At 40.8% G+C, this 62,854-nt stretch overlaps 2 protein-coding genes across 8 annotated transcripts; one reads left to right on the forward strand and one right to left on the reverse strand.

The window, feature by feature from the left end:
- The first annotated feature begins 2,353 nt into the window (after window positions 1-2,353).
- NXT2 (nuclear transport factor 2 like export factor 2) lies at window positions 2,354-10,054 on the forward strand. 2 transcript variants are annotated; one of them, XM_030967840.1, is made up of 4 exons: window positions 2,354-2,428; window positions 4,445-4,531; window positions 5,636-5,780; window positions 6,668-10,054. In XM_030967840.1, exons 1-4 carry the CDS (start codon window positions 2,414-2,416, stop codon window positions 6,844-6,846), a joined length of 426 nt encoding a protein of 141 aa, XP_030823700.1. In that variant the 5' UTR covers window positions 2,354-2,413; the 3' UTR covers window positions 6,847-10,054. The 2 variants fall into 2 exon arrangements, with proteins under 2 accessions (XP_030823700.1, XP_030823699.1); XM_030967839.1 differs by lacking the exon at window positions 2,354-2,428 and having other exon boundaries at window positions 4,427-4,531.
- Window positions 10,055-14,183: 4,129 nt separating this feature from the next.
- On the reverse strand, window positions 14,184-52,415 carry ACSL4 (acyl-CoA synthetase long chain family member 4). Of its 6 annotated transcripts, none has more exons than XM_030967514.1 (17): window positions 52,333-52,415; window positions 41,942-42,002; window positions 33,011-33,055; window positions 30,218-30,454; window positions 29,735-29,912; window positions 27,941-28,050; window positions 27,718-27,856; window positions 26,180-26,330; window positions 24,928-25,051; window positions 24,113-24,184; window positions 22,393-22,532; window positions 21,776-21,948; window positions 21,494-21,568; window positions 21,075-21,266; window positions 20,446-20,560; window positions 19,589-19,746; window positions 14,184-17,952 (listed from the first exon to the last, which is right to left on the reverse strand). In XM_030967514.1, the coding sequence occupies exons 4-17, from the start codon at window positions 30,443-30,445 to the stop codon at window positions 17,795-17,797; spliced, it is 2,013 nt and encodes a 670-aa protein (XP_030823374.1). In that variant the 5' UTR covers window positions 30,446-30,454; window positions 33,011-33,055; window positions 41,942-42,002; window positions 52,333-52,415; the 3' UTR covers window positions 14,184-17,794. The 6 variants fall into 6 exon arrangements, with proteins under 6 accessions (XP_030823374.1, XP_030823373.1, XP_030823371.1 ...); XM_030967513.1 differs by having other exon boundaries at window positions 30,218-30,457; XM_030967511.1 differs by having other exon boundaries at window positions 30,218-30,734.
- Window positions 52,416-62,854: the final 10,439 nt, after the last annotated feature.

Raw genomic sequence — 62,854 nt, forward strand, 5'->3', positions numbered from 1 at the left:
ATTTCAGATGCAATCTCTGTCTAATATTTGCCTTCAAAGATGGAATTGTTTGACATTTGGCCAAGATATTTTCTAAAACTGGAGCTTGAGCACTGGGGCTGTGGAACTGATGCAGAGGCTAAAGGTACATTTTGAAGAAACTTTGTTTATTCCTTATTTAGCCAAAGTAAACAAACCAAAGGCCAGGTCTGGCTTCCACTAGAGTCAGTGGGATTTTGCCCTTTTTTTCACAGTTGGCTATTGGATTACTGATGTTTTAGGGAACATTGGGTAACACTGTAATAGCACAGAGAGCAGGGACAGTCCAAAAGAAAGGTGTGCTGCTTTTCCTGCTGCAGAGCTGCTGTGCCAGATCAGCTGAGCACAAAACCACAGGTCAGAGGCTCAGACAAGTTTGGTGTATTCAGGAACAGAAGTAAAACATCTGCAAGCATGTACTCAATAATCATACAGGATTCTCCCAACTCTCCCATTTGTAAAGAAAAGCAAATGACAAAACTCTTTACTTCCAGCTGGAAGTAAATTGTTCCTCACTGGAAAATGATTCCTTGAAAGGTCACGGGTACATTTGGCCTGGAGAAATATTACTTAGCATCTGATTGATGTTAAGAGCTCCCACAAACCAGTTTTAATTGTTGTGGGCTACCTGCCAGGGCCCAGCATTCAGGCCTGAGCTCAACCCAAACTGAGCTCAGAATATGCTTCAAGCTGAGCTGAGCTGACAATTTCAGAGAGCACAGAAACTCCAGTTCCAGCCCTGCAGGCTCTCTCATCTGAGTGAGCTCTGCACACAAGTTCTGTTAAATCTAGCATGTGCAGCAGTTAGTGCTCCATCTGTAGCTGATCCATAATTATTCATTAAAAAAAGAAAATTAGTGAAAATTTACTCTAAATTTGCCTAGTCTCAAAAGATGTCTCTTTTTTGAAATGAAGAAGATATTGGAGGGAAAAAAACCCATAAAATGTTTACCTGGCCTTATGTTTTACATACACATGGTCAGATTTTCTCAAGAGGTCAAATAATGCATCATTACCTAATGAAAAGGATTTTAACATTTCTTTAACAAGCAAATGTGGTGACACTTTGAACTGACCTGTTCTGAAAATTTAGCTCCACTTGGGACTGCTTTGAATGGAGTAAAATAGAACAGTTTATTTGTAGTTATCTCAGCATATCCCATTGGATACAATTCCCAGTACAATATATAGCAAGTCCTGTTTTTCTTTAAGAAACAAGGGAGGCATTTATCAGCACAAGAGTCATTGCATTCCTCCAGTTCTGGTATGGCAGAAATTTGAGGTGGAGTGGCCACAGTTGAGAGTCCCCATGGGACTGTAACAAGCACAGGTTCTGCCCAGGTCCTCCTTTTATGCTGGGAACTGGCCAAAGTAGGCTTTCTTAAGTCCACTGCAGTTTAGTAAATCCCAAATCCAGCTTTAGCATTATTTTTTTATCCATCCTGTAAGTCAAACATGAGACCTACTCCCAGTTCTCATTAAAATCAACAGATCAAATCCCTGAGCTTTCATTGAGCTCTTGCTGAGGCAAAACCCTCAAACACTGAGTCATGATCCAGTTTCACAAGAAGCCCATTAATCAAAGTCTCGAATTGGCCAGTGTCAGTTGCCTCCCTTGTTTTAGCAGACAGTTCATTACTGAGCTCATGCCCCAAATGTCAGAGTTTGCTGTGACACAGAGCAAGGTTCATTTGAAAAGGGGCCTCGCTGAGATGCAGCCTGTCTTCATTTCTGCATGGGTCTTAATGCAAAAGTGCATCATTGTCACATGAAGGTTCTGTGGGAAAACGTGAATCTTCACCTTACTGGAGACTGAATTCCATTTTCATTCAGTGGTCATTCCTTGTCCAGTATCAAATAACTGACAATAAAATCTATGCAGTTTGTCCGTGATTCTGAAATTATTCAGTGCTTTGTTATGAATGTTAATTTATTTTAATCAATGGCTGTAAACAGAAGAAAATATGGCCTAACCCAGATGGCTAAATGAATTTTTGAAATCTTGATACATCCTTTACTTCAGTAAGGATGTTAAGGTGAGGATGCTAAGGATATTAAGTTAAGAAGGACTTCAGTAAAGATATTTTTAGGTTTTTTGAGTAAATTTGACTGAAGTTCTAAGGCAGTAATTTCTAAAAATTACTCCACACAAATAGAGAAATACATAGCACTATTCGCTGTTGAATGGTGATTACAATTCCGATTCATTTCCCGGTTCCAGCTCTCCGGGCCATTTCCAGCGCTGCAGTGAAAGCTCGGGAATGTTCACGGTGGAGGGAATGCTCGCTCGGCGGAACGCTCGGCAGGGCTCCGCGGCGGAACGCTTTGGGCGAGGGACGCGCGGCCGGAAGCGGCGGAGCAGAGCACTTCCGCCGCCCTCCCGCCTCGCCGCCCCATGGCCGCGTCTGTGGTGAGTCCGGGCCGGGCCGGGAACCGGCGGGAACCGCGGCCCGGGGCCGGGGAGCGCGGGGTGTCCGCCTCGGGAGGGTGCTGCGGGCGACAGGGCGGGCGTGGGAGCGCGGGGAGGCCGCCGGGAGTGTCCCGGCTCCGTGAGACACGGAGCGGGCAGGGCAGGGCGGCAGCGCCTCAGCACGGGCTGCGGGCAGGGGCCGCTCCGGCCTCCCGAGGGTCCCGGGGCAGCGCGGGGCCCGTGTGGGGCGGCCTCAGCGTGTTCCTACAGGGGCCTCGGGGCAGAGAGGAGCTCGGGGAGGCCGTGGGCAGCGGCCGGCTGCGTTGGAAAACTGCTTGGAGTTGGCGCCAGAGGCTTGGAGAAGTTGATTTTGGGGCTGGCTGGTTGTTTTTTTCAATTATGGCTTTCCTGTTAAGAGCTTGGAAGGAGGGTTTCTGGGTGAGGTGGTTGGACGTTGGAACACGAAGGAAGTGTGACCGTCTCCATGCCCGGAGGTGTCCAAACGTGGGAGGGAGGACACAGGACAGAGGACTCGGCTGTCAGATGCAGCCTGGAAAGTGATCAACCTTTGGGGTCAGCTCTGCTTTGAAAAGGGACTAGAACCAGATGACCTCCAGAAGTTTATTCCAGCCTAAATTGTTCACAGAGTTTAAAACTTTGTTGCTTATGGCTGTAAAAACTTGCAAAGCCGACAGAGCTGATTTCCTGTTAGACTTCTCTTGCAGGTACCCCAAGAGCTGATTCCAGACTGGCACCCCTGCAGTGCCCTCTCCCAGCCACTGCGTGTGTGGGGAGCTGCAGGGGAGGGTTCGGGGCAGGGGGGGCTGCTGGGGGCTCCCGGGCCCTGCTGCCCCTGCCCAGCAGGCAGAGCTGCAGTCACTACTCACGGGGACAGCTCTGCTGCTCCCGGGGACAGCTCTGACACTCCAGAGGCTCTCTGGGCACTTGTGGGACTGGCAGTGGCCTGTGAGCTTGGGAGCTGCTGGGCAGGGCCGGGTAGGGAGGTGAAGAGCAGTTTGTGTCCATGCAGGGGGAGAGGAAAGAGTGCACAGAAACATGATTGGCTCTGTTGGATAAACAGGGATTATTTGATAGGCCTTGGCTTTTTTTGAGATTGGAGTTTTCTTGTGTTAATAGTGGAGGGATTCTTGGTGGTTCTGGAGAATATTCAGTAAAAGCAGCCAAGAAAATACAAGCAGTGAAATTGTTCAGCACTGATAGAGTTGCAGATACTGAGAGTATAATACTGAAATAGGACAGTGATAAATAATAGCATTTTAAACAATTGATAAGAGAACCAAATGCAGATTTATGGATGTATGGACAGGAAATTTAGAATCTGCTTTCCAGGATATCCCAGTTCAGGGTCTGTAAGCGATTGAGAGGCAAACAGGTGCACAAACTGAGCCAATAACCCAGTGAGATCACCCAGTGAGTGCAGTGGTGGGACCACAAAGGCTGTTACCTGGCTGAATGCAAGTAGAGAGGTGTGAGGAAAAATGATGAGGGATGAGGAGAAGTGTTTGGGTTTGACCTGTGGGTACAGCACTGATCCATACCAGAAGGAGTACAGCCAGATGTTGGTGTTCTCTCTTACTATACTTTATATTTCTATATATAAAGGTATGTTAAAAATGAGACTAGGATGGCAGTGTGATGGGGTTCTTGCTAATCCTCAGAAGCACCTGAATAAATCTTGTTCCTTAACTTTATTTCAGAGCAGCCATCAGAGCAACAACTGTTTTCCTTGAACAATTGTGCGGCCACACTACCTACAGCAGCCAGCTGTAACCCATTTCCCAATGTAAATATTTGCTATTTAAATACAATAACTATATCAGCATTCAAAACTAATGCTGAAACTGTCACCTGCCTAACAGCTGGTACTCCTGCAAGTAGAAAAGGAGCTTAGAATAAATTTCAACATTATTTGAAATCAGAGTGACTTGCAGGAGAAATTGAGTCAATGATTGGGTTGCATAACTAAAGAAATTTGATATGATTTCTTCCCTCCAGGATTTCAAAACCTATGTGGATCAAGCTTGTAGAGCTGCAGATGAGTTTGTCAATATTTACTATGAGACAATGGACAAGAGAAGAAGGGTATGTAGCTGTTTTGACAATAGTTAAAACTCTCCTGGCACTTTTTGTTTGCATTTCTGACTGTCATTACACAGAAAGCACCTGGGCATTGCTGACCATGGCAGAGCAGGGCAGCTGCTCCTCAGGCTCCCTGCAGAGGATTTTGTGCTCCTGTGCAGCCTTGCTGTAAAAGGGGCTGCTCAGCAGTGCCTTAGATTTCTCATGACCCTCGTTCAGTTGGTGTGCAGCTGTGTCCTGCAGGTGCAGGATTTGGTCAGTACAGGGCAGCAGAACTTGCTTTATTTTCCCATGAGGTCAGGATTTAGCTTTTTTTCCCCCCCAAACCTCTTTCATTAGCAGTTACCACTTTTGGTTCTGGGGTTTTTCTGAGTGCCTGAAGTTGAAGCAGTACAGCTGTGTTTGGCTCTGCAAGTCTTCCTGGAGCACACTGATGTGGTACCATGTGACAAATGTGCTCACCAAAAGAGCCTTGGAGACCAATCTTTGGAATTTTAAATGTACTGTAGTTGCAGTTCAATGTGTGAAAGTACCAGCAGTCCCATGTTACTGCACACACGAGTGGGTTGGACAGGGGTGTGTCAACACCTTGAAGGAGAGTTGGGCAGTTACTGAGCTCTGACAGCTTATGAAACATTTGGGAAGTTCTGGTATGCTGCTGTGCTTTTCAAGTTTCACCTCTTCCTGGTCTTGTTCACTTTTTTTTTTTAACCTGAAATTATAATTTCCTGACCTAAACTGTGTTGTGTGGACATTTTCCCTCTCAGAAATAAAAAAAAAAAAAAAAGAAAAAAGGAAAATCAGTGATAAACTTATTGTGGAAAGGTAGCACTGTCCTTTTGTTAGCAACCACTTCAGTTCTGTCATTACCTTTGTTAAAGGGATGTTATCAATATTTGAGATATGAGTCACTGTGCCACTCATAAAGGAAAAGGTGTTAGTTTTAATTCTTGGTCAGGAGCACTGGTTGTTAAAAGGAGCTACTGTTTCAGGAAGGCATTTTATCTGTCAAACAGAAGAAATCTGTAATTCACAGTGTAAGTTTTGTATGTTGTCCATTATATGTTTATATATTTTTCCTAAATGTGTATTTTCATAATCACTCAGGCTTTAACCAGACTGTATTTGGACAAAGCAACATTAGTTTGGAATGGAAATGCAGTGTCTGGGCAAGAAGAACTAAATAAGTTTTTTGAAATGTTGCCATCAAGTGAATTCCAGGTTAATGTGTTGGACTGCCAGCCTGTTCACGGTAAGGTTGTATTATAATTTATTTAGTTATTTTTCATTCTTTTTAATATTGAAAGTGAGCAGTTATTATACAGCTTAATAATTCCTTTGGAATAAGCTTAGAGAAAATACCAAGGGTTGAAATGCCAAGTTGTGCTTAAATAAAGCACAAATCAAGAGATGCAGCAATTATACACTTTTTTTCATGTCTGGGAAAATACTTTAAGGACTTCTTTTGTTTAGATCATATTCAGATGTGATCTATTTTCATGTATGGAAAAAGTCTGGCTTACCAGCTTGTGTTGTGCTTGGGAGACCCCTATGGTGGCCTCTTGTACTGACCTGCAGTATCATGTGGTTATTAACCTGTATGTACTTTGGTTTCTTTACATCTAGACTAGGTGTTAAGTTCTTTAGATTTCTGATTAACAACTCCTAAAGAAAGGCTTACATAATTGAGAAGTTAATAAATGGCTTCTAATGGACATTTTGGGAATATAAGTAAGGGAAAAGCCTGTGGTCAAACACACTTGCTTTGCTCTGCTGTGAAAAAGATATTATTTCTAATAACCGGGGGGGAAAAGTATATGCAAGTTGCTAAATATCTCTATGCGTGTATATCTCAAGTAATGAGAGCTCACTCTAAGCACAAATGGAGGTGTTTGTCAGTGCTCTAAAATGAAGAGCAGGAGATGAAAGTGGCAAAGCCATTGCCGAGCCGTGTTGGTGAACGCACCGCTGTCTGTGTAGAAACGCTGCACCAGAGCTGCACTTCCCTGCCTGTACCCAGCTGTTAGCCTGGCGCAGTGTAACCACATTGAACCAAGCTTCTGTGTGCATTTCCTGCCTCTTTACCTGCTAGTCTTTGTTTGAGTTGTTTTCTTCATCATTTCATACCTCCTTGTGAAGAGCAAGCTACTCAAGGCCAGACAACAGTCCTCGTGGTGACAAGTGGGACTGTCAAATTTGATGGGGATAAGCAGCGCTACTTCAATCAGAACTTCCTGCTGACAGCACAGGCCACCCCCACCAACACCGTGTGGAAGATCGCCGGGGACTGCTTCCGCTTCCAGGACTGGGCCAGTTAGCAGGGCTGGCATGGGCAGTGACCTCTCCCCTCTGGCACCACCACTCCACTGTGCAGGCAGCTGTTCCCACAGGGAATGCGCGCGCTCTTTGTGTTGCATCTGATGTTAAGGACGGGCTGCAGATGTTTCGGGGTTGATTCCAGTGACCACAGATGTAGTAATAAAATGTGAGAGGTTGCTCGTGTTAGTTGAATTTAGTCAAGTGCTGAAGGCAGTGAGCTGTATTCGAATCATTCCTAAAATGCCTTACATGCAGCTGTGCTGCCACTGCTGAGTGCTCAAACTGTTCTGTTTGAACACAGAATCCTATTCATATACAATTCTGACCAAACGTAATTTTTTTCAACTTAAAAAGATCTGTTTTTACAGTATCATCTTCTCTCTTTTGAAGAAGATGCTTGTGGCATGAAGATGTAATTTTGAAAGCTCCCTACTCCCAGTTGTGAGAGGCTGGGAAGGATTGCTATGGTTTCTACTGTTAGTGAAAGGAGCAAATACAGCTCCTAAGTTTGTAATCTCTCAATCCATTGGAAAGGTAACGTTTACCTTCTCTGATGCCAAAGGACCATATATCTTTGGATTTCCTTTCAGTCTGAGCTTCCCAGACTTTGGTTGTTAATTCCATGGATTCATATGTAGGGCATGCTGAATGATTCGGAGCTCCTGTGCCAATAACTCTTCACATGCATGTGAAGGACTTCAAACTGATTATTTTTCTTTTGAAGTCTTACCATGGCCTAGAAATAGTCACATGCCTGATTTCTGTTGGCTTTAGTTCTGCATTCTGTTGCTTTGAGGTTTGGATTATTTTTCTCATATTAAGTCTGCAAGTTTTGAATCCTTTCTGTCTTTTCAAGAAACATTGTAGTTGAAAAGTGGCACTGAAAGTGTGCATTACTGTGAAGCCTTCAATTTTTCTCATCAGTACTGTTACTCAGAACAGGTGCTTGCATTATTTTCAATTGAGAACAGCAGCTCTGCACCACTAACACCATCTTCCTCTCATGCAGATTTTTACTGTATTTTTTCATGTTCTTTTTTAAAATTGCCTTTAATTATTGATTCTCTGGGGGGTTTATGTGTTCTGCTTTAAATTTGTAGTTTAAAGCTTCCAGCTGCTTTGAAACACTTTTCAAGACTGTAAGTTAAGAGAGTCCACCTTTGGAACTTAAGAGCAAATCTGAGTATCAGCAGCTTTGTTTTAAACTGGTGTGTTTCTGTTTTAAGCTGAGTAAACAAAAAAACAAACCCAAAATGTAGCTGTATAGCTGTAGCTGTATCCCTGAGCATACCCTTGCTTGTAACTGAAAGTACAGGAGGCGAGCTTGTAACTCTCATCATTCATAACCTATGTTTCAATGACAGCAGCAGTCTGAAAGCAGTTACAACTGCAGCTCACTTGTTCAGTGACTTAAATGGAGAAAACTGTGAAAATGAGCAATATCTCACTTGGGTAAAACATAAAGCATCTGTAGTTTGCCATGTAGTCCCACAAACAATGGGATGTTTAGCTGAAATGAGTGGCTTTATTTCCTTTTCAGGCCCTTTAGTCTGTACACCAGTAAGTTAGAATTAATAACCTGTCTCTGTTCAGAGGCTGTTTATGATCAGAACTATTGTGTACCTATTTTTCAGGCTGAAGAATTTGAATTCCTGCAGAATAGTGCAAGAACAGAATTTTTGAAAACTGTAAATATTGTAAATACATTGTTATTTCTGTATGTAGTGAAGAAAGGATCATTCTATTTAATTACTGTTTGTTCTTAAGAGAATATGTGATGTTCATATATTTGTATTTCCTCTAGAAGATTGAAAAGAAAACATAACCTAAGCATGCCTGTAACTGGTACAGCATTGTTGAGCTGTGACACTGGCGTGGTGTATTCTACTGGCTGTTGAACTTGCTGTTGATTGTGTAAGTGGTGTTACAGATCTGCTTTGCATACACAAAACAGGTTTTGCCTTTTAAAATGCAGCAATGGGTGCAGCTGTGGCATTGGCTTGTTGGACTTTGAAGGCGGTCACCAGAACACACACTTATCAGTACCTGATAAGCTTGTGCTGTGAATAAATACTTATTGGATATTTTTATCCAAGTTTGAATTTGTATAATAATTTTTAAGCTTTTTCTAGGCAGACTGGGAGATTCAAAATATATGAGGCAACGTTTCAATCAATCAGAGGTTATTCTCAATTATTTTCATGCTATTTAAATGCAAGCTGCTTTTAAATCTGACTTTTGCAATTAATGTTGAAAAAAACTGACCAAACAAAAAAACCCACCACTACCTGGAACATGACTGAGAAAGATAACTAACTGGCCTAGCTGGACAAACCCAGTTAAAAGTCCTACTTAGTAAGATCTGTAGATGGAGTAGGAGAGTAGGACTTGGTATGCATACCCAGGAGTTTTGTAGGGAAATTCACTGGAACACAATTGCTTCAGGCCAGGGAGAGGTGCCAGTTACTCCTGCCTATTTCCATCATCTTCAGTGAGGGTCACTTGGGTGATTCAGTACTACTATAATTAGCTCTTGCTCTTTATGACTGAAAATGCTGGTTTGAAGAATATTTTTATTTATTACACCAAGTGAGGTTGTAGCTATTAGAGTCAAGTGGTGGTTTCACAATGGAGTAACTAATGGCACAAACAAAAAAATCTCTTTGTTGCTAGCTCTGTGCTGCTTGTTAATATTCTGTGTTGAAATTAGCAGAAAACACAAAAATGCTTTCATTTAATTCTGTACAAACCCATCCAGCTGGTTTAGTGTGACCATTGCTGACTCTACTGCAATACCCAAAATTTACAATGGGCATCTATAAAACGAATATGTTTGTGCTCCAAACACTGAACTGGAGTTAATGCTTCCATTTTTTTGTTCGAGACCAAATTACTCCTGTACAACCAGTCAGTGAAACAAAGCCAGCTGAAGAGCTAAGCACTTCCACTATGAAATTGTAGCAACTGAAGACTTGAGAGATCTTTTTGTATGTTCCCTGTATTGTCTATAGCAGTCACTGCTTTTCTGTTGTTTTGTTTGTTTGGCATACTACAGTTCAATTGATTTCAAATGCCTATGTTGGAGAAAAGGGATTTGTACTGATGGTATGAATGGTTTATTCTGATATGCCTGTGCTTCCTTAACCTGTCTGGAGAAAAGCACATTATAAAGAAATGCTGTTTTATCAGTAAAATAACTTTCCACACTTGAATATATTTTGTAAGTTTTTGAAATTGTTTGAGACCTCTTGTAAGATTAATTTTCAAAACTGAAAGAAACAACCAAACAAAAAACAAACAAGAAAAAAAAAGCACCAAAAACCCCCCAAACCTACCGGTTACTCTACCTTTTTTTTCTTTTATTATTATTATTACTAGAAATTTTCATAGCGTGTTCTTATGATATTAAAAGTACAAGAAATAATTTGTGGCTTCCTTATCTTTACTACTTGTGTTGTAGGTCTGAGTTCTGATTGTTGCTGAGTGGTGCTGGGACACTGCAGAACAGGCTGGCAGCTCTGCCAGGGTAGAACATGTCTGGAGTAAGCCTATGGCAAATGCCTGGCCAACAGCACTCTCAAGCAGTAAATATTGAGCTGCCCAGAGGAACTATGTCAAATTAACATATCCCTCTAAGATTTACTAAAGTTTAAACTGTTCTCCAACACATACCTGGATGAAGTCAAACAAAATTTGAGCCAGATCCTTGGGTTGTAAATATTTTTACTGAGAGCATGTTGTGCTTCTGTTAAGAAGAAATGAAACACTGAAAGGAGAAATGCTTTTTGTGATAATTCCAGTAATTTATTCACTGTTTTGCTGTTTAGAAATTAAATTACTGATACACACTTGCTCAGTGTAGACAGCAGCTTTTAGAGGCTGACACTGCAAAGATGAAGATGCTCATGCAAGGTCAACAGTTGCATGGAAACTGATGTTGTTCTAGAAATGTATTCTGGAAATTACCAAATATATTGGAAAGTCCTTGCTGTGTTTGAGGATATAGATTTCAGTGAGGCTTTGCAGGCAGTTGCTCTTGGTAATGATCCTGGGCAAGGCTCTGACAGCTGATGCAGTGTAAAGATTTATGAGTGCTGGGGAAAATAAATCAGCTCAGACCAGAAGATGTTTTTGCAGATATGTAGAAAGTGTATCCAGAAACTGCTTCTTCAAAATTGCCACTGAGCAGAAGAAAAGAATATTAAAGTCCTCCTAGAAAAGTGAGCTTTTCTTTTTTGTTCCTAACTGCAGAAAGGTAGGACATTGATAGCTGGGCTTACTCCTTCAGAAGACTGGGTTTAATAATATAAATAAATCTATCTTGCTACACTTTGTGGCTGAATGGACTACAGGCACTAAGTGACCATTTTGCCCTGCATCAGTAACACAAGTGCCTTAGAATATCCTGGTGATGACAAAATTGTGTTGGATTGCAGTGGCTGATTTTTGTCTTCTTGCAGCCTGTTTCAGGTCCCAAACCCCAGTAGGTTTGCATCTTTGTGGTTTTTCCAACCAAGGAAAATGCAGGTCTGCCAAAATAAAGGCAGGAAGGAGCTGGTTGTAGTCACAGAATCACAGAATGGTTTGGGTTGGAAGGGACCTTAAAGCTCATCTCCTTCCAACCCATTGCCATGAGCAGGGACATCTTCCACTAGACAAGATCGCTCCAAGCTCTATCCAACCTGAACCTTGAACACTTCAGGGATGGGGCATCCACAGCCTGTGCCAGGGCCTCACCACCCTCACAGTAATGAATTTCTTCCTAATACCTAATCCAAACCTCTCCTGCAGGAGAACATCATCCAGCACCCAGCTGCAAAACGAGAGCAGGTCAACAGCAAAGGCCCTGGGCAGGCTCCCAGAGCAGGTTTGCTGTTGAGGGTACACAGCAGAGAAAAGGGAAGAAGTTTGGAGGGAACAGTGCTGGGGAATTGGAGTTTGAGCAGCAACAGCTGTGCTGCTCTGATGCCCAGGGGCAGAATTAATTGGTGTCATTAAATTGGTAATGGCTACAGAGGCTTGTTTCCTTCATCAGAAAGGCCTGGGAAGAACTGAATGTTACCAGCTGAGTTCTGGGTGGTTCCCAGTCTGGCTGGGCTGGAGAGGGTTGTGAGGCAACAGGCAGGTGAGTTTTCTTCATACTTTTTCCCCCTTGCAAAGGTCTCTGTCCATAGTTAAGGGTTTTTTGAAATCCTTTGAATGCTCTGAGGGTCTTGAATTTTTCCCTGCTCCCAGGTTGTTTATCTGGTAGCTCTAACTTCAGTTGTCATTATTCATAGAGGTGAACGCGTGTGTTAGATTCACAATCTTGCCAGCATTTAGAGTAGTTTTTTCTTGTGCAGTTTCTTTGCTCCTTTTCAGGAGATGGCTGGGGCTGATTATTGTGATCATTCTATCTTCCTCTCATTGTTTTTGGAGGAAAATATGTATTTTAACAGCAGACCAGAATGAATACCCACCTGAAAAGGCAAAATGCCGTAGTATTAACTTGGGCTTTTCTATATAAACAGCATTTGGTAAGTGTGCAATACTGAGATAAGGATTGAAAGAATATTGGTTGATTTTCCATAATGCTTCTCTTTTAAAGTTGCTTCAGAAGAATGCTAGTAAATGGAATGTTTCTGTAGCAACACAGAAAAAGAAGTCTCAAGGTGAGAGCTGTCCCATTACATAAAAAGCAGGCAGGTTCTGGGATGAAGTAAAGGCTTTGGGAAGTAATTTCCATAAGCTGTGTAGGGGGGTGAGGCTGGTGTTTTGTTTTGAACGTGGGGGCAGAGGGGCCCTGGTTTAATGACCTTGATTAAATGCCACAGAAATGGGCTCACTGGGAGAGATAGTGTTTGCTGCAATTTAAAAGGCAGAAAGTAAAGTAGGGCAGGCACCTATAGAGAACAGTGATCCATTCTTCATGCTCACTCCCTGGGGAGCACAATAAGTAATAGGCTGATTTATATCTGGTAGGAAAAGTTGGAGTTCATTGTTTAAAACAATAAAAAACCCTAGAAAGAACTCCCAGGGCTGGAACAACATGGGGACTGAAGTAATTATTTCAATTCACCTGTCAGAAGTACTCCAGAACTGTTTCAAATGGAGGTGTCTTTTCTGTGTTTTAAAAAAGTAAAACCTAAATGACACCTTCTTTTTTAGCATTTAAATTGACAGGAGGTCATGTCTTGGAGAGATGGGCATTCCTGCTCAGGGTCTGGATGGTCAGAAGTAACAGGGATGACAGAGGTGATGGGCAAACTTCTGTACTTGGACATATGTGAGGGTGAATGCAGAAATAAGCAGGTGTGACAAACATGTTGTGACCTCTGGCATTTCTGGGAGTGTTCATCATTTACCAGCTTATTGGTGTTTCAAAATGGGAGAACAAGGGGAAACTCAACAGTTTGTGGCATATTTTTGGTTTCATTTTTTGTTTGTTTTGGAGCTTTAGTTATTTTTTGCTTTAAAAGTGCAGGTGAAGTCTGTGAGGATCAGACAGTGTGGCCCAGAGCTCTGTTTGTCCAAATTAATTAGCACTGGTCTAATGCCAAGGCTGCATACTTCTAACCAAAGACAAATTTGGATAAATTATCTGTGATAATCAGCTTCAATAGAACACTTTATCAATCTAAAATGATTTCGTTTTCTTCAAAATGTGTCTCTCCCCAATAAAAGTGCAGCAAGATTCAACCTATTACAGCACCCAGCAGCAAAGCAATAGTGCAAACATTACCCCATTTCTGTCAGAACTCATTCAAATTAAATTATGTGAAAATGACAGGCTAAGTACAAATGTATATTTAATACAGTCAGCCCTGGTCCTCCATGTCTGATGTACTCCTATCATAAAGCAATCACTAATCTACTTTGCAGCAGCACTGAGTTAACTGGAAATGTGTTTTATTAATCCAGGTAAGTTCACACAGTTTTAATCTGTGTAGTGTTTGCAATTCCATGTAGCCAGTGACTGCAAGTTTTGCTGATTGCATTTTGTAGGTTACCTTTGTACCATCTTATGCAAAAATACTCACCAGATTTATTATTTTTAATCTTTGAGTGTGTAAATTTCACCCTTCAAAAAGGAAATTGCTTTACTGTCATGTAAATAGAGCTTAGCCATGGGGTAGGCTCAGTATGACTGAAAAGAAACCCCATGACTGATTATCACAGACAAAAATAACCAAAACCAAACAAAGCCAAGGTACGAACAAACAAAAACCCCAACAAAACCAAAAACATAATGAGAATTTATTTCTTGTTTTGCATGTAATTGCAGAACAACACTAATTTATTGTTAGAATACAACAGATACTTGAAACTATTGTTCTGAGATGTGGTAAATATGGTCTTTTTTATTTTCTTTTTTTTTGCTAGTGAAAATGAGTGACCCACATTGTGAACTGTGTTCTGTTCCTTTTATAGCCTGCCAGTGCACTGTAATTGCGGTTTGTGCTGGGGGGGCTGGCAGGCAGTGCCCTGCAGGCTGTGCTCTGAGTGTTGGCAAGGGCACTGTGACTGCATGGGGTGGGGGGGTTAAACACCACCTCACCTGCTCCTGAGGGAGTAGCTCCTTCCTCTCCCTGTTTAGCCTTTCCCCCCCCTTTCAAGCCACTTAATGATATCTGCCTGTTACAGGACCCTGCCAGCCCCACCAGTGGGTCTGTGCAAAGGCTGTTCCTCAGAGGCTTTGCTGAACTGTCATTGTCTCTGAGGCTCTGAAGACTTTCAGTGGCAGAGGTCTTGGGCAACTAGTTCAGTATTTGGTAAGGAATTGGTTTAAAATCCCATGTTTCTTCTAAAATGCCAAATCATCTATTTCACAGTGCAAACTTAGACCTGTTCTTTCTCTTTCCCTGGGGCCAGCTCTTTGTGCCTTGTGCGTGGAGTTGCAGGTTAATCATCTGGTGGCACATGCCATTCCTCCTCAGGCCAGCTAAACAACTCTGATGTCCCTTCACAGCTGAAGCTTCCCAGTGCCCTGCTGTGGTAGTTACACTCTGGCTTTCTCTAGACAGAGCATGGCTTTGGAGGTAGAGAGCCTAAGTAAAATCTTACACCAGATATGCCCAAACTGCATTTTGTTTCTCTTTGAACTTGTTTCTTCAGTCTTAAAAGGATGATTTAAAATTCTTAACCTGCTTTCTGAAGAAGCTCCAGCATTCTGGAACCCTCAGCAGTACATGAACCTCTCCCACACATTTCAGTCCCATGGTGTGTCTCCGTTCAGCCCAGCACAAGATAAACAGCATCTGTAGCTATCTCTTCATCTGCATCCTAGTTCCTTCTTTTTAATGGCAAAAATTAAACATTCTTGCTCATTCTGTTTCTTCTCCACAAGCTCTGTCACAAAAAGGCTTTAGAACTCATTAAAATGAAGGACACAGTTCTTGCCCAACTGCAAGGTATTTGCAAACAATCCCCATATTTGAAGGCAACCTGATGTAATCCTTCCCCAAAGGTGCTTGTAAAGCTGATGAAGTAGCAAATTGTCTTTTGCAGCATATCCACCTCTAGTTCATTCCTTACAAGAAAAACCAGGCCTGCTGGAGGCTTGGATTTCATTAACTGAAGTATGGACTCATTACTGCTGCATTGTAAGGCAGACTCAGTTTTAGACAGAATGTGAGGCACAGAACATGAGCAATACAAAGATCTTCAAAAACACAAACTTGTTGAACCATTTAAGTTGTATTCCACTTTTGAAATGTTAACATTGTGTTATGTGTGTACATATATTTTGAAAATAGCAATCCTCAGTCAACCAAGACACAGAAGATAAAATACATTTCATATAAATACATTCATGGCTTTAAAAAAATAGTCTTAGAACCTGCTGACAGACTCAAGTGTAAGTATCTTTCTTACATGTATTTCACTTTTGTGATGCTAATAGGCTGACTAAAGGCTACTGAATAGAGACCAGTTTTAAAACATGGAAAAATTGGTACCATGGCTCCAGGACCAAGTAATTTTAAAAGTTGCTACTGCTATAGGATATATTCCCTGTTGTCAAAAAACAACTGTGTGTATCTTAAAAAAATTTTTTTAGAAAAGCTATTTCCTTGTTTCTTTTAGTGACTCTTGTAGTTCCATGCACAACTGGATACCATCACCTTTATATACCAGATTTTCTCTCTCTCTTTCCCCTTGGGGTTCTTGGAAGGTCAGCAGGCAGTGTTCTGCACTAGCCAGAGAAAATTATGCATGGTGAAGTTTGAAGTTGGTCCCCAGGAGAAGGGATGTACTTGAGGAGTGTAGAGGCATAGTTTATTTTTGACAAAGTCTATTTTAACTGGAAAATAAAAATACATATACATGCAGAAAAAGAAAAACTTGTCTTGAAATTGCAAGCTCATGTGTTCAAGAGAAGCAATGTACAAAATCTTTTACTTTCTGTACAGTGACAATACCAAATAGTTTTTTAAACCATCATATACACAACACAAATGTTATGATAGAAATCTATAAATACTTTCAAATGAATTTGCAATATAGAGTAGTTGAGGGCCACAGCTGTACAAAATGTTAGCAACATATATAAAACGCTTAAGAAAGTGCAAAGTAGAACAGTATCAAGAGCCTGCACTTTTTACAGCACTTATGGTTCAAGTGTGAAGAGCTGACAGGGATGCAGGAGCTCAGTTACAATTCAAAAAAGACACAGTACAGGATTCGGCACACAAAATGATGAACTATTATTAAATTACATCTTCCTCCTTCTTCACATTTGTGACTTCCAGTTAATAAGAGAACATTTTTATAATGAATTTCTGTAGAGTGATTTGTCCCTTTTTACAAGTTTCCAAGAAACAAAGATTCCCTGGCCAGAGACTACTTTTCTGTAAATAAAACAACTAGACAGGGAAAGCCCTGTTGGTTTCTGGTCTCCTTATCATGCTTACCACAGTTAAAAGGTGAACAGAAATACCTTCATAAAGGAACGCAGGCATTTAAAACCAGATCCTCTCAGTTACACCCAGGTAACCAGTACTCACATGTATGTGAAGGTCTAGAGAATCACTGCCTTAAAAACATCAACCACCTCTCAAAAAAACCCACCAAAACTCTTTAAAAAACTCTGAGTTTCAAGTCTGTTTAGAGACCACTGCCCATCAGTTTCACAGCTGTTTGCCAGTCCAGATGCAAGTTCTGCATTCAGGCACTGATTTCTCATCAGCACCCCCAGAGCTGTGCAAGTCTTTGTTTTCTTTTATACTCTGTGTCCAGTGGAAAGCTCTGCTTGAATTAAAATGCAGTGGTAATTAAAAACCTGTTTGGTGAGTTGGAAGTTGAAATAGTTAATTCAATGGTCTTGAGTGAAATTTCTTGTAACTTTTAGAAAGCTTTTCAGTTCACCTTTATTTCAGTAAGTGTACTGTCTATTCTTTTGTAGGCACTGTAAAATTCAAGATATTGATGTGCAGAAGAATCCATCCATTTTCAAGCAGTGCGTTATTAGTGATCTCTAGCAAGTTCTTGACTACTGCTGTTGTCTTGGATTTGTTTTTCAATGGAGAAGGGTAGACACTGGATACTCTCTTTCCCTCCTTGCTAGAGGGAAATATCTTATTACAAGTGTCTTATTATGACAGAAGAGTCATCACAATTACATTATTTCTTCCTCTTTGAAATACAGGCCAGACTTCAGCACGAGTTAAAGAGAAGTTGTAAGTAGTCTGAATATGCTAGAGAAACACTACAATTACCTGGTCATACTGCTTCACATAATGATGTCTGTCTCAAAACTGGAGATGATCACACAAAACTCTATGAAGACCATCAGTGTCTAATCTGCTAACAATTAACAATTTGGAGTCTAAGATATTCTGTTTCACTTGACAGTAGTTATAGTCCATTTAGTGTATTTTTTGAATGTGTGATATCTACAGTGCACACAGACATCCAAAACTGAGGCATGAGAAGGAGCCACCTGCACAGCTGCCAGGTCAGCTGAGCTGTTTATTTACCTCCATACATTCTTTCAATGTCATTGAGGTAATGGTTTTTCAGTTCTTTCCTTTTCAGTTTGAAAGCATCTGTCACCAGCCCAGTCTCGGGGGTCCACGGCTCAGGGCTCAGCCGGACCTTGATGGGTATTTCAAATCTTTCTAATTTCACTGAGGGGACAAGAACAAAGAAAAGCACAACTGTGATTACAAAGCCAAATGAAATACTAATTTATGTTCCCTAAAAATCCGGTCAGCACCCTGTAGCTTGTATAACATGCTGTCCTACTTAATGAAATAACCTTACAGAAGGGCCACAGGCAAATTTCATCCTGTCCCAACACTGAGTGCTGGTTAGTGTGCAAATACTCTTACACACTCTGTGTTTAGAACTTGTATTGGATATGACAATGCAAAATCTAAAGCTTGAAACAAATGACTGAGTAGCCTGAAGCTCTGAGACTACTGCCAGAAAAGCACACACTGAAATCTAGTTGTATCTTTGTTACAGGAATGGAATGAGCAGTTAACTCAGACCAGCTGGACATGCTTCGTATTTAAATTATAATGAAGTACTTGTACATTTTCCCTGGTTGAAGTTTCTTTCCTGTATTTTTCATTCCTAAAAGTCTGTTTAGAGTTCCAAACAAAGGGACTTCTTTGTATTTTTGTTACATTAGCCACTTACTTGCCCTTCAGCTGGAAGCAGTGTCTTGGCACATGCACAGCCTCACTGCAACCAAGGCTGCTTCTCTCTCTTGCACAGGTAATAGCCCAAGAGAGGGGAGCAAGGGAGGAGAAAGGGAAGGGGATGGACGGAAGGGCAGGAGCAGCAGGAACAGCACAGGGAGCTGCTGCATGTGCCCAGTACTACGTGGAGTTTGCTGCCAGCTCCTGCAGGCAGGCTGGGAATGGGATCCACAGCCATGGACTTGTAGCTGAATTCCAGCAGAGCCTCTGGGGGGCAGCAGCAGCGGCACCCAGCAGCTCCTCTGCCTTTCTAACTTCAGCTGCTATCAGCATGTGCTGCTGCACAACACTCAGATGTGCGCCTGCTCACGATGAAGGTGCATCATGCTCTGCTAAGAACGTAGAACTACCTCTTTAAAATACTTTTGAACAAAGTTTTACATAATTAAGTTGTATCTCAATAGTAGATTACTATCTAGAAGGCAGAAAGAATGCATAAGCAAAGGGTTTAAGTACACAAAGCTATGTGGATAGTAATTTGCCTAATTCATGATAAAAAAGCCAAGGATTAAAGTGTTTAAACCTAAGCCTTAAACATGTGGATTGATTTATTTTTTTCAAGGTAAGACTTAACAGTGCCTTTCCTTCTTGTTTTCCCATTTTCAGAAGGCAGACTCTCCTCTCTAAGAGACAGTGCTTAGCATGTGCTTAAGGCCAGCTTTTACTCCTTCCTTGAATGAGGTGCCAAGTGCTTTAGAGACTTTCTTCCCCACTGAGTTGGTTCATTTTTTTGTCATTTTGCAACTTTTCTTCCAATTAACGGCTCTTTTGGACCTTATTTTTAACCATATTAGACAAGAAACTTGTCTCCAGAATTTAGATGGAAAAAACCTTCAGATAATTTGTTAAAAGTACAAGTAATATAGTAATCAATACAACCAGTATTATGTAAATTCTTGGGATAATATGGAACAATTTTGTGTGGTCTTTGCCTCAATAAACCATTAAGTTTTGGCAGATACAGAGAGGCTGGAAGGAGGAGGAGCAGTTAGTGAGGATAATGACAGTTTTTGCTGGATAAGCCCCCATGGGCAGCAGGATGTGCTGTGGTACTCACTCTTGTTCGCCACTTCTTTAATCTCTTGCAGTATTTCTGCTTCCATTGTAGGATTGTTACAAATGTCCACCCAGCTTCCACTGATGCCCTTCTGCTCAGCCAATGCTGTCAGCTTCTTCTGGTTAGGGACCACAAAACTGATCACATAGGACTGGTCACTACACAGAGTGGCAAGAGAAGGAAGGAAAAAAGGTTCAGTCAAGACTTTCATTTCAGGGTGTAAATTACCTGCTGCTGGACCCACAAATGCCCAGGTTATTCCACCATACAGAACCCTTCTTGTGCATTAAGTCTTCACATCTGAAGGTTTATCAAGAAGATATTTTAAGCTGGTTTACAACATCAGGTTTGATCAGAATGAGGCTTTGCTGTCATTTCACTTATGTACATCTCAGTTTAGCTTCCCAGCTAGACCTGGGGTTTAACCACTTCTCTGCAGCTCCCCCTCACATAGGGAGAGAGGGGAATATATTGGCACTATTTTCAAAACTCACTGGAAAGCCTTGGATCAGGTGCAAAGTGTCCAGATGAACTTTTCACTGGCATTCTGACAGCCAGAACACATGCTAAATATAACTATATATAATGATATATACCTGCTTAAGGAAGGGATGGGATGGAACAGAGGCATGTCTGGATAGGAGAAATGCCAACAGAAAAACAGGTAATTTCTTCAGCTTTTAGGGAATCTGGAAAGCTGTGCTTCTTCAGACATGTTTGTAACTTGTAGTCTGATGGAGAGGGTTAGTAGAAGGAAACTATGGAGAACTACAGTTGGATTAGAGAAGTGAATCAGAGCCTCTACTTCATGTTTACTCTAAGCAGAGTTTCTAAATTAAAATTAATATGTCTCTTACCTTTTGGCATAAGCACAGATATTGTCAATCAATGGGCAGTTCTTCAGTGCTGCCTCTACTTTGCCCAGAGATACATATTCTCCTGCCTGGAGCTTTACCAAGTCCTTCTTACGATCTAGGAGGCAGGGGAAGGGGGAAAAAAGAAAACCTTGTTAGGAAACCTTGTTTCATTTAAACTTGAGCATTTCCATAGACTCGTTTCCATACATACCACCTATGTATTTTGTGCTATGCCAGATCTTAATGGACAAGTTTTAAAGCAGCTAATAGCTGCCAAATTTATAAAGATTTCTGTAAAAAGTGTTATAGCACTACACTTCTTGTCACACAGATTGTAGGAAAGGACTCTGATTTTAAAGCTTTGTAATGAATCCAAAAGTTAATCTTGTATTTATTCTTTAAAGTCCATGTGCTAAATTTAGATGATGATAATGTCACAAGAAATGGCATCATTTCCAAAATTTTACTCCAGCTATGAGGACTTCCAGAAATGTGTTTTACACTGATTCTGTAAATAGGTAACCTTAAGTAGATTAGCCCAGGCAAAGCCAGCAGTATTAATAACATGTTTATAATTATGGTTAGTCAATACTTTGTAATATATTAAGGTATCAAAAACTGAGACCCACCTATGATCTGCAGACACCCATCTGGATGAAATTCCCCAATATCTCCTGTACAGAACCATCTCTGGCCGTTCTCATCAACAGTGAACTCTTCTGTTGTCTTCTCTTCATTTTTAAAATATCCCATGGAGACGTTGGGTCCACCAATTATAATTTCTCCTCTAGGATTAGGCTTGTCTTTATTAGTATAGCCTCCTATAAACAACACAGTCCCAAGCAATTATTTATACCTCATATATCCTTCTGCCAAGAAAATACTTTGAAACTTCAGTTTGAAGTTAAAGCACACTAGCTGATGACTATTATCAAAGATAAAGAACAATTTCTTCATATGTTACACCTAGCTAAGCAGATAGGCAAAGATACCAGCTAGGCAGAGGCTGAATTAATTACTCTGAAATCAGAACAATTACTACTCTCACCTTCTTGCCAGTCTCTCAGTTTTATTTCACAACAAATAAGAGGAGCTCCAACTCTGCCAGTGCTGTAATCAGCAACTTAGGGAGAAAACAAGAAAGAAAAACAAGATTTTTTTGTTATTTGAAATATGAATAGGGTGTATCTTATCTCAAGTTACTTTACTGCAGAAATACAGCTGGAATACTGTAGCTGTATTTTGACTTGTTTTAAAAAAATTAAGAATCACCAAAAACCAATACATCTCTATTTCTGCACTTCTGTATTTCCACAGGTGTTTTAACTACCTTCTGTAATGGTTCCAGCTCCACACGTTTCTGTCAGTCCATAGCCTTGCCCAACAGGACAGCAGAAACAGATGTTCATGAATCTCTGTGTTTGAGGTGAGAGTGGTGCTCCTCCAGAAAGCATCATTCGGACATTCCCTCCCAGCAGGGCCTTTACTTTTTTAAACAACAGACTTGAAAGAAGGGAAAAAGCATTAAAAATTATTCACTTAGCCCACTCTTATAAGAGACAAACCTTCTTCCTTCCTTCCTATCTGGAACGCCTTAAAAATTAACTTTTCCCCAGATTTTAGTAGACAGCAGAGCTAATCAAACTCATTACCTCTTGTGTAACACTTGAGGAAGCAGAGTTCCCGTAGCTTAACAAACATTCCAGTTTTATCATTTGAAAAAAAAAGCAATGTAATGAAAATGAACCAGGCAGCTGCTTGGAAGATTAGTCATTACCATGAAATATCTCAGCTGTTTCCAGTAAGAACTGGGACTAGGTCAGTTACTCATTCGATGTTATTTGCATGGCAGATGAGAAGTGTCTGATAGCTCAGAGGATCATTCTTTTACACTATCCTAACAGATCCCAAGGGAAAAGGCACCCTTGGCCCAAGAATGCTACTTACATGTTACACAGAGGTGCATCATATCCTCTCTTGATCTGTTCCAATTTGTAGTCATAGCCTATCTTGAACAGAGTTCTCTGAATGTAGTTCATCTCTTGAACTTTACTCATGACATTTTTGTAAATTCTGTCCATTATTTCCTACAAAGTGTTAAAAAAAGAGGAAAATTACCACATGGGACAGACCAACATGTGTAAATTAAATACCAAGTAAACTCCCCCTCCCCTCCACCCCCCCCAATTATCCTTCCTTTAAAATGGATAACAAGAGTGAAATCTTTGCATCATGGGGTTAGGCAGTGTTTAAGTGCAATGCTTTTAACATGTAATCAATGAGCCAATTTATAGACCATGGCAGCCTGGAGCTATTTACACCTGAACCTGTAATTAAACCGTGACAAACTGATTTTGAAAATTTTAAATTCAAGTTTAACTCAATCTCTTTGCTAAAGGTTGGTATATATTCCCTTCATGGTGTGTCCTGCTTGGGAGTGCTGATGCTGTACTTTACCCAGAGCAATTGTCAAGTGCAAGGGAGTGAACTAAGATTCATTGCACCACTTCCTTTTCCAAGAGAGCTCTTCAACTTTCAGAGAATTATGGTTGCAGTAATTCTAATTATCTGACAAAAATTCACCATAATTCTGTCACAGACCAAAGATTAATTTCCATTAAAATACTAAACTTATGGTCACCCAAATACACAGAACCTAAAACATTGTTCAGGCTGGTGAAGTATTTAATAGAAATTTAAAGATTGGCTCCTTCAAGTTTGTTTTGAGGCACAATGTTTTGAAGTATTGATGTGCTTTTTCTCCATGTAATAAATTTAAATGTATATTTTCCAAAAGGTTGGAGTTTTCAGACATACTTATTGTCACTCGCTTAATTATTAAGATGACCAAGCCTCTTTATATGCTTATGATTTTATAAAACAAAATAATGCAAGTGACTTATTTTAAAACTCTTGGCTATTCTAAGTTATTGCAGAACAACCAGATCCAACCAAAACTCAGTATTCCTAAATTAGATTACATCCTCCTACTCACTCCCCACCACCATGTGGCACACCCAGTGCTACCAGTTTTATGAGCCACTGATGTGACAGGATCCTAAAAGCAGCACCTGTGATGGCAGAAGACACAAACATTTGTGGAGTTTCTGGATAGTACCAGAGCCTTGTGGAGTGCAGGAGCCTGGTCACTCCCAGAGCAGTGGAACCTGCAGAAGCAGGAGGAGTTCCAGCCTCCTGATCTTTCCTCTGAGAGAAGGCTCAGCCTGGCCTACCAGCCCTGAGAACAGCAGAGAGACTCAGCCTCGGTGTTACCTTGACTTGCTGAGTCTGTGACAGAGCCAAATATCCCTTACAGTGGATTCCCTCTTGGCCAGCACCACCCTGCTTGTCCCTCTGCAAAAAGGAGTTCCAGACACTGACTGTGACCTATTGTTGTGTCAGGAGCCCAGTAAAACACCACTTGTAACTACTGAAACATTGACAGGTTTGGATCAAAAAGGATTTGGGCTTTAGTATAGGCAGACTCTTGTGCCCAGCTGCAGCACCAGTACTCAGTTCAATCCACCAACAGCTGGAATGTCTGTGTTTGCTCTTTTCCTATTATGACAGTTACTTACATGTAAAGAGCAAAACATGTTAGTAAATACACTTTTCTAGCATAAAAAAGAACATTTTTTGCTGGACATATCTGCTTCTGCATACTTACAGGCACAGCTGCCATCAGTGTAGGCTTAAGTACAGTACAGTCTCCTTTGCTTCCCTTCTTAATTTTACTTGACTGTAAAAAGGAAAAAATGTAAATTTATGAAGCTGAAAAGGAAACAGTGCTTGAAAACTAAAGGACTAACAAAAGGAGGAGATATATTAGCATGTAATTTGTTCAAATATCTTCCCCTGTTCCTGTGTCATTTTGCCCCCCTTGTTAAGGAAAGGGTAATGATCAACATCTATTTCAACCAAAATACTCAATCTTTTAGAGGTTCACTTTGTTTATCTTTCTCTTACTTCCTCCCTCTAGTACTTGCTTTCTCCTCCATCTTCCTTTGGGAACTTGTTTTGCTTGATGCAAATCTCTCTACAAGCAAAACACAGAGGTATCTATTCTGGCTTAATTTACTCTTATTTATCTGAACTGCTAAAGGGAAAAAAGCAAAGGACTAAATAGAAGATCTGCAATAACTGGATAAAGAACTGATAAAGTGAGACCAAAACTTAAGATCACTTTAAATAGTTCAGTTGATCTATTAAGAACTGTTCTTACCCTGTTATCCAATGGATAATGCTATAGGCATTTATTAGGATTGCTTTTAGACTTCCTAAGTATCATAAAAGCAAAGGTTTTAATAAAATTTGTATGGTACAACCCACCACTGTTGATCACCAGGAACGTTAGTTTGCATCATTTTTGAAAAAAATCTACATTTCTGAAGTGTACCATATACTGAAGGAGGAAGCTGAGCAAGAAGAGAACAGGCTGCACAAGGTGAAGTTTGCTCCCCACGTTGCTCTGCTAGCCCTCACCTGATCTGAGAGAGTGAGAGGAGAGGAGTAACCAATCCTGCAGCCATAAGTGATGCAGGAAACTTCTGCTGTCAGTTCTAACACATGGGCCAGAGGCAAATAACCAATGTAAGTGTCCTTGGGTCTGGAAAAGAAAAAATAATTAACCATGAGTCACAAGTGGACTGAAAATGCCATTTAACCATTTTATTGTGTGCTTAGTTATTATTTATTGATTAACCTGGATCCCAGGTGAGCTTATTCCCCTGCACACAAGATGGGTGTGATTTCAGCCACAGTGTATAAACAAACTGGGGAAATCTGCCCTTTCTGAAATCACTACAAATTACAGGATTTGCCCTGTTTTCTAGGAAACTCTGATTCCTTAGTCCTTTACTGCTATTTCCTCTCCTTGTGGGAGGTTTCATTTCAGTTATGAAATTAAGGATGAAATAATTACACTTTACAATAATGACCAATGATTTACAAAGCCCTGTCTGTCACCTTCTTCTACGATACATTACTAGAAAGAGAGCTGATTACTGAAGTACTGAGGCAGTTTCAGAAAGTAACAGCTCAGAGATTTCTCAGCAAGAACCTCAGAGCAGCTTTCTGTCACTGAGCAGCAGCTTTCAGCATCCAGAACTGGGTTTATATCCTCTCCCAACAGCAGTCTGGCATCAGGGCTTGTTTCAGCTATTGACCCTTTTGTGAATGCAGAGACAAATACACACTCACTTCCATGAAAAACTTCACCGAAACATTAATGTGAAGGAATCTGCACTTGATTTTACTGCTGTCAGTGCATAATTCATTACTTTTCTGCTCCTTCACTGAACTGTACTTTAGCAGATTCTGCAGCATGTGCATCCAGAGTGGTGTCTCCAGGTCACTGAAGTGCTAGGCTGACATGCTTTCTAAACTGATTGTAGGTGCCTGAAAATGTCTAAAAATATTTCCCAAATTGCGCTAGCGGAGGAATCTCTCATCTAGTGGTATCCTCTGATACTCAAAAGTGCAAAAATCCATCACAGACTTACAGCTAAGGGTAATGAAAAAAGCAGCAGCATGGGAGAAAACAGCTACAAGGGCATATTTTTCAAACAAGGAAAGTTCACACACACAAGACATATTCCTTATAAATTAAAAAGTAGTGGCCTCACAATAACATGAAGAAACTTGATAACACAATGCCAGCAGCAGACTCTATAAATGTGACACTTCTGGAAGTTGTTTTAGCTCTCTGTGCACAAGACAATGAAGTGTTTCTTACCCCAGTCCAGGTATTCTCTCACACTGTCCTGTCATCCCAGCAATTAAGTTTTTATGCATCATCATCACTCCCTTGGGTCTCCCAGTAGAGCCACTGGTGTACATCACTAAAGCCAAGTCTGTAGGAACAGGTCTGCTTGGCAGAATGCTTGCTACAAAATTCAGGAAAAAAACTGTTATTTATTCTTTTCTTATCTACTTTCTAAATGATTTCTGTAATTAATCAGTGTGCAAATGTCTGTAATCAGTGTGAAACAGGTGCTTCATGGAAGGCCAGCACAGCAAGCTGTGGCACGGTCAGTGCTGGAGAGAGCAGTCATCTGGTGTTAAGAGGAAGAGAGGGAAGGCCAATTTTGAAAGCAATGATGAGTATTTGAGCATCTACACAATCTGGGTGACACTTCTGTCACTGTGGTTTATAGCTGGCTGAAAGTTTCATAGAAGGAGCCTTTTGAAGACCAAATAAAACTGTTAAAGGCAGCAAAGGGGAGAAATACAGTATGGATGATAAACAGCACGGTGAGTGAAAAACAAAACAAAAAACCAACACCCCAAAAAGCTGCAAGTCAGCTTTTCTGTCCATCAGTCTTTCAAAGCCAAGGTTGTAGAGGTAAGGTTCCTTTTAACTCCCCCTCCTGACAATTTTTTTAAATTTTAAATAAACCTTCCTCAGGTAAGCTGCAATTTTAGTAGAAAAGCAGTAAGCATAGAACACTTGGCTTCTGATTTTTGTTTTAGTTCTCTTTATTCTTAGGATGACAATCATCAGCCTTCATGGCTTTCAGTATCTGCAAGGAAGCAGGCTCTTCAGAGACTAAGCCCAAGAAAAAACACCCTTAGGGTCACTGCAGGTCTGTATCAGCACCTCAGGCTGATCAGAGATAAGCAGCTGGGATCAATGTGTGTTTCCCAAAGCTCCTTTGCCACTTTATCTCCTCCTTTATTCCAGAGAGAGCCATGGTTAATTACAGACTGCTGATGTAAGGGGAACAGATCATCAGGGTTGGGTTTTCCTTCCTTAAAGCAGATGTTTACAGTCACTCCTGGCTGCCCAATGGAGCAAGGAATGCAACTGTTATTCCTCTAGCCTTAAGTGCTTTTTAGCTACAGCTTGGTTAAGATAATGGACATTTTCAAACAAAAAAAAACCAAAAAAGCTTTAAGTGCTTTTTCCTCTTTTCTTAGAAAAAATAGTGACAGTAAGATAAATAAAAGGTAAGAGGAGCAGAAAATGAAACATTAAACCAGTTTCTATTTCATATCCTAAAACAAAGAAGAAGTATTAAATTATTCTGGTATGGTTTACAAGTTACAAACAAAGTTTTATCCTGACATACATGACACATGAACAAAAGATATAAAACAAGTTTTTTGTTTATTTAAGGAGAGCTGGAGGATGAACTGTCACCCTGCCACTGCCTTTGCTGGTGACAAAGGCCACCCTTTGCTGGGTAGGGGGGGTTTTCTGCTACACATCCCTCTTAACCCAGGTGCAAACACTGCTTGATTAGTCAGTCCTGTGTGAAGTGATTCACTTACAGTTTTCTGGTTTGGCTCCCAGCTCTTCTACTGTCTGCATACTATGAATCTCCACATTTTCAGGGTATTCTGATTTATTGACTGTTTTCTTGTCCACATAAATGATATGTTTCAGACAGGAGACTTGTGGCAGTGCAGTCTGCAGAAGAGAAATGAAATTTTTAGTAGTGTACTGACTGAACTGTAGGGTTGCTTTTAGCAGGTGAAGATGATACCAAATTACCTTAAGTTTGCTCTCAAGGAGTTCCAGACTGGTGACCAGATATGATGCTCCACACTCGTTGAGACCATAGGTCACTGCCTCTTCCCCCAGGGTGGCATAGAGAGTGACAACTGTCACAGGGATGGGAGAGGACAAAAAGAAGGGTAAAAGTAAAACTAAAAGCAAAAGCTCTTGCCTTAGCTTACTGGAAAGCACTCAGCTGGGAATTTTCTAATTTGGAAATGAAACTGCTTTTATTTTGGCACAAGAGACCTCTGGAACAAGGAGGACAGCTGGGCAAGAAGCAGGTCCTCACTAAGAGCATGATCAAATACTGGAACAGGGTTCCTGGACAGATGGTTGATACCCCAAGATTGTCACTGTTTAGGAGGCCTTTGAACAATGCTCTAGGTAACAGGCTGTAACTTTCAGTCAGCCCTGAAGTGGTCAGGCAGTTGGAAGGAACCTATAATGGTCATCTACATCCTCCCAAAATAATTCTCCTTTTTCTACAGCAGAAATTATCAGAACAAACAGATGCACCAAACTCCAACAATAATGTACAAAGCAATCCCAGAGTAAGCAACTAAGAGCAGGTGTTCTGCCCCTGAGCTCTCTGCAGCCACAACTCAGGGGGACAGGTAACACTCAGACATTACAGGGCACCAGCTTAAAGCTGGGCATGGCTACTTTCCTTGCTTCCATGGAATTAGTGATGGGAGCAAGGCAGAGAATCAGACTAAGGAATCAGACTGTTTTTCATGCTGCCAGATTTTTTTTAACCCAGACTGGCTACAGGAATGCCATTAAGTACCTCCCAGGCACAATGGAGTTCACCTCTCCCCATTATCTCTCTACTGAAAAAAACCCTTTAGTATCATTTGCAATCTCAAACTGTAACCTCCAAAGACCATTAAAGGAATTTAACAGTGCTGTGAGATAGGGTTCAGGCAGAAGAGGAAAAAGAGTAACGTTATACAGCTATTTCTCACTGCCTTTCAAAGTCTAGGCATCCAGGCCAAATTAACCATAGTCTCCTACTTCTGTAAAAGTTCACCTCTTCCACTGCTGCCCCTGAACAGCCTCTCTGCACATTCTGCTGTATGAGCTGCTCCTCACACAGGCAGCTACTACTGCTGCTGGGAGAAAAAGAGACAGCCCAGTGCAAGCAAAAAAATAGGCTGTGGTTCACAGTGTGCTGTGTGCAAAATGGGCACTGGAGTGCTCAGTAACCACTGCAGCTCACCAAGTTTAACTCCCACTAGAGATTTCTGACAGCTTGAATAAAAAAGAAAAGAAAAACCATACATAATTGTAATGAATTTGAGCAGCTTACAAATGTCACCAAAACAGACCACCCACAGACTATCATATGATTTTGTTCACCATTCTTCTCTTCTGATAACTATTTCATCTTTTGGATGTATAATTTAGGATACAGACAGAAAATACCATAAAAACATCCCACATTTTGTGGGGAGAAATACAACTGACAGCTTAGATGCAACTACTGACATCTTCAGAATATTTAAAACAACCTGAATGGTAAGTGTACTATTTTGTCATTTTAACATCTAGAACATAGCACAATAAAATCATAAAATACAGTTTCATAAGTATGAGCAAGTTAATTTTAGGGACATCCACAAAGCATAGGATAGACTGAAAACTTCTAAGAATCAGACCATCAGCAGAGAATTTATGAAATTCTTCCACCTCCAATGACAAGACTGGCAGAGTCAAATACTTAACAGCCAGATCTGTGCTGAGAAATGGTTCTAAAATCCATCAGAAATAACCACGTTGAGCACTCACGAGGGAAGTTGTACTTGAAGCAGGTGAGAGCTACAACCATCCACTCAGCTCGGGTCTCACAGAATATGACAACGGTGCTTTTGGGGGCGAGTCCCAGGGCAGTCAGCCCATTCCCCAGGCGAGTGATTTTCTCGTTTACGTCTTCATAGGATAACCATCTGTAAGTTCCTAGAATTAACTTGAGAGGAAAAAACAATGAATTTTCATGACAAGAAACTTCTGGTATAGCTTCACTGGCTGATGTGAATTGGTGCATAACATAATGAGTACACAGTCTGCCATTCATTAAGAAATTGCTTTCATTTTATTTGAAGTAGAATGAACAGTGCATCCTGTATGTTCTGTTATTCCTCAACTACCATAAAATGAATGGTTTTCTGTGGAATGACTGAGGAAGAGCTCTAAAGGGACACGCATTGTTGAGGCAAGATACAAAGCAGCTCAAACCCAAGTCAGAATTAAGTAAAAAATTACAAGTTTTACCTTTTTGAATACTTTTCCATTTGGTTGCATTTCATTTTCTTCACTCAGAATTTCCCTGGTTCCAAGACAGTCCTTCTTCCCAAACTTTGCTAAAGCATGGTCAAAGAGCTTGTCCAGAGTGTCTGCTCCAGGGATGTTTATGTTTGCTAGAGAGTCCAGGTGAGTGACAGAGCGGTAGGGGCTCCCCGGCTTGTCCGAGATGGGTTTAGCTTTTAAGCGCTTTGCCATAGCCTTTTTCTTCTTGGCATTGGTAAGAAAATACCAGGGAATAAATACCAGCACACTGTACAACCAGATTAACAAGTACACAGGCAGCAAGAGAATGGCACACATTTCTAGCCTAAATTTCATTGTGGGTATTGAAAAGAGAAACTCTCTTATGGAGTTCTGAAGCAGGCAAGAGCAAGGCAGCAGTGCAGAGTGGTGTAGGGAGAAGCAACAGTAGGTGAAGCTTAGGTAGAGCTGATTCAGAGCAGCTGCAAAATTTTAGTAACCTTTGAGAGCCAACAGTGGACACCTACGGGCGAAAACCAGTGCCAAGCAGAGAGCAGGAAAAAGAAAGAAAAAATAATTAAATTAGTAATATTATAGTCAGTTAATTAGTTTTAGTCCTTCTAAGATCTCACTTCAAAAGCACCACTGCACAATAGAGCAGTGAACTGCTCTGGGGATGAAAGAAGATGAATCTTTTCCATACTTGTTTCTTGCATTCACAAATATTTACTTCTCACAGACTTTTCCCCACTATTTCTGTTTGAATAGTTCAGGGCTGTTGAGATGAAGTCTGGCCTTCACAACATAATATTGTGTTTAAGCTACTTGAGTAATGACACAATTGTGTAATTATGGGAAAGGTCAACACTTGTTTTCCCACTAAATATTTGTACTACAGAGCAAAGGTACAGCAGATTGCTTTACTGCTTCTCAGAATATTCTATCAACTTCTATTCAGCTTAAAATGTATCTTGATATACTCAAAAACAGTATATAGACTCAAAAGCCTACATGGTAATCTAAAAATTATATAATATTCCAAAACTGCTTTATTAACTTTGCTCCAGCAACTGCATTTTTCATCTTCTACTTTTCAACTCTGAACGTCAGACTCTTGAAAAGGGATTATGTAGATTTGCTCTTCCCATTTCAAAAATACTTCAATACACGCATTTCAAACTCCAAGTATGGAAAACAGAATAAAATCTGACCAATTTAACACAATTTAAAATAAAGTACAATTTGGCAAGATTTTATCTGCATGTCAGAAATCTTTCCTCATTAAGGAGAACTGGGCCTAAATAAGGACTGTTGGTGAGTGGGAGAAAAACAAAACCATCCCAGCAAACCCCAATCAGGGCCAGCCCACTGGCCTGGGACCAGTGTGCCCTGGCATGTGAGACAGGGGTGGTTATCTCTAGTGATGCTAACACATCACCCACGCCCCACTGTGGGGAAAAGAGAAGGCACAGCAGCACCAGCCAAGGGCAGAACCTCAGACAGGCAGGGGAGCCAGTGACACTGACAGCCACCATCAGAGCCCAGGCTGCCATGGACACCATCTGATAAACAGAATGGATGAGAATAGGGAATTCTCAGGGCCCATCAAGAATGAAAAGAACGTAGGCACACCTCAAAATACACCTTTATTAATATATTTGCCACCCTCAGGTGATGAGGGAGGCTACAATTAACATTTCAGGTTAAACAAGACAACTGCTACTTACAGCAGACAGAAGTCAGTTAACAGGTTGGTGGGTTATTTAATAAGAATTTCAATATAAGCCGTTGTGTTGTAGCCAATATCAACAGCTTTAAGGTAATGTAAGACTGAGAGATGTGCAGGTATTTAAAACAACACGACCACTGCATTAATTTTGTAATTACAGCTACAGAATAAAATTACTTGAATGATAGTATAACAAACTAAACTAAACTAAACTCATCTCAGACTTGTATGGATGGAAGTGTTCTACATATTTTTTTAAATAAAAAAATGGATGCTACATTCTTTTCAAAAGGTACATGTTTATTCTGCTCTGGTGAGCCTCACCATCAACCTCAGTAGAAAAAGAGATCAGTTTACTTCCCAAAGCTCCAGTTCTCTAAAATGAAGGATTATTGGTTTATAACACAAATCTTGTGTGATACTTTCATCCCAGTTAATTCAGTGCTCCAAAACCAGCAGTTGAGTCTGCATTTCAAAGACAAGCCAGCCATGGCTCTAAGACATGGTAAGGAAATGTCAGGACACACCCATGGTTACACATAATGCTACAAGTTAGAACAGACCCCAGGGGAACTCTGGCTGCTCCTCACCTTCCAACAATGAACATATGACCAGGCACATTGACTTGGATAAAAAGCAGAGTTGTTGGAGTACTGCAAACTATTTAACACAATGAGACAGTACCACAACTTTTCTTTGGGCTGCAGAGGAGCTTGTTCAGAAGTGGTGCTACTGTGAAATATTACTGGCTAATAATCAAGAACTGGCTAATTTAGGAAGGGAGGACAGGAAGGTTGCATTTCTTTCATTTCGAATTTCAGCTTAATTTGTAATACTTTAAAAAGTGTTCCTAAAACCAGAAAACTCAGCTAATTTGCATACATTTGTAGTAATTTAAAGGAGAATCACATTTCTATCCTGGCAAAAATCAGTTGTAATTTTTAAGAGACATAAATTGGGAAAACTTAGTGAGTCCCAAAAAGACAACTGTGGCTTTTTCCTTTGAACATGCTCATGCAAAACCTCACACACACTTACAGACACAGACACACACACAGAGGTGTACTTACAAGGGATCTCAGTGATGACTGAGGTTTTTTCAGTGTTGATTAGACCTACAGTAAAACAGAAAAAAAAACATATTAGAATTTGGGATGTTTTTTGCCTTGCAGAAAGGAAGAATCTTTAGAACTTCCACCCTACTGCCCCTAAGAAGCACAGGCTATGAATTCAGATAGAGGTGCAACACAACCCATACAAGAGAGAGCAATTACAGTACAGGAAAAGATTCAGCTTCCAAACTACACTGGACAGACAAGAGATGAAGCTGCCAAAATGGAGCTTAACTTTTATGTGACACTACTTCCTCCCTTTTGTATTTAAACATGTTCTGAATAAAATTATGAACAGAAGCTTAATGCAATTTAATTACCAATGAAACCCAGAAAGACAAAGAAGAGACTTTCATATTGCATACGGTTCATTCTTCTCAAGGCAGAACAAGAAGCTCTTTGTCACTCTTGAGAGATGAATATCAGTAGAAACACGAACTCAGGACTACCCATGCCACACATTGCCCAAGAGAATATGAAGTGGATTTGGGGTATTGAGGTAAGAGAAGACTTTCCAGAACAAAAGCATGTTTATAGAGGCAGTGAGGCCTCATTGGTCCCATGACCAGTGTAATAAAAGGTGGCTGTGTGTAACTGCAGAGATAAGGCTCCAAGAAAGCTTTAACTGATGTTTAACCTAGTCATATTTTAAAGGTCTTCCCCATAAGCCTAAGAATTTAATCAGTTTTTACAGACTGAAACCAAGTTAAATGTCCCTTGCAAAATTCTCCTACAAAGATTTTCTCTTGAAATAGAAAGAGGTGCTAGAATGTTTTTAGAGTTACTGGCATTTGCATGTGGCTGTGTAAGATTCTGATCCATTGCAGGATCATCCCAAACTCGTGCTAAATAAATATTTATCATCTCTTAAATATACTGTATATAACAGACTGACATACTCAACATGCAAAGGTAACTCCATACCAGTTGTATTCAATTAGAAGCCAAACTTAGCTACTCAAATTATACCTTATGACTTCAATCTCCTACTTAATTAGACTTTAAGAGAAAGGATGAGATGCAATGCTCACGTCAATGCACCATCAAGGACAAGGTAAGATTGTCTTACTTCAAGGTAAGACAACTACATATTACTAAAGTATAACAGTTATGTTCTTCATAGATTTCCTCATTCCTTACAAATAAAATTTAGCATTCATTAAAAAGTTCACAATAAGACAAAACTGGTATTTAACACTGGAATATTTAGAATATGTAATATTTTCTATTGGTTTACAAAGCTTATTATTTCTCTTGACTGTTGAACAGAACCAGCCTCTTTAGATGTTTATCTAGCTGTTTTGGAAATAGCAGAGCTTCCAGTTCTCTGTGCAGGAAACGCAGGTTCCCAGAAAGAGCAGTGTGCGTCAGGCATGACTACAAGAAAAAATGAAACCAAACAAAAATAGATGTTGTATCTGTCTATCTAGGAGAGCCTAGATAGCTGGTTTTCAGCATTTCCAAAGGATTTGCCTCGGATGAATCAGCTTCTATCAATTTTGAAGTGGTCTGGAGCTTGTTCATTTAACCCTTGCAGTGACATGTTACAGAGTTCACGCTGGAAACCTCACTCATGAAGTAATGTTTCACTTACGGCTTTTATATGCTGGGTGTTTACAAAAATTGTACAGTCCAAGGTTACCCCTGACTGACACTGTACTTAATGGGCTGCCAGAGATGGAAGAGATGTTATCTAAGTATAATCTCACTTTTATACCCTTAAATAAAAGTTTCAGACAGATAATATACAACGTTCTATTCCTGTCCTGTAGCCAGGGTCATAGAACAGAGTCTGAAATCAAAGCAGATGCTCAGGAACAGAAGAGACATTCCTCTCTTCCTAATTTATCTCAAATCTAAGAAACAACTAAAGAAACAAATCTAAGAAAAAATTTTTAATATAGAAAAAAACCCTTTTAAATAGTCACAAAAGCTTATGGGACTAAGTAAGAGCAAAAGTGTGTATGGGGAACAGAGAGAGGGTTTATGCCTCTGGAAGTGACTAAGATTAAGGAAATGCCTTAATCTTCTCTGCATTTGACTCTCCAAACTGGACAGAATCAACTTACTCAGCATTTACACACACTACTAGAATTTTTAAATGTAATTCAAAATCAAATTAAGTACCTCTAACTAGAAATTTTATCCTATGCAGTTTAATAATGCAGCAAAATTATTACCATCACTAGAAAAAGGCTTTAATTTGCTCAAGCCCAAAACACTCTAAAGGCTTAATAGTGTAAGTATATCAACAACACTGCTTACAATCCTTCCTCTGGTGTTAAAAAGCTTGCCAGGGATCCAATTTACTATGAAATAGCATGTTTGGGAGAAAACACAACTTCATTTTCTGTCTGCTTTAAATATAGCGTTAGGAAAGTAATCTGGTAAGGAAAATGACATTAGAGATTAAAAGGGTTGTGTTCTAGTTTGTGAAGAAAACTGCAATCTGCAAAGCAGATTGTTTTTAGTTTAAAAGCAACATCAGAGAAGTCTGGTTCCTCTGCACTAGAGCTCTTGGAGCTCTTGCCAGCTTCAAACGCAGACACAATTCTGACTTTAGTGTAAGTGCTCAGGGCCGACTCCTGTCAGGAAGTTCTGAAATCGCCCAGAACAATCCACTATGAGTTAAGTAACAACCATTTCTGCAATTTCTCTAGCATCCAGGCAGATCTAAACATTTTGGAAACTACAGTGAGCATTCAGGATTTGTAACTGGAAAAGTGGTTTTACACAGTAAAAAAAAATAAATTTGAATTGACCTAAGTATGTGGGTGTTCAGTTAGTCAGGTTTTGGAAAGGAACTTAGTTCGTATTTAGTCATCCTGAATTTGTTCCGGTACAGGACAGAACAAGGCTGGGACTTCAAAAAGAGATGACACAGAATAGATTACTCCAAGGGTAAGAAATTCCACATAGCAAGGAAGATGCAGCACGATAAACAAATGAGTGCATCGTGTCAGGCTTACTACAAGTTTTGATTTTCCAGATTCATACCTAACACAACTAAAATGAGAGAACATTTCCACAGCTGAGAAGACTGTGATGAAATAGCAGTAAGAGTTAGAAAAATCTGGTGGCTAATTACAGCTTAGTTGGGGTTACAAAGATTGAAGGAAAAGAAACCAAAAGGAAATTATTCAGTTTTTACATCATGTCAGTGTTTTTATAAAAACAAACTCCAGCAATATTAATGCAAATTACTCATAGGAAAAAAGCTCTTTTTTTTTTTTTTCTCACAGGCAGATTTCTACATATTTGCCTCTTGCACATTTTGGTACATCACAAAGGGCAGTGAAAATCCAGAGAAAGCCTAACCAAACCTAACCAATTTCCAGAAGTACTTCTGTGCTCTGGCAATGCAATAGAAGCTCAAAGCCTGAGATTTTGAGAGCCCTTACTATGCCTGTACAGTGTAAACACTGATACCTATGTCCCAACAAACGGGGAGAGGGGAAATCAGTTGTAGTGGATCCTGATACAAGTTTAAATATATACATTCTACTTGAAATAAGCAAAATCACAAATAGCCTTAGGAAACTGTGTTTCTCTTACTGCTGTTTAAAAAATACTGCTGCTTAATACAATATTTTACTCAGCTAATAGCAAAGGTAATATTTTGGAGAGGAAAGGAAAAATATTATTGTTGTCCTTTATGTTCATTGCTTCTGCCTACTACCTCAGAACATATATGCACTTAAAGTCAATCGGAAAAAAAAAATCCATTTCTAAGTGTCAAACATCTATTTCTGCAACAAGTTCTGTAGCGCAAGCCAGCCCAGCCACACTGGCCCAGTAGCTCTCAATTACCTAAGAGCTGGTGTGAAACCTCTCTCCTAATTTGTAATATGAGTACAAGCAAATATTTGGTGAAAGGGTAAGAGCTGTTTGCATGCCCCAAAGGCAGAAAACTAAAGGCCAAGGCAAGATTTCACAACTGAACACTGTCCATTGAGACTACACAGAACTGGGAAAGCACTTCCTGACCCACCTGTTCTTTTGTCTCCAGTTCCAGCAGAAGCTGCCCTGAGTACCTGAGGCTCTCACTGCAGCACTGCCTCCCCTGCAGGCTGTACCCAGCCTGAGCTCTGCTCACAGCCTGGCCTGCACAGCTCTGAGTCACAGAACCACAGAACCACAGAATGTTAAGGGGTTGGAATGGACCTCAAAGCTCATTTTGTTCTATCCTCCTGCCCTGGGCAGGGACACCTTCCACCAGAACAGGTTGCTCAGGGCCCCATCCAGCCTGGCCTTGAATAACTCCAAGGATAGGGCATCCACAGCCTCTCTAGGCAGCCTGTTCCAGAGCCTCACCATCTCCCTAGAAAGAATTTCTTCCTATTACCTAACCTAAATTTTCCCTCTTTCAGTTTGCACCCATTCCCCCTTATCCTGTCACCACAGTTCCTCACAACAAGGCCCTCTCTGGCTCCCCTGAAGGCCCCTTCAGGTACCAGAAGGGGCTGTGAGGTCTCACACAATCTTCTGCTCTCCCAGTGAACAGCCCCAACTCTCTGGGCCTGTCCCCATAAGGGAGGTGCTCCATTCCTCTCAGCAGCTCCATGGCCTCCTCTGGACTTGCTCCAACAGCTCCAAATCCTCCTTCTGCTGCACACCCCAGAACTGTGTGCCACAGTCCAGGCTGGGTCTCACAAGGGCAGGGCAGAAAACCACCAGGTCAATCTGAGTTACACACAGCACTGTGAATGCACTCACTGTCACTGATGACAAACACAGCTGTTTCAGTATCTTTTTTTGCACTAAGGGAACTGAGAGACATCTTTCTGTTTCACTGGCATTTTAGTTAATGACTAGGCTAAAAACTGGTAGTTTGACAGAGGCTATTCCAGAAGAAGACGGAAAAGGAGAAAATGTGCCACTGAAAAATACTGCTATTACCAGCATCTACAAAACATACTTGGACTAAAGGGAAAAAATACAAAGAAAATACATATTTTATATTAATAAAGTATTTCAGTCTGATCCCTCAATATATACCCCTGTCTCATCAGGCATTATGACAGATGTTACTCTGCTGTTCTAACAGCAAAGACAAATGTACTGTTTCCACCCAACTTTTTTAAACAAGGACATGAAAAGACAAACAGTACAAGCAAGGACAAATTTCAGAGGACATGTGGCCACAGAAGACTGCAGCAAAAGCTCTGTAAACAGCCAAAGAAGAACTGATAATCCTCCCTCCCACACACAATAAATATACAATGGACAGACTGGCTAGGTCTGTGTTTAGCTACACAGGCATTTTGCAGTGGCAAGGTTGTGATTGCACGGCTCTGATGATCCAACTAGTGAGATTTAAGTTATCATCATCTTCTACTTTCCAGTTCTTTCTCAGTAGCAAACTACTTCGCAAAAAGAGAGTGTAGATCAAATCAATTTGAGACTTACAGATTTAAAGCCCTATTTACCATATCTTCCCCTGCATTTTCAGGGCACGATGAAAGTAAATAACTGATGTACAGTTGGTGCCTATATAACTTAGCTTGAGTTGTAAGATGTCAACATAACCTGATATATCTATATAACATGTTAAAAGCTAAATCATGACTTTTTATATATCTGTATAACCTGAATCATAACTTTTATACCTATATGACCAGATATAATGTATACCTACATAACCTGAAAAAATTATCTATACAATGTAACTAGTACATACTATACTATAACTAGTATATACTACACTCTAACTAGTTGCTTAATGCTGAATAGACAAAAAAAAAGAAGAAAAAACTCACCAGGTGGATAGCTTTAGAGATAGGCAAGTATAGTACTAATGAGAAATTGGCAAATGTAAAGCCAATTAGCCACAAAATAAAGAATTTTGACCAGACAGACAGAGGAACACCGTAACTGTGCATGCTCCAAAGACAAAGTTGAAAAGCTCAGATGCAAGCAAAGAAGACTTTGGAAGCCTTCATCAAAGGCCCCCCCTACCACCCCCACATTGGAGAGGTACAAGTGCAAAAGAACTGTCTAATAGCCATGAGCTCATACCATATAAATTAGTTCTGGTGTGTATGTGATAGTGTTGCAGTGACACTGAGCCACACTGACTGTATAAATACACCAGAGCACTTGACAAAGGTGGGTGAGTTAGGAGGAGAAATCCCACTCACTCAGCACTGCAATAAACACATACCTGCTCTATAGACACTGCTCTATGGGGGTTTATTTCCAGCCCATCTTTTGGGCATCACAGTGTTTTACAGTTTTCAAAGCCAGATGTAATATTCCTGTTTCTGCCATATTACTGGATACTGCAGAAAAAAGTTACATTCATACTTTCTAACTAATTTTTGCTTCCCATTGCTAGGTGCTTCCCTGGGCCTGGGGACATTCTTTTTATCTATTTTCAGATATTGTCAGCACTAGAAACATAAGCATTGACAAATGCTTTATTTAAGAATTCTTAAATTCACTGTTTAAGAATTAGGGTGCTCATCTCCCCCTCTTATGCTTCCAATGATCATTTCAATGACAGTCTTTGACAATGTAAGGAAAAATTAGGATGCCATGTGCTTTTTGTTTTGCAAATAAAGATGGAGAAAATAATCTCCCCGGGTAAGTGTTTTTCAGAATTTGATCCACAGAAAATGTACTTATGCTTGTCCCAGTTCTAAATATAACCCTCCATTCCTTCTGGGAGCCTGACTGGCTCTTCAGCTTTCATTTTGGCAAGAAATGCTGCCATTGATCTTACATTTACCTTCCTTGCTTTTCAGAAACTCCATCATCTCTCATCATTCACATTAGGGTGTTTTCTTCTCAGACAGGGGTCATAATTTAGGTAGTGAAATTAATTGCATACCCAAAAAAAGGAAGAGGAGAGAGTAAATGCTCCTCCTTGTGTACTGCACCAGTAGTCTCTTGTCTACCAAAAAGTTGTACTGTAGGCTGGGAGAGATTTTTCTAAGGTTTGTATGGGTTTTCCAAAATTTTGTAGGGACAGTCAACAAGAAGAGCACTAGAGCTGGAAAATACACCTTCCTTTTTCTCTTAGGAGCTCACATTCCAATGCAAACACCTCCCTTTTTTTGACTAAGCAAAAAAAAAAAAATTAGGCTTTCTCATTTGCATTTTGAAGAAATTCTCTCCGTGCAGACATTCTGATACAGAGATGACTGGGTGTACACTTAAAAATACAAGTTTAAGAAAGTTGCCCCCACCCATGGTCATTTGAGATGGTAGCCCCTGAGATTTCAAGCATGAGTCATCTCTGTTTCATTTTCATTGTGTAATACAAATGCTTTGAGGGTCAATAAACAGTAGGAGCCTTGGGAGCAAGCACAGTTTAATCTTTTGAACAGATTCACAGTATCTTCCAGTGAAAAAGTGATTATGTTTTTTGTATGTTTAAGGAACTGCATTTTATTGTAGTCTTAATGCAAAACTTTAGCACAGTCTATTGCTTGGTTCATGTTGAACTAGCCCATTACTTTCTAGCTAAACATACCTAGATTCATTTCTAAGTATTCATCACCTCCAGATCCATATGTGGAATTCCCAAGTTGTCACTTATCTAAGACAGAATTACATACTGCAATTTTTTGCTGAACTGACTTTAAACTTTTTGTGAGTGAACTTGCCTTCTGCTACTTTCATGTGCTTTATGGTAGACCAAGATACCTTTAGGGTACATTTCTGTTAACATTATTTGGCATTTTCTGCCAAGGAAGGCAATTTTACTGCCTTACTGTTTCATAACAGTTCTTTGATTTTTATCTGCACTTCAAAGAGGAAGTGAGGTGACCAAACAAATCTCATTGCACATTACATCTTCCCCTACAAGGCAAAGTGCACATTCAAGTTTTTAGATTTAACAGCTCTAAAAAATATTTTGTTCAAAAGTACTCTGGACATAATCATTCATACTAACTAGAACACAGCAGAAACTAGCACAATTCTTCAAGATGCCTTAAAAAAATATGCAGGGGAAAAATACCTCTGAAACAGTTTTACACACCAAAGTTTTGAACTTTACCATCCCCCAACAAATGTGCACTGGACTTCTTATTTACAGACAAGAAAGAGTTTAAGGCGTACAGTTGCAAAGGCAGAAGCATTTGATGTTCTTAGTCCAAAATATCCAAGTGCCATTTGCAAAGCAGCAGAGGGGCAGAGGATCACACCCTGCAGGCCAGAGCTGGAGCTGCCTCTGGCCAAGGAGCTGTGTAACCACATTTCCATGGTCATACCCGTGTCCATGTCCTATCCCTCAGCAAAACACAGCTGGGTGCTAGCACAGCCACAGAGCTTCCTGAAAGAAATTTGTTCAGATCCTGACAGTCCAAAAGACAAAAAAGTGTGTGTGACTATTTCCAGCAAAGCACATAGCTTTGATACCATGACTTTTGTAATTTATTTAGCTAACTGGAAAATTTTGAACTTGAATAAAGCACAGTCACAGTAGCAACTGCAGAAGAAAAAACTGTGCAGCACTAGACTAAACAGACAGTAAATCGGTCTCAGACAAATTCTGAAGGAAGTTTCAAGAGGAAATTGACATTGTTGACCATTCTTTCAACTTATTTTTAGGAACTTTTTGTTCTGAAAAGGGGACTGAAAAATCCTTAGCATGACACAGTGTATCACAACAACAATTCATGGTTTAGTAATAAAAATCAATTAATAATTTAGTTTATTAACAAATGCAATGATACTCCAAAAGCTAACACTGTCACAAAAACGTTCCTAATTCAACTTAAAACTACACAGTCCTCATTTCAAGTCTATCAGATTGATCCTTACAGTGATGGGAGGACAAAGTTCCCTGCTGCAGTTTTGAGTAAGGGTTATTTAAGGACCACTCTAGTTATTGTCAATCTTGCTGCTCACTAGCAGACACAAAAAACCAATTCACTTTACCTTGAACAGAACTGCAAATCAAATGTATCTGGGAAATCAGGTTGATAAACTCACAAACAATCTAGAAAAGAAAAACATAAAATAGTGAAATTTCTAGGCCCTCTTAAGTTACAAACACATCTGAATAGACCACTCAACCCAAACCTTTCCTGGCTTGGCAATAAGACCTTTGTCAGGTGTTGGTTGTCGATGCCATTTGTACAATGGGAAAACACTACCTGCTCCTTGAAACATGGAACAGGGTGTAGGTCAGGGCATAGCATTAGAAACTCATTACATTATCATTTTTAATTTTCACCTCAGTTTTATGTTCTGAGCACCTTTAGCAGTTTGAATAATGCAACATGCTGCCAAAAGTGTGCCAGACAAAAAGTTCTCACATGTACCCACAATGGTTAAATCTGGCATCAGACTGCTTTGAACAGCCTCAACAGTAAAGCTTCAGCAACTCAATAGTCAAAGCTTACCTTCCTGAAAGATAAATCTAATTAATGCTATCCAAGTTACAAATGCAAATCTCATTTCAGCTAACCAGGAGAAACTAAAAGCTAAGAGGTAATATGTAAAAAATTTCTCAAACTATTTGTTCTGTCTGAGGAACACCAATGAATCAACTTCGAGAAACAGACAACAGAAACCTTTGCCACCATTGCCTTTCAGGGAATAACACATCCACCTTTACCTTTTCATCCCACATGTGGACATGGACCATGACCCAGAAAGGTGGGAAAACATCTGGTGTGGAAATATGGTCAGGACAGAGTCTTACACAGCACAGTGAGAAATAAATGTATGTGGTCATCATTCATCAAAGCACCTTTGAGCATGCAAATAACCTGAACTCATTCAGGGCTATAATGAGGGTTTTTTCCTTAAGTTATGTCAGACAGAAACTGCCAGGTGTTTATCATCTCTCCTCCTAGTTGAGTTCATGGAGCTGTAAAACATTCTGCATACGTACTGTTATTGAAAGACATGCAAGAAAAGCAGGCCTGAAAGAGCAGCCAGATGGAGAACTGGCAATCCCAGAATGGCAAAATGCAGCACACTCCTACAAGGAGAATGCTCTGCATGGTTTTCTAAGGCATAACCTTGCTCTGAGCCCTATTCCAGTCCCACAGTCTCACCCTGCTTTGTACTAAGCACAGCGAGCTTAGTTTCACTTTCTAGTTGTTCCTCTTGCCTGTGGCAATACATTTCATAAGGAAAGCACTTTTGACTAAGTTGCTCAAACAGAGGAGCTCATAAAAATGCAGAAGTATTTGCATGCTTATAAAATAAACAGATAATCCATTTTCATAATGAAAATTAAATGCATCTATCAAACAAAGGCACAAAACCAAGGCCATCAAGTTCAGTATTAATTTACCCTGTGTAAATACACAGTATGAATCAGCAGTACATACAACTGCCTTCATGGAAAGTAACGTGCAGAATGACAAACTAATGAGCTATTACCATGAGCAGACAGAAACTACTCCGTCCTTCCTACTTCTACATCTGATGCAAAAAGACCACAGGCACCACAAAGCAAGATCTCTTCCTTCTTTTTCATTTTTTAAAAACATTTTTGTATCACTTTGCTCTTAGCTGGCATTACCACTAGCTGCTTAGTCTTCTACATAACATTCTAAGCTATAGAAAATACTGTTGTAAAACTAAACTTTACCTATACAGTATTACAATTCTTTTAGTATGTGCATTTTCATTGTGTAAGAAAACCAAAACAAAAAGTGCCATACTAGGAATGGAAAAGAGGTCAGAGAGGTTAGTACTTAAAACAATTTTTAGGATACAACACAGCATCAGCAAATTACTTTGCTGAATTGACAAAAACATGACCTCAGTGTAAAGGAGACTCCAAATGAGAAGTGAACAGTGCAACAAGGGGGCTGGATCCCTGAGTCTTCCACTTTAGGCTCATGGCAGGTAACTGAATGCAGTTCTGGACTGAGGTGGTCCCACCTGGGCTGCACTGGCTGTTCCCCTGGGCTGCAGAGTTTGCAGGCACCTGGTCACACAACCTGTAGCTGCACAGGCATTGTACAACCTGTACAAATGGCATTGACAGCCCTGTAGCTGCATGGGCTGTCAGATAGCACTCATAATTCAGTCCCAGAAAGTGCCACTGAGAGAGAGGAAGTGATCACCTGGCTTAGTTCTGCTGAATCACAGTCCTGTGCTTTGCAAGAACTTGAAATAAGCCTAAAAACAGAGCTACTGTTGAATGAAGTAATCTCCACCTACTGTTGCTGCCCCAGTCCATCCCCTCCTTTTGCCAGCAGCCAGAATGAGAGACTGCTGGCTGCAGCCTTAGCAAGCTTAGTGCATCCATGGAAGTGTACTAGGGGAGAAAAAGGCAACCAGAAGCTCTACCATGATATATAATCCACTTTTATCTTTACTGAAAGCCAAAAAAAAACCCAACCCAAGCCAAACCCCCCACACCTAGCCACTTTAAAAATTTAATTGCAAATTAATTTTATACACTCCAAAATACTTTAACAGGCATAATTTTTATTATGCCTGTGGAAGGTCAGGAGTTAGTAATTTTCCTAATCCAAAGTGACTGTGTGGTAGCTGGCTGCCAAACTGTCAGCTTAAGCTATGAGACCAATGCCCTCATTCATAAATTTTTGGGATTTTGCTGTGAGCCATTCAGTATGCTGTGATACACTGTCCAGCTTCTCAGACTGAACTGGCATATTTGAAATAGTGACATTTCATAGGCTGCTCAGCTCCTCTAGCTACCAAGACAAATGGGAGAATGACTCAATGTGTATTCTACTTACCATGTGCTTCAGATAAACTGAATTTAATTTGATCTTTTCCAGAACTATTGCATGTATGACTGCTGGGGAAGAAACAACAAAGTACCCAATGGATCACTTAGACAAGGTGAAGTGTTTCAGTAAATCCAACCAGTTATATCAGTTTGCCTTTTTTTATTCAGACAGACTCTTGCACTCTCTTACCAGCAAGGACAACACAGACTCCTTGTGTTCTTACCAGCTTCCTTCAGCCCTATCTATTCAACAGGACACTGGTGTCAGTGCCCATTTAAATATGCAAAGACTCATTCTGTTGTATGTGCTACCTGCCATAAGTATGTGCAATAAAATGGTGAACTACAACACTGAGTGAAATTAGAGCAAACACTTTGTGGTACCTGCCTAACTTGACAGTAGTGAGTGCTCTTTGTATTTCACTGCATTTGAGGAACTGACAATAATCATTATTTATAATCTTCTGTTTCTCTAACTACATCCTTCTTAGTGCACTTTTTGGTTCAAGTGCACAGAAACAGACGTAATAAATTACTGTTTTGTAAATTATAACATCTCCAATCAAGACTTGTTGCCAGATAAGCAATCACTATATGAACACAAAAATGTACTTGTTTTGAGAAAGTTCTTATTTTAGCAAACACTGTGGTATAGGAGGCTTGTAATGGAGCTGAGTAAGTTCAATGTAGAAGAACCAACTCACCTGCTCAGTCTCCAAAAGTACAGCCCACTTTCAGCTTTGTCTTAAAAAACCAGCAGGAGATTCACTTTTTTTCAGACTAATCAGTGCATTTTATCCTGAACCACAAAGGACAGCTCTTATGTTATAGCAAAGCACCTCCTATAAAAAATTCAAGCACGGGAATCAACTGGTGTGCCCAGTGGGTGCTGTGGAGAACACAGAGATGGGGGAGTGAAGGACACCAGGCTTCTCCAGAGCCTACAGCATGCTCGTGGTGAGAGCTGCCTACACCGGGCAGTTTGCAGCTGGGGGCCTTCAGGTGCCACAGCAGGACATGGACAGGCTGAAAAGCAATCACGGGAAAAGCTAAAAGATAGAAACACTGCTGTACTGATGTCAGTAAAAGCCTCTGTGCAACTGAGGGACAGTGAGAATTCACTTGTATGAGGAGACTGTTAAAGCAAATTTAACACAAGTTAAGGAGACTTTTAAAGCAAACTTAACACTGTTCTTACCGTGGTACATGACAAAGATTTTCTGGCAGCTTTGAAAGAAGTGCCTTAGGGCACAGAGGTGCTCTGAAGAAATCAGTTATTTGCTTTATATTTCTTTTCTCAGAACCTGAACAGGGAAATACCAAGCAAACATGCTTATAAACTACCAACCCAGAAGAGAATTTTCTCTTTGTGGTATTACACATTCAGTATTATAACTTTTTCAGTTCCTCTCTATGCCAATGTTTTGTTTTTTTTCTGTGAGCAGGACTTCTGCAAACAAGGCCCTTAAAAAAGCTTAAGGGTGACTTACCAAGAAGGGCAGTTACACAACTATTTTAGGGGCTACTCTGACAATGAGCTGAGTAGGTGGATACAAGGGATGTATAAATTACAGCAGCGCCAAGGTGAGCAGAGACATGGCTGAAAACAAAACTATTTGGGGATGGGAGGAAATACTTCCGGAAATAAGCAGCAGCATGTGGATGCTTTGACTTCTTTGAGTCGGGATGTTTGAAGGTCAAAAATTTCAGCACAGAAATGGAAGTGTTCAAGCTCTCAGTCCCCAATAAGCCCAACCCCAGTGATGTCAAACCACATGTGGGTGTGTAGTGGGCACTGCTGACAGCACCAGAGCCCAGTCTTGCACCCACAGCACACTCAGACTGCCATGCAGCAGTCAGTAAGGACCTCAGTAATGGAACTACTGCCACTCCAGTTACTTCTCTAAAGTTACACAGCAAACACCCAAACTAGCAGCTGTATAAACTGGATACTGAACCACTGAAACTGAGCCACTGCATGTACAGAGGAAAACCTCAGTGAAGGTGGGGTGCAGGATGCACCTCTTGTAGCATATAATGTGCCAAAAATAGTGTAAAAAAAGCACCTTCCTTTCATGTTACTTCAATCTACTTCTGTCTCCTAGAATATGCCACACTTACTAAGCACAATTTAAATTTAAATGCTGGGTGAAGCACATTGCCAAGGAGAACAAAGATCAGCTATTGTACTAATACTACCTTTCCTTTAAAATAGGTTGCACTGTCTTGTAATACAGCTTAAAAAACCCAAACAAAAACCAGGTCTGCTGTACAAATCTAAGAGCACTTTTGCTAAACATAACCATTAGCTTAATGCCAAAACTTTTACATGTTGGCCAAGCTCATACTACAAAGGAAGGGGATAGGGTAAATGAGTCATTAACATACATATTACAAATAAAACATTCATTTATTCTAAGTTTAATTTTTTAAAATTACCTTAAAACAAGCATTTCTGTAACAGTCTGGGTATTGCTCACTTACAATCTTATTTTTTTGTAGTAAGGAGAGTTAGAATAGAACATAACCTCAGTGTTATTAAAATGGTAATTTAAACACCTCTTAATTAGTACAAGCTGTAAGAGAACAAGTACTGGGATGTAATGTGCTATTTTAAGTGTGTCCTTGCGATGTTAACTTGTTTCTGATTTCATAGTCTTTCAAGCACACCTAGATTATTTTTAAAATTGATACACATATTAATATTCTAACTGCCATTTAACACCTATGCTATAAAACATCAGGGTTTGGAAATAACGGCACTTTCCCTGTACACTAACAAAAGTGATGAGCAAAAATCATGCAATGAGCTGCAGTATCACTACAGCTTCAAGTAAAACAGATATGTATACAGGTCTTCTGCTTTGAGTTTTGACTTTTAAAGCTGTCATTGCCAGACCAATGAGTTTATAAGAAGAACTTCAAAAGAAATATAAACTTGTTAACCTAAAAGGAAAGTTACAAGTATGTTTTTAAAAAAAGATGCCCTACTGATGAAGCAGTAATGCACTATAGGGAATCCATAGTCACATCAATATACATGGAAGGAAATCCTACAAATCCTAGTACATTAGTTTGTGTCCTCACAGAACAACAGTGGTATTCAAGTATAACAGATTTAGGAGTCTCGGATTTAAAGCGATAACTAAGGTTCCACCTTGGATCACTTTAAATCCGAGACTCTTAATTCTGTGATAATTGGTAGATCACTTTATCTCTACCTTGGAGATAAAGATATCTCACCTTGAAGCCTGGTGAACTCCCAGATGTAAAACAGCCCTTGATTTAGTATTAACTGTACTATTAAATCCATGCAAAAATATATATTTTTTTAAATAATTTCTCAGTATCTAGGATTCCTTAAAACCACTTTACTAAGGTGAAAAGTACCCTTTGATTTCAGGGGCAAGTCCAAGTGCTTAGTTCTATCTGAAGCAAAAAAAAAAAAAAAAAATTCCTCACATCCTTCACATTACACAGCTGTTACTCCAAATGTAAAGCAAATAAACTGCACAGTGACTTTCTGAAGCAGCAGCATTTGCTCCAACCTCACATCTGTCCTAAGCAACTCATGCACTCAAACTTTAAAATTCATCCATTATACAAATTGACAATCTGGCAACATATTGGCTGAAGGAAAACACTTCCCACTCCTCCCAGTCCCATGCCCACAGTCATCTTTCCCTGCTTGTTCTGCTCCTCCATTTCCCAACACTGCCTGTGCTATTTATTTCCTTACTAAAAATTTGTTCAATGTGCCTTTGAGTTTTCTGCTATATTTGGGATCATCATAAATAACTCTCCAGACAATTGTACCATCAGGCCTCATACTCACACACTCCTTGTAAGAAAAGCTCTGCAGGCTCAAGGCCTCATCCAGCCTGGCTTTGGACATTGCCAGGGCTGGGGCATCAACAGCCCTCCTGGGCAACCTGTGGCAGCATCTCACCATCCTCACAGTAAAAAAGAAGTTGATGCCAGCCCCAGGTCAGTCCTGACCCAGAAGCTACTCTGGGCTGTGGCAGCACAGGTCAGCAGCAGCAGAGTAACCTGCACAGCAGACAGGCTCCCTATCTAGGGCAACAACAACAGCACCAAGAATTTCCACCCCCACCACTCATTCCTAACCTCTGTCTCACACACTTGGTCAGGTAAATGATGTTATGAACACCTGGCACACAATGGAAGCTGTATCTTGATTAGGAGCACACTTCATAGGCAGTACTAGGCAGGAACTGATAGCCCTGATAAGAAGTGGGGCAGGCACAGCAGAGTGCTGTTGTTTATTTACCTTCTGCGCAACCATTTCTGTTGATCCCAATGCAGATCTCACTAGGTGCTCTCTGCAGAGAAGGAAACTGAAACCACAGGTCGTACACAAAGCTGGCCACTCTGGCCAAATCTTTTTACAAACAGTGTCTTTTAGGTCATGTCCATATAAAACAAGCAAAACCAACTCACAGCTCCAGCATGTCCAGGACTAAGGCAAGGTTCTCCCCATGCACAGAGCAGTCTGACAAAAAGCCTTGGTGCAGTCAGGCTCCACAGGTGTAGGAGAAACCTGTCCCACCACCTGAGTGTGTGCCTTACCTTCAGTGCCACACAGGTCACTCCAAGAGAGTGGCCACAGAAGGACCAAGCAGCGCTGCACTCAGAGTTTGTTTGCATGTGCCTACCTACAGAGCTCAACATTTTGAAGAAACAGACAGCTTCTAGGAGTGTCAGCAGATTATAGGCAATCCTAACTTCCCTCCCCCACACTCAACCAAAAACCATCCCTATCCACTGTAAACATAGCTCTACCAGCAGAGGAGAAAAACTTTCTTAAGCCCTCTCTTCCATGCAGCTAGTCCATTCCAAATGGAAATGTGAAGGGCAGTAATCCCAGCTACAGGGAGGAGAGGAGGAGACTTTGGAACAATGATGAACACCAAAGCAGTCACTCTGCAGCTGCCCCAGAAGGCAGTAAAATTAAACAGTGTGGACAACTTTTGAGATAAGCCTTCCACAGAAAAGGCTGAAGACGTTGCACCATCTAAATAACAATCCAATCTATGAACAAACAGAAAGAAACCATAAATTCTGTTTCTCAGGAAATTGTTTTCCTCCTTCCATTCAACTTCCTTCTCTCCTGCGAAAACAAACGTCCTGAAGCACAGTAACCACGTGGTTATTTGAGTATACTATGAAATTTCCCTTAATCATTAACTCCATTTTTTTTTTAGTTTAAGCAACACCTTACTCAGAAGGCTTCTTATAAAAGAGCACTCATTCATTTGTTATGTTAACTACCCAACTCTATTTATCATTAACTTCAATATATTTTGCATGTTTACTTGGCTCAGGCTACTGTTTGGTATTTAATTTGAGTACTAACTTCATATTACAACAGCTTAATAGACTGCATCTATTTTACTAGATAGATATCATAACATCACCTGGCATATATCTGTATGCAAAGCTTTGCCTTAGTAGTTTGTTAAGAAGTGGTTTCTCTGTTTTTATAAAAGAGCTGAAGCATTACCCTTGCATTAGGAGAAGGTGTCATCTGCTGAACTCAAATTTATTACGCTGAAAGTTTATAGCTGCTGCTGTTGGATTATTCAATAAACAGCCAATGGGCAGCACCACCACTGGCAGTGCGTGTTCCAGAGGGCATTAAAGGTAACACACGAGCTAACTGTGCATGGAATCCAAACACCTAAATAATGAACACCTCCTGAAACCCCCCACCACAGCAGGGTCTGGGGGGAAATTGTCTCTTTCAAGTTTATACAATTCTGTAATTTAAGACAACAATGAAGGGGGAACTGATAAATACCAAGAACTGAGAGCTATGTTAAATATGCATTAAATAGTTTCCAAAATAACTTTTATGGGGAAATATTTAAGGCTTCTGTAGAATTGTATTAAAATTCAAACTTTGTATCCATGCACAAAGAGCAGAAGAAATAAAAATGAAACCTGTCATCCTGTCAGAGACTGCAGAACTTTGCTACCTGTGTTTTAATCGGGTGAAAAGACTGAAGACATTAAAATCTTAAACATATCTTACGGAAAAAGAAAACCCATGTCTTCAGTCATTGCAGTTAGTCTGAGATGACAAATTCTTAAGATTCAAAAAGCAGGACTTACAGAAAAAACATCGTATGTTTCTAAGGTCTATCTGCAGCTTTATTTGCTCATTTTTGCCCTTGAAATTGGCAAGGCTACAACTGCAAATTTGTCTATAATAGTAAATGACAACACACATCATATTCTTATTTTCTGCAACAATCCAAGATGCAAAGAGGACCAACAGAAGATGCAAGCAAGGACCAACTTTATCCTTAACCTGACAAGCATCTTTTACCATCATCAGAGACTTCAACTGTCCATTTACTTTCTATAAAACATTCCTCAACACCAAAGCTCTCTGTAACCTCTATCTATATTTATTGAACATCATCACTGAGACGTTTTGTACTATCACTCCTTTTTTTCCTAACATAAATGTTTAATATTTCATTTTTTACCAAATATTATATGTTATAAAGGTATATGCTACAATTATTTCATTAAGGGACTGGGCAAACAGCAGCACTGGATCAGGAGAGGTCTATGCAGCCAGGGCAGGGGAGCCAGGTACTGCACATGCACTTGCTTTTCAAATAAGTTTCAGAAATCCACAAAGGGGATGTTCTAGAACACCAAAAAGCAAAATCTAAAATATTCAGCCAGTTTCTTGCTTTCCTTTAACAGGTGCTTTTGTGACGTGGAGCAGGGAAGCATGCGCTGAGCGGTGAATCACCTCTCCTCATCAGCATCAGCCCATCTCCCGAGCCCAGCCTCCTCCCCTGCATCCAGGCGGGGGCCGGGGGGCTCCAGGGGCCGGGGGGCTCCGGGGGAAGCCAGAGCACGGCCAAAGCACCGGGCAGGGCCCAGGGAGAGGCCGGGGATGAGCTCCGGCCCGGCGCGGAGCCGGGAAGGGGCGGGCGGGGGGTCCGGCTGCCGGCGGGAGTGACCGCGCTCGGCCCCGCGGGCTGCAGGCGTGACGGGGAGCGGCGACATGCGCCAGCGCTGCCCCGGAGCTGCGGAAAAGACCCGGAGAGGAGCCGCGGCCCGGGGCGGTGCTGGGGCGGGCAGGGGCGCTTGCCGCCCGGCTTCACGGAGGACCGCCCGCCCGACCCCCCCTCGGCATTTCCAGGAGGCCTTTCCGCGCCGCCACCTGCTCCGGGCAGCGGCCGAGGCTGCTCCTGCCCGCCCGCACCGGAGCGCCGAGCCCCGGTGCATCCTCTCGGCCCAGCCCCCCGAGCCACGGCCGCGGGGACGGATCTGACCCCGGGGAACCCTGCGCCTTCCCCGGCTGACCCGGCGGCCTCCGCCCCGACGGGAGCCCCGCGGGCCCCGGGGCCGGGGGCAGCGCCAAGCCCCGCAGCCCCTCTTCGTGAGCGGGGCGACCCTCCCATCCCTCGCCGCTCCCCAGATGCTGCGGAATGGTAGCAAGGGGGGGAACCAGCTCTGCCTCGTCCCATCTCACCCCACTCTCTTCCATCCTATCCCATCCCCGCTCCATCCCATCCCATCCCATCCCATCCCTTCCCCGCTGCGCAGAGTCCGTACTCACCGTGCCTAGCCCCGGCACTGCCGGCGGAGATCACAGCGCTACCGGCGGCAGTACCGGCTGCTAAAATGGCTGAGGGCGCGGGGGAGGAGCGAGCCCCGCGCCGCCGCTGCCGAGGCCGCCCAATCCTCCCTCCCTCCCCTCGCCACCGTGACGCGCTGGGGAAGGGGCGGAGGCGGCCGCGGACCCGAGCCCGGAGACACGATCAGTGCTGCCGCCGCGTTCCGAGGTGACCCCGGGATTCGCAGGCTCGTGAGGGGGTGACACGGGACCCCGGGCTTCGGGCAGAGCTCGGTTAGCGCGGCCCTTCTGCGGGGCTTGTCACAGGCCGCGGGGCAGGCCGAGCCACGGGCACCCGGCAAAAGGCACTGCCGGAGCCCAGCCCCGACCCCCGGGGCACAGGCTCCCGCTGCAAACAGCAAGGCCGCCAGTCCGGATCTTACAGGCTGGAACAGACAGCTCAGATGTTTGTACCCTAGTTTTGGTTCTTGACAATCTGGAGACCACCAGGCCCAGTCGGAGGCCCCTTTCGTCTTTATTCAGAACACAAGGAACGGGTTTCAGCAGCGGTGCTGACGAGAGCGACTGGGATTACTCACAGCGTGGTTCAAAAAGCCAGAGGCTACAAATATCCCCATGGTTCATGCAAGTTTGCCAGATGGTTTTAGCTGTTTTGGAGTCTGAGGCTTCTTCGGAAGAGAGCTGGCGCAAAATAACTTGTTTTTGACAATGCCACTTCTTAATAGTGTGTAGGGGAAGAGGAAACATTTGGTGCTCCATCTCAGTGGAACAAAAGTCCAGCAGGATCCTCCCCCACCCCATATGGAGTGGGACAGAGTGTGAGAAAACAAAATTGGCATATATTACATAGGCATTGCTATATTGGGTAACAGCTTTGCTTCCATAAAAAACAGCACCTTGCAGGAGGCTAAAAGGTTCTGGCAACAACTGCACATGCAATGTGGATGTTATATTTAATAATTCCTAGAGAAGCAAAAAGCACATCACTTCCTTGGATAGAGGCTGAGCTGAATCACTGTGTGGGTTTTGCTCTGTTTGGACTATATGACACTTGGGGCAGTCTGTTATACTCTCACTTTGTTCTAGTTTGTTTCAAACTCCATTGTTTTTCTTAATGTCACATCATCACTAATAAGAGAACCTGGATTGCACAAGATGCCCAAAGGCATATCTGTTTCATGCAGCTTACTTTTTTGATCTAGTTTCCCTAAATACTTAGAAAAGGTTGGGCAAACCAGCTTGCCACAATTTTTTTTTCCAACTAGAACACTGACACAGCTTCTTTTCTAAATCTTTGTCATGAACAGTAAATAGGCAAGAAAATCTACTTGTAATTTATTGCAGCTATTTTGTACTTCTTACAGTATTAGATTTTGAATTAAGTGGATACAGATGTACCTTGATGTATCCTGCTGGTGGGTAAGGAAGCATGTCTTGTGCCTAAGCCAGCTAAAGCACTGGAATGACCACAGTGGATCAGAGCAATGCCTGAGGTAGAACACAATGCTGTTCTCAACAGAGCCTGGCCATCTCCTGGGAAGATGAGGACTTCTGCAAGTTTGAGACCTTTAGCTAGAAGTAGCCTGTATCTGATCTTGATAGACAATGGAAAAGAAATCCAGTTGCTTTCTTAGTCCTCTAAATTTCCAGCATCTACAGCTTGATGTCATTCCACAGTCTAACTTGGTGCTGGGTGGAAATCACTTCTGTATGTTCTGTGCCTTCTGTCTGGTATTTCCATATGATGTCCCCTGACTTTTGCATTAGTTAACCATTCTCTCTTACCTCTCTCCATGCCACTCCTTGTTTTACAGATTTCTAATACAGATTCCTTGCACTACCACCTTACTCATCTCTCTTCTAGGCTGATAAGTCTCACATTTTCCAGGTGCAGTTTCTTAGTACCTCCAACAAGTCAGAGCTTCCATCTCTGTCCTGCAGACTGCATGTCCTTGCTGCCACCTGGATTCCAGGTGCTTCAGGTTGTGCCCTTCTGCTGAGTGTAACTCTTCCCTCTCCTCTCCTTTTATGCCCTCCCTGATGGAGATCTCACCAAGCCATGGGACCACTTCATCAACTTCTTGGCCCTGGACAAGCTGGAGCCCCAATGTCTGCAGGGTTTGTGCACTCATATCCCCAGGCCAGGCACCACTGACTGACACCCAGGCCTCAGTGGTATTCTTGGGGATGCTCAACAAAATATTTTGTCTGTTTCAGAAGGATGAACATCTAGGTCAAACTAATAATTTCAGCAAAGTTGAAAACAAATTTTGGTTAATTAGAATGAAGGAAAAAATATAACCTGTCAAATATTCTGTTTCGAAAACAAAGCAGAAACGGATTTACTTGCTCTTTATAAATAAAGCTGTGGTCAACTAGTAATTCCCTGAGGATGTGTGATACTTCCAAAGGCTTTAAAACAGGAAGACAAGGAAGCCTATGGTCAGGAAGCTTACATTCACTACAAGATGTGTAAAATGTCTTTGTAAACTTTTAGAGGAGTATTTAAACAAAAATTGAAATTATCTTTGGGTAACAAAATGTCACAGTATCCTCAAAATCAAATCTGACTGAAAGGATTTTCCTTGTCTCTCGTGTTGCAACTCCTTTGTATCTTTCCAGTAAGAAACAGTCACTGGAGATCTCTGTGGGATGTGATGAGTGTAACAACACTTCCCAGACAGTGAAGTCACTCTGTACTGACGCTGATTTTCAGCCTTAACACAGAAGTCAAAAGAAGAGAAAGGGATCTTGAGGAGAGGCTGAAGCCAAGGCCTCTGGTTTTCACCCAGGATTCAGTGCAAGCTTGCAAAGAGTAAAGAGCTTCTCACCTCATTCCTGATATCAGCAAAAGGATTGCATCATCTTAGCACTTCTAATCTAAGTAATAAATCAATATCTGGAGCCTTGTGGGTTGTTTATTTATATTAGGAGAAGTGACTGATGAAATCAACTATTTCCTAAATACAATCCTGTTTGTCTTCACAGACTGTACAGTTAGAATCAAAACAACAGAAAACAAAATTTGTACACAAACCTGGCCATTTTGGAGCAAGCTTAGAAAAGTTGCCTGAGTTTCATCTCAGGCTGGTGAAGTTTTAGTGTGCCTCGTTTTTCACCCTGGACCTCCACATGAATTCTGCCCATCAAGAGTAATAGACTTTTGTTCACTCCAGACCTTTTTAAACTGACTCTTGTGTTTTAAAAGAAGGCAAAACCAACATAGCAGTCAGTCATATACATTTGATGACACAAAGGCTTACTGATATCTCCAAGTAAGTGCACTCCATGGGGGAATTTCCAGTAGGGGAACTGAAGGATGGCTGTGAATAAAAGGCAGCATTTTAAGAGAAGGGGCTGCTACCAAACATATGAATTGTTTTGGTTTTTGATGGTTTTTGTTCAAGCTAGTTCCATTCCTCCCTTAGTCTTATATAGGAAACCAGATTTAAAAATTATCTGCAAATCTGTTTATAATGGTTGTTAAAGATTAACAATTTGCTGTATTTTTATAGGAAAAACAAAAAACTCTTTATTGCATCTCCAACCATAATACTGGGCCTTCGGGGGAAGGAGCAGGAGGAACATAGAAATAAAGTCTGAGAGGTTCTCTGAACAAAAAACCTGCAGTCAGTTTTTTTCCCCCTCATGTACCCAAATATGACTTTGAGTCATTGTGCAGAAAAATGAGCAGCAGCTTGGAAGCACTGAACAAACACTTGCATTACATAATTAAATAATTGGTTTAAGCCCTAGTCCATGCGTGAAACAGAAACACGTACCTGCTTGCAGACATAGCTTTTGTATTTTGGAAAACCATCAGCTTCATTACCTGCTGAGATATGTGCAGAGGTTAGAGCTACTTTGCTTTCCAGAAGTAATTCCTGACAGTAACACTCTGTTTTGGCTTCAAGACACCAGAGCAATGACAGCACACATGTTCTGGTTTTCTCTTTTCCCTGATTCTTTCCTCCAAGTGGGCACCTGGTTATTTACTATCTTGGATCAAATCAGCACTCACAGGCAGTTCCATTTGTTGGGTCACACTACACAAAGGCAAAGGAGAACATAGTTTCAGTGTTCTCTTACTGTCCAGTTTGTCACAGAACTGAAAAGCCCTGCCTGAAGCACAGCCTTAAAGTATAAGATCAAAAATAGGATGCAGTGTTGGACCAGGAATTCCTGACTGAAGGATATACATTTTAAGAAAGGAAAGCAGTGTTGACAGAGAGATTTCTGATATATACCACAAGAAATCTTGGGAAAAATGTGGAACTCTAAATTTAATGTTGTTGGTGCCAACAGTTACGTGTCTTATGGGCAGAACAATCAGTAGATCCCCACAGAAAACAAAATACCTCAAAGTAGACTTCAGAAGAAACTTTGAACAGCCATTGCCAAAAAAGATTGAATAGTTAGCACATAATGAAATATGTTCTGTGCTGCCTAGAGACATTCACAAGTAAGAAAATTAATTGCTATGGAAATGAAATGTTTTATTTAATTTTTCACAAGATCCAGTCTGAAGTGCATAACCCCAGCCAACAGTAGCCACAACAGGCCAGCCATAGAGCCCATGAGATTAGGGTACATTATGGCTAAAAATATGGCTAAAAATTGTCTTCTTTCAGCATCTCTGTACTCTTCTCACCAGGATCTCTTGAGTCTTACAGTTTCCTTTAAAGGAATCATAACATTTTAAATATGGTGCCCTAATTTATTATGAAACCATTTGGGGAATTCATTAGAGCAAACACTAGACTTCAGTGAGGACCTTGACCTCAATAGTTTTTCTGTTTACATATGTGATGGCAGAAGTTTTTGATAGGAACAGCAAGGCCAGCTCCAAATTGATATTTTTTTCCACAACTGTTTTTTTTTATTTAGAACCTAGATAGAAAAAAAAGTTACTTGTTCACCTTAACTTTGCTCCAATTTTTCATTTGAGCTCAGTTTAAAAAAAAATATAATACTCCATTTTAAAAAGTAGCAGTAGTCCTAAGCATGTATGTTTGTGGGTTGGCTGCTGCTACAGCTGCATTTCTGAGGAACAGAGAACAGGGAAGAACAGTATCCTCTGTGGTGCTCCTGTACATGTTGTTCTCACTGGGAGCAGTTGCACGTGCATGAATTCCTCCGAATTTGCACAATTGAGGAGTAATGTTGGTAAGGTTAGAATGACTCAACTTATTGCTTATCTGTTTGTAGCCATTCCTATAAGCCTTGGGGGCAAATACATCAGTAGATTGATGAAGGACAGATATCATCTTGTGTGCAAACTGTATTTTGGTGCAGAAAGGAGTGGTTAACTAATTTTAGAGTAACTGGCTTCTTGTGTTAACAATTTACCTATAATACAAAGATTAAATGGTGTGTTTCTTTGAGTTTTGATATTTAATTTCTTAAAGTGAAAAACCAAATCAACACATAGTCCTAAAGATTGAGACACTGAGCTCTTTTCTATATATAATAATATAAAAATATAAGAGAAATTCCTAAAAATTATTTGGTGATAGACTAGTAATCTACTTATATGCAAGCCTTATAAAGCCTTCTTGTTGTTGTGAACTGTGTTGTGTCATTTTTTTAAACAACCTGTAAATGTTCCTCTTGGAACATGTGTTTCTATGGTTGTAAATCCCTATAAAAACAGTACAAACTAATCCTGCTTTCATCAGGTATGCTTTATTTTTGTTTCAGAGGTTGCTGTGCCCAGAGGGTAAAATTATGGAGTGGCAACACAGAACTCTAGCCCAAGGACAGAAGTATTGCATATGCTTTAAAGCAAGTAGGTAGCCTTCAGGTACTAAAATACTCTGTGCATCCTGTCTGAACTCCAGCAAGCTGCCAGTCTGCCCTGACATGTTCCAGGAATTTTGTTTCAGCCTGTTCCTGAAATGGTAAGGGAGCACTTACAAGACAGTCTGCAGTTTCCATTCTTTAATGATTTACAAGACACTGCACCTACAAGAACCTCATTTACCCAGCTTGTCAAAAAGTCAGGATTTTGCTGGAATTCAAATTGTATTCTTTTAATTCTGTCTTTGCAGCAAAGCTGTGAGTCAGCTTGTTTTTCCTAGCATAACCTCTTTCTTCAGAGGCTGATTGATCACCACACTGTTTCCCATCAGCCCAACACAATGACCTCCATAGTGCTGTGGAACATTGAAAAAGGAACACAAATTCCAGGAGAAATGTCTTTTAAAATGTAATTTATGGACAGTTTGCTGTAGTGGTACAGACCTCTTCAGCAATTTTGGCTATTACACGGAACAGTTTAAGAAAGGTATATGATTATTTGGTCCCCTTCTACAGACCCTTTAGGAGTCACCCATGAAACATTCCCCACACAGACGTTTACCTCTCTCAGCCATTTAGGTCTGTATAAGCTCTTGCTTACATGAATAAGGATGCCAGAATAACAAGTTTCTACATTCGTAATAGCATTCTTCAGTCAACAAGTCATTTCCTTTGCATAGTAACTTCATTGCCAAAATCTTTTGGGTCTAAATTGGTCTGTTTCCATTCATAATATCTGTGGTACACAAAACATTAGTCCATGAGAAAAACAAATGTCAAATAAAGATGGGAAGTGCAAAAAAGGTCTTTAAATTCTTACCTTAAAAAGTTCTTCCTGTGAGATGGAGGATTTGACTCAGCACTCAGATCTGTAAAGTACAAGCATTTGTAATGAAGAGTCCAGATGAAAGTCAGTCTATAATACTGTGGTAAAGTTAATAGAATTCTGACTCTTAAATTCTTGCACTTGTAACATGGACTTCCCTTTTGGCAGCAAAACAGAAGAGACTTCTACTTGCACAATCAGTTTGTCAGATCAGTGGCTGCTACCTACTTGTACACGTTGTTCCCCACGTTTACAATTAACGTCACGTATGCAAGAAATATTAATAGAATATACTTCATTTACACAATACTTCCAATGACTATGCTTTTGTTTCTGTCAGTATTCTGTCAGTATATACAAGTTAATTCTTGGAGTCAGTTATTTAATTTATTCACATGATCATATATGCAAATTGTTTGCAAAACGCAATTGTTATTGTTGTAGTAACTACAGAAGAAGCAAATGCTTGTGAATGAAGCCTAGTTCTGAAATTCACAGGCCCTGGGGCTGGGGAGGGGAATGGCTGCGCTGTGAGGTGTTCTCTGCCCCTGCTGCTCTGGCACTCAGGGTCCAACTCTGCCCAAAAGCAGACACCATCCCCCCCCACAACACCCCAGCCCCGTTATCTGCCATGGTATCTGGTTCCACAGGCCAGCCCAGGTATCAGCATTACACAGCTGACAAGTACTCCGATAACACTTTCTTCTTGTTCAGATGAATAGTATCACTTACAGACCTATTTTCTTACCAGACAGTGATACTTAAGAAAGATGATGCTAGGGAGTTTCAACTTTAGCCTCTGCTACCTACATAATTCCATTCCTTCATTGGTATACAATGGAAGCATCCTCACATAAAAGACTTGTAACTGCTTGAGAAAATGAGAAGGCAGTGTAAAAATAGGCAGGGTAACAAAGGTACATTATATCCATTGGACAAGCAGCCTGAGCAACTCCATCTCTTACCAAGTTTTAGATTATTATTTTTCATTACTTCATCCACCTGTATTATCAAGAGATGCCTTTCTTATCTCCTCATTATCAAGGATACAAACAGCAATAGGGCTGGTTTTCCTTTAAATATTATTGATCAGCATTGACAATAACACCCTTCAGGAGAAAAGTCAGGAGCAGCCCAAGTGTCAGCCCAGGACACCAGAGCACAGCAGTGACAGCACCTTCTCTCCTCTCACACACAAGTGAGGGTCAGTTCTGCCTGCAGGGGCTGCTCAGCAAACAGAACATGTGCAAAGTGTGTAGCACAGGACCAGTCCTAGTTCTCAGAATTTAAAAGGTTGCTTAAAGCAAAGCAGGTATATGTGTTTTTCTAAGACATGTTTTCACACTGGACTGATGTATGTTACAGTAAGATCTGAACTCCCCAAATACCAGCTATGTGTTGGGCTGGTATAATAAGTTCATTCCTTCTTATAAGCAAACTTCTCATATTAGTAAGGAATTCTATAATCTGGAGACAAACCACATAATAGAACATAAGTTCACCCTTTCCCCTTTGTACCTCTGCTGTCTATCAAATTTTGTTCTATACTGAGCATTTGACAAAACACTGCTGTGGCTGGAGAATTAAAAGCTGTGTCCCTATTCAATGTCATTCAATGTTACAGTGCCATTCACCTCCCTTCCCAGAAATGGCTGCCCACAGGAGACAAGGCCTTTAGATGAAATATTGCTGTGCAGAGTAAACAAGAGCTCCTATGAGTAGCAGAGCTGATGAAGCCTTACAGGCTTTTAATAGATTTGAAACCCTAGCTCTTTTTCTTCCATTGATTCCCTGTTTAATAAGGATGCTTAACTAATGTTGTTACTATAAAAGATCATTCAACATTCACAATTTCTATGCAAAGCTAGGTTGCCATGTGACTGCACATGCAAATCCTCTGTGTCTTCCACTTTGACCCAATATCAAATTCTTATCAAAAAAGCAAATTTGTAAGGTGGGACACCCTTTCCTCACAGAGCTTTTATTGTCAAGTCATGAGTCTCTCCTAGTTTTCCTGTGAAATCTGCTTTGTTCCATGCTTCAGGTAGGAATTTCAGGTAACAAAACCCACCAGCTTCTTCTTCAATTTTACTCACAAAATTAGATTTATAATCAATGCTACTGTTTCACCTTTTTCCCTATTTTGTATAATAATTTCAAACATTACACACTTTTATACTCTTCTGCAAAGTGCTACAAGAGCACTCAAAGTACATCGAGTCCTTGCAGTGCAGGAGAAACACTACAGACAGTGTTTCTAATTTCTAAGCATTTCCTTTAACTTTTGCTACTCATTTAATGCTAAAACTATCAATTAATATCTGATTCTTGTTTCCAGTTTTCACTTTTTTTTACATAGCAAACCCAGCAAAGGCTATCTCAATGCAAATATCCATTACCTTACATCCCATGTACAAAATTTAGGACCTTTCAGAGTTGATCTTGCAAATAGACATAATTAACCTGGGGAAGTCATCACACAAAACAAAGGAACAAGAACAGGTATTTCCACAAAAAAGGCTCCATGAGAACTGCAACAGGCATTTAATGAGCTTCCACTGACTTTGGCAGCACAGGGCTCTGGGCTTACTTGGAGAGAATCAACTTAGATGACTGAAATATTGTGAAATTAATCTCCATTATGACCCCACTGACTTCTCTGGTGCTACACTGGGCACAAGCTTGGCTCACATGCTATAAAAAGTGTTGGCATAAGCACAAAGGAGTTCAGTAAATTGTTAGAGGATTTGTGATGAACAGGAGGCTTAAACAGTTTTAAACCAACAACACAAGATTTAACTTTAGACTTATTATATTTCTATGGTATAACTTAATGGCAATTCTTCCTAATACTGGATTAAAAAGTTTAAAATAAGCCATAATAAGCCATATTCAATATCTCAGGAGGTCTACAGTAATTATACCAATTAAGCCTAATAGCCACCTAAGTCTGTAGGTCTGGGACATTCCCCTGGGTGTTAGGTGATACTTCAGCCAAATACTGAAATGTCCCACTCGGGCAAATAAACAAATCGTTTTAGCGAATCAAGTTTAAAATGCCTGCCACCCAGGCCATATTTCTATCATTATTTTTCCAACCCAAATAATGATAAATAAATGCTGGTTTTATCTCATGATAAATGTATTCCCAGAAGGATTCCTTCTTTTTTCCTCCACAGGACAGGTGAGGAAATGGAACAAGGATGTGAAGATTCAATGGCAACATCATGGTTTTTAGGCCTGTCTGAAGACAGAATTGGTGCAAATCCATCTGAAGCTGATAAGGGGGCTTTCTAAGAATTATTATTCACCATATTTCAAAGCAAACTGGCCCATTTGCAGAGAAGATATAAACTTTTAAGGCTCGGAGAAGAGAGAAGGGTAAGAATTGCATTTCAGGAATTAATTTTCAGAATGTGCTAGAGAATTTTACACCATTGGTTCTACAAGCTTTAGACTACTACACTCTACTCTACAATTTAACCAAAATATTTCAAATTATTCTGATCATTCAATATCCAAAAATACACTGTGGGAACCTCTTGCTTCTGCTAACAGACAGATGTATTGGGGTGGCTGTGGAGCATTAATCAGGCAGGATTATCAAGAGTTTGACTTACTGCTTATTTTGGCATTCTGTTGACTCCGCTTGAATCTGCACTACAGGTACCATCCCAAACTGCCAGTGAGTTGTCCTGCTCACATAGTCTACTCATTTTATTTTCAAATTATCTCCTCTTGAACTGCTCTGCCTTTGTAATATGGCAGTGACCAATGACTTTGCTAAAAGTGCCCTGCTTTCCAGACAGGAAAGCACAGCTGTTCAATAGCAGTAACCACTCCAGCTCTGGAAGATTTCCTCCGAGGTGCAAACCAGGC

The sequence above is a fragment of the Camarhynchus parvulus genome, chromosome 4A (assembly GCF_901933205.1).
Source record: "Camarhynchus parvulus chromosome 4A, STF_HiC, whole genome shotgun sequence".
Taxonomy (NCBI): Eukaryota; Metazoa; Chordata; class Aves; order Passeriformes; family Thraupidae; genus Camarhynchus; species Camarhynchus parvulus.

Excerpts from the sequence above, each read along its gene's own strand:
- NXT2 (XM_030967839.1), top strand. The coding sequence starts at position 4,427 with ATGATTTCTTCCCTCCAGGATTTCAAAACCTATGTGGATCAAGCTTGT. Across the intron at positions 4,532-5,635 it reads CAATGGACAAGAGAAGAAGG|GCTTTAACCAGACTGTATTT; the intron begins GTATGTAGCTGT and ends ATAATCACTCAG. Across the intron at positions 5,781-6,667 it reads GGACTGCCAGCCTGTTCACG|AGCAAGCTACTCAAGGCCAG; the intron begins GTAAGGTTGTAT and ends CTCCTTGTGAAG.
- ACSL4 (XM_030967511.1), bottom strand. The coding sequence starts at position 30,568 with ATGAAATTTAGGCTAGAAATGTGTGCCATTCTCTTGCTGCCTGTGTAC. Across the intron at positions 24,185-24,927 it reads CTCTCACTCTCTCAGATCAG|TCAAGTAAAATTAAGAAGGG; the intron begins GTGAGGGCTAGC and ends TCCTTTTTACAG. Across the intron at positions 17,953-19,588 it reads TAAAGAAGTGGCGAACAAGA|TGAAATTAGAAAGATTTGAA; the intron begins GTGAGTACCACA and ends TTGTCCCCTCAG.